This window comes from Myotis yumanensis, unplaced genomic scaffold, assembly GCF_028538775.1.
Source record: "Myotis yumanensis isolate MYYU_CA2020_CCGP unplaced genomic scaffold, mMyoYum1.0.hap1 SCAF_3, whole genome shotgun sequence".
Lineage (NCBI taxonomy): Eukaryota > Metazoa > Chordata > Mammalia > Chiroptera > Vespertilionidae > Myotis > Myotis yumanensis.
The window spans coordinates 66,305,409-66,377,497 of NW_027223754.1; the positions used below are offsets into that span (position 1 = coordinate 66,305,409).

General features: G+C 36.5%; 1 pseudogene; it reads right to left on the minus strand.

Moving 5' to 3' along the window:
- Nucleotides 1–8,164: 8,164 nt before the first annotated feature.
- Nucleotides 8,165–28,799, minus strand: LOC139006176 (phosphatidylinositol-3-phosphate phosphatase MTMR7 pseudogene; annotated as a pseudogene).
- Between the last annotated feature and the right edge of the window lie 43,290 nt (nucleotides 28,800–72,089).

The window sequence follows — 72,089 nt, forward strand, 5'->3', positions numbered from 1 at the left end:
AAGCTCAGCTTAGAGGGCAAGGGGGAATGCTACTGATTTTATCCAATGGGAAAGAGAAAGTCATTTTAGGTTGCTGTGGAACTCACAGAACATAAACAGAAATTGTCAATTGCTAATAGAAACTCATTATTGTCACTGTAGGTTGGCAAGAGTTATTTATCAGTAAGATAGTAAAGTATAAATACTTAGGATATTTAAGCAAAGAGGTTTTTATTTTTAAAAATATATATTTTATTGATTTTTTTTTTTTTACAGAGAGGAAGGGAGAGGGATAGAGAGTTAGAAACATCCATGAGAGAGAAACATTGATTCAGCTGCCTCCTGCACACTCCGTACTGGGCGTGTGCCCGAAACCAAGGTTCATGTCCTTGACTAGGATCCAACCTGGGACCCTGCAGTCCGCAGGCTGACCCTCTATCCACTGAGCCAAACCGGTTAGGGCACAGAGGTTTTTAAATGGCTTGCCCATGTTTGCAGCGTGTAAGAACAGTTATTTCACAGCTGGGACTAAGGACAATTCTCTGCTTATCTCCAGGTATTCCTGGAGGGCTGGCATTGACCCATGGCTAAGATAAGGATGAGATTTGCTAATTAGTGATTAATAATGCACTGTTAAAAGTTTGAGGAACGCCCCCCCCCCCCCACCCCCCGGAGTTTAGATGAATGGTTTGTCCCTGGTTCAACCACTTACAGAGCTGGGCTTTATAGCCTCCTGACCAATGGGCTAAAAAATATACCTCAGTAAACTCATGTCTGAGCTCCCTGAAACAGATATGTGGCAGATACCTTGATGGTTGATAATTCAAAGATGAACTGAGTATCCTTGACTGAAAAAGGACACTGGCTTCTGTGCCTACAAATACTAAGGCATCTCCATGACTGTTTGCACTGACTTTTTCCTCTTGTGCCTTGTCGTTGATATTTAGGACAACTTTGTATGAGCATAAATCCGAATTCTTGTGATTCCTTTCAATTAATCAATGCGGTGTAATCAATAGAAGCAGTGAATCATGAGAAGACATAGAAATAAAACATTGTCCTTCCACTTAATATACATATTTCATCAATTATGTTGGGAAAATTAACTTAATTTAAAAATTAGTTTAATATTGAAACATGACAGATATAATTTTATAAGAACAGTGATCGATATGTATTAGTTGAGATAAAAATGATAGAATACCTAAAATAAGTAAATCATATAATTATATTATAAAGAAATGTATGAATAAATAATACATATTAAAATGTATTATCCATTTTTCTCTTGAAGTATAAGTTTAATAGAATAAATTCAGCAAAATTTGTTCAGAAAATAGACTTAATTTGGCTTTTACAAATGAAATTTAAAAATATGTGTTAAGTAAGTTAAAAGTTAAGAGCAAAATATATTTTTGAAATATTTATCTCTATAACAACTGTACTGATTAAAAGAATAATTTTATTACTTTTAATGGCTTGATAATGGAACAGAACTTGGACTTAAGTTTTTGGGAACAGTATTTTTTTTTACATAAATAGTGAGACATTTTATTGAGTGACTAAAAATGATAACATATCTAGAAAACAGTTTATTAGCTTACTAAATCTTAATATTATAACACTAAATTATCCAAATAATTGATTTAATTAGACATCTGTTTCTACAGAATAAAGACCCACTATCTTTTACCAACTATTTAAACATTAATTAAAATAGTTTTCTAAAACATTTCTTTTCACACAAAACATTATAGTGAGTTAATCATAATTCTTCCATATATTTACAGAGATAAATTAACATTGCATGGGACATATCTGTAGTAAAAACTAAGTAATTATAATATGTCATGCCCTTCTGATGGTATAAAAATATTTATAGAGAAATAAATATGTAAAAAGTAAGTGAATCAAAGAATGAATAAAAATTTCTAGAAATGGCTTTATTATTTGCCAGAACATATAAAGCTTTGGTTTAACAATTAGTTTTGATAGCAGTTTGTAAATAAAACAGCTTCAAAATGTTGAAAACAGAGCTGCAATAAAAAATTGAAAAGAATGCCAATCAAAACAGAGAATCTGGTTGTTAACAAAGAAATTCCTAAACAACTGTGGTTTTTTTATTTGTTTGTTTATATTTGTTTTATTTTTCAGCGAAACCATCAGAATCCTTTTTTCAAGCTCAATACTTCTCTTTGCACAGGGGACCAAAGTGCTCCAAACAAGAGTGGCATATAGAATACTTTCTTATCAGAAAGTTATATAACTGTTCAGTTTCTTTATTCAACTCATTTAATTTGCGATTCCTAGTATTTGTGCATTTTTTCCTGTAATAACAACCATCAGTTATCCACTTAATATAAAATTCGACCTTGAAATCATGTCTAACTCAATATAATTGAAAATAATTCTCTGCCTATTGGAAATTTCAGCCCAGACAACAATTTCTTCCTATGAAGAGGAATGCAGTTCCCTCAGGCTGGAGCCCTGAGAAGCCTGAGGCTTAAATAGAATGGATATTTTTTTTTTCCTCCTCTTTGTATTGTTTCTTGCTAAAATAGCATACTTGTCAAAGCCATCTAAATGTGTAGATCCAAAGACAGGCAAGAAGGCTTCAGATTGATACATCAGTTCTAGTCCCAGTTCCTCTCTTGGTATGTTTGGTTCAGAGGTATCAAAGCTAACTTGCCTTTTATTGGTATAAACAGGAACAAAGAAATGTGAGGCTTATTGGAAATATAAAAGACTACAAAAATGATGTACATATGTGAAAAGTTTTCTGTCTGCTATTGCCAGAATTCTAGAATTAATTATCCATTTTCATGAATTTGAAATCTATAAACAAAGGGAGAGAAAACTTTGCATATCACTTATCACACACACACACAAAAATGAGGCCTTATTAACATTATGACATCTAGTGGTGGAAGAGAATTGTCACAAAAGCTTTGTTAAAAATGTAGTCTATATTAATCTGACCCTATCTTGGTTTAACATGCATAGCCTATTCCGTTTTCTGCTTCAATGGAGTCCTGCATACATTAAAATATTTAGTGTAGGCCACCAGTGCTTCTCAAAGGGTTATCTGTGGATGGTTTGCGTCACAATAACTGGGGTGCCTGTTTAAAATGCAAATTTAAACCTTCATTGTAAAGGCCAGAAATATCCATGTTTAAAAGGTCCACAGATAATTCAAATATCTATAAATGCTTGAAAATTATATAAATAGGAGAATTACAGAGCACAAAGTATAGCAGTGGGCATAGCAGTATACTACATATCTGTATAGAACCTAAAGTACAGTTCTTACTTACACTCTGAATATCATTTAGCTCGTTTGTGTATGTGTGGGTATGTATATATTTTTTTCATTCATAATCGAGGAAAATAAAGATGATATTTATTGTTATTTCAGTCCTCAAGGATCACACACTCATGTAGGAGTAGGAGAAGGATAAATAGTTAAATTATAATATTTATGTAAACAGTAGATTAACAAAGGAAGGGTGACAGTATCTAGGTGTAACATGACTAAAATTCACTCTGAATGTTATATTTGAACTCAGTTTTGATGACTGATCAGGAGTTTGTGAGATGATGGTACATATCAGGAAGAAAACAACGATAGAAGAGAGAGCAGAAACCTGTCAGCAGGCACTGAGCATCAACTGAACAATACATTTTGAAAATGAACAGAATGTGGTTTGTAAGAGATATGAAGTGAAAAAAAGGGATAAAGCTGCACACTGAAGTATGGTTTGATTTTTCTGCACTACTCTCAGTTCCTCTTACCTGGTAAATTTTTCTCAAAAGCTAAAGAAATCCTTTATTGGTATATATAGATAAAAAGAGATAGATAGATATTTAGATAAATTGATAGACAAGTGATTGATAAATGGTGTGAGTTGAAATCTCAAATACTTAGTTTTGCCCTCAAAACTTTTCTTTGGAAAATCACTGTTATTTATATTGGGAGGTGGCTGGATCTAAAATTTATAGCAAAATTAATATTAGATGTTCATAAGTTACTTATTTTTATTAATTCAGCCAATTTTTGTTTTTAAAAACAGCTTTATTGAGGCTTAATTGATATACAAAACTGCACATGTTTAATTTATACAATTTGATGATTTTGGAGATATGCATACTCTATTGAAATCATCATCACAATCAAGGCAATACACATACTTGTCACCTCAAAAAGTTTTCTCCTGCCGCATTTGATTTTTTTTCTCTTTTTGTGACAACAACACTTTATATAAGAGGATGTGAAGAAAAAGGAACCCTTGTGCACTGCTGGTGGAAATGCAGACTGGTGCAGCCACTGTGGAGAACAGTATGGCGTTTCCTCAAAAAAATTAAAAATGGAACTCCCATTTTACCCAGTGATCCCACTTCTAGGAATTTATCCCAAGAAACCAGAAATACCAATCAGAAAGGACATCTGTACCCCTATGTTCATAATAACACAATTTACAATAGCTAAGGTTTGGAAACAACCTAAGTGCCCATCAGCAGATGAGTGGATTAAAAAGCTGTGAGACATCTACACAATGGAGTACTACACTGCTGTAAAAAAGAAGGAACTCTCTTTACCATTTGCAACAGCATAGATGGACCTGGAGAGCATTATGCTAAGTGAAATAAGCCAGTCAGAGAAAGATAAATATCACATGATCTCATTCATGTGTGGAATATAATGAAGATCATAAACTGATGAACAAAAATAGATACAGGGACAGAGAAGCATTGAACAGATTGTCAAACTTCAGTGGGAAGGCAGGGGAGGATTGAGGGAGGGAGGTAAGAGATCAACCAAAGGACTTGTATGCATGCATATAAGCATAACCAATGGACACAGACACTAGGGGGGTGAGGGCATGTGTTGGGGGGGGGTGGCCGGGGGGAGGTCAATGGGGGTAAAAGGAGACATATGTACTACTATATGTAATACTTTAAACAATAAAGAAAATTGATGAAATACTGTGGCAGACAACATCACCTGCCTAGGTAACAACCTCAGCTGATTCAGTTCTGAGCTGAGAAATATTGACCAAAATTTGCCATCCTATTCAAATATATTTCAGTGAATTTAATTAGGATATTTACAAGCATAGTTTCAGTAGTTGTTAATTTTATCAGAAAAGACCAGCAATCAATTCATGCATCCTTGTTTTCTATTTTACTCTCATTAATATCTAATCATTCTATTTTAATAATTCTCAAGGTAGGCACTGTATACTCAAAATAAAATGATTTTGAAGGTAACAATACATGATTTCTGGTATTTATACTTACGTATATCCTTTATGACTCAATTCATTTTAATAAATATTCATTGAATATCAAGCATTGACCTTGACACGCAAGACAACGAACTAAGAAAAGCTGATTCTTATAAAAAAAACATAAGATCTAGAGAGAAAACAGAAAAATATATAAATGAGCCATTGATAAGTGCTATGGAGAAAGGTAGGAGAAGGAAGATACAGAAGGTGGGGAACACTGTTATATGTGAGGTCAGAAAAACCTCTCTTATAAGGTGACAGTGATGTAAACTTGAAGAAATTGAAGGAGCATGCGAGGCTCTTATCAGAGTAAAAGATTTTCAGGCAGAAGTTACAAGGCAAACTCTCAGAGATGAAAGCCACCCTAAAAAGGCTGATGAATCAAAAAGAGGCCAATGTAATGAGGGCAGAAAAAGTAAAAGGACAGTGGGCATTAGAGAGATTACATGGCTATCCAGAGGCTGCGTGATACAGGACATAACAGGTAACTGGTTTATTTTTCATCCCAATAGTGATAGCTTTTGAGTCCAGATGTGATACTCTGTATCTTACTTTTAAAAATATGGGAAGCCCTAGCTGGTTTGGCTCAGTGGATAGAGCATCGGTCCCAGGTTGGATTCTGGTTAAGGGCACATGCCCAGGTTGTGGGCTCAATCCCCAATGGGGGATTGGGGTATTGGCAGGAGGCAGCTGATCAATGAGTCTCTCTTATCATTGATGTTTTGATCTCTCTCTCCCTCTCCCTTCCTCTCTGAAATCAATAAGCTATATATATAAAAAATAAAAATATGGGGAAAGAAAAGGGGACATCTGTAATACTTCCAACAATAAAGATAAATTCTTAAAAATAACAGTTCCATTGTGTAAAGTATAATTATTAAACCTCAGCTAGGTTCTTGATATGTCTAGAATTCATTAACATATTTCTGTATTCCACTTATTATCTTATTCTCCTTGAAAATTCTTCGACACTCCTTCTTCTCTCCTCCACCCTCCAGCACCTTCTTTATCATATTATTCAGAGTAATAATTTCATTCACTATCATATTTAAGCATTGGGACCGTCTGAGGATAATTTGGGCACACACGTACCCCGACACACTTACTTACCTCTGTGATCACAAATTCTGCCTACTTTTCTGTTATTCTGTTTTAATGGACCAAACTAACAAAAGCCAGACCTCCCAGCAGTGTTCTAATGATGCCCTCACTTTTGGTATACTCAAAAATGTTGCTTCATTAAATTCTTTCTTCTTTCTTTGGCATCAATATTTTCTCTCTTCACTGGATAATTCTCATCATCATGCAATATGAGGAAATTTCTCTCATCCTTAAAAAAATGTGTAACAGTTTTGATTCCACTTCTATTTAAAGACACCACTCTTAAATCTCTGCTTTTCTTCATTGTAAAGCTAAAAGAAATAGTTTCACTGACAACCTTATATTTATTCCCCCCCCCCCCCCGGTTTAGCTTCGAACCCATTCCAAACAAGGGAATTCATCCTACTAATAAATCATGGGGGCTTTGTATAGCAGTGGAGGTCATGAATATTGTCAGATTCTTTATGTAGATCAAAGGTAAAGATGATAAAATTGGGATTTTAACAATGCAAAGAGTCAAGAAGGCCAGATGCTGCTAAAACTCAAGCCTTACCTCTTCAGTGCTCTCTAAGGACTTTGTACTCCCAGTATCTGCATTCCCCCCCCCCCCCCGCCCCGAAAGCCTTTCTCTGAAGAACAGTTACAGAACCCTGAGAGCAGTCCTCATCCAATTGAACAATTCAAAATATATCACCTAAGGAAAAGTTAAAGTGATCATTAAACTTGAAAGATAAACTTCAGCAATTACAAAGATCCTCAGTTAAAAAATATGTCTATTAACTGAAAAAGGTATGTCCTAATGTCTCCTGTTAATAGAAATGTTTATACTACAGGCAGGAAGGAAGATAACATCAAATGTTTTAGAAAACATAATACCAGAAAGTGAAATAGGTTGGAAAATTGAAGAAGAAAACAGGTGTGTGGGAACCAAACTTTCATAGCATGAATGTAGAATGATTTTCAAAATGGGATAATTTCATATATATATATATACATATATATATATATATATATATGTTTAAATATATATATATTTAAATAAAATAAATGGCTAGTTCCTCTTCTTCAACATCTAAAGAAACAAAGAGTTGGACTTTTCTCCCTTTTTCATTGTTATATGTATAATTCTCAATGCCATGTGCCATTTCTTGAGTTATTTCTTATGTTAAATTGCAATGTTCCCTTATTTTGGAAAGTGTTTCATACATGTCCTTTATTCTGGAACTCCAGAGGGACACTTTAGGCCATGAGAAACACAGCTTGTCAGAATCCTCGTCCTTGCCACTGTCTCTGCTGGGTGCACATCCTCCACCACTCGGAGATGGACAGCTTAAATCCTACCCCCCAGACTCCGGACCACTGTTGGCTGAAGGTCTGGATCTGAGCTTTTCAAGTTGTCCTGGGTTAGATTCAGAGTGGAGTCTTTGTCTCCTTGTGAAGGGCTCCTGGTTGGAAATTATTTCATGTACCCTCTGCAGTCCTGGGGAGTGTTGGCTGTGCTATTGTCTGAGGTAGAAAACCCTGAGTGTTTGCTGGTTCACTTGGCTTACTCTTCACTTTAGTGTGATTTCACTGCATTTTTTATTTTTATTTTTGCAGCCTTTCTTCTAGGGCCTCTAGTTCTTCCTCCAGCTGCTGGGTTTCCTCCTTTACCTCCATGAAGGGTCGGTGACTGACTGTCAGGGCTGCAGTCGCTTCTCAAAGAGGTTATACATGCCACTCCTAAACTCATACATGAAGTCACATGGTGTTGTGGGGAGAAGAAGGGTTCCCTGCATCTGACTGTAAAGAGAGGTTCATGTAGTCAGCCAATTCTTCCACAGGTGAGTCCAGAAAGAATATGTTCTTTCTTGAATTTTGAGTTCTCACCTCTCCTTTTGGCTGCTACATAGGAAGTTCTCAGATTGGCAGGATCAATGTGACATTGCATGTGAATCAGAAACCACTCACCGAATTCAAACACACAGGGAAATTGTTCCATTAACTTCCAGACACATTCAATGAATAGTCAATAACTGGAGGGATTTCTTTTGGATCACCATCTGGATTGCCACATCTGTGACTAGACCTATGACCAAAGGAAATCCAGTCTTTTTCAATTAATATCACAAAGCCCTTCAGAGTCTGGTCGTGCTGATCCACAGCTGCACAGACCTGTTGCCACCATCCGAACAGTGAACAAGCACACTCACCTCTTCCTCTGTACAGCCTTGGCAATGGACATTCCTGCATCCATGACGGCCTTAATGTGCTCATGGGGGGAGATTTAAGTTCGCACAGTTCAAGCATTTTCTGCACACTGCTCCTCATGACATTGATGTTCCCTATCTTGATTAATTGGAACTTGATGTTGGAATAATTGTCTACATTCTGGTAGCCCTTCCCTTCAGGATGGTTTGCCATGGAGTTACGTTTTAGCTGAGTGTCAATGATGCAGAGGAAGTCACTTCCTAGACTGGCTTTTCTGGAATCTGCTGAGCCTGGAGTATCTGCTGGTCTTTCAGGCTCAGGGCACTGAAGCTGGACAGGGGCTGGCTGCTCCTGCAGATGGAGGGGTGGTTACATTTATAGTAGGCAAAAAGGGCGGGGAATCACTGCGGTCTGCTCCAGAATATGTAACTCCCCCCTATCGTACTGTGGCCAACCTGGGAACCTACAGTGTGGTAAGGTAAGAGTCACAAACTCTGGAGTCTCTATTCATGTTATTGAGCTGCCAGTAATCATTAGGGAAGCCCATGTGCTTGTATTGTTCAGTGAGATTGAGAAGCATCCAGCCTTGTTCTCCTTCTTCTTTCTCCTGCTTGTGGTTGAATGAAAAGGAATATAACTCCTTATGTTTGGCCTTGCAAAGTGTATGAGAGAGATGCACACATCATGGCAATCTCTCTCCTCTCTCCTACTGTTTGATGAGTTGTAACAGGTGAAAGTTATGGCAAGAAAAAAAATACAGGACACCCAGTGCAGTTGTTGACTGTTTTAATGGTGGAAATCTGGCTGTGAAGATTCCATGCTTCCTTTTTTGTTTTGTTTTGTTTTTAAATCTTCATTGTGGAAAGTATTGCATAGGTCAGTGATGGCGAACCTTTCGAGCTCGGCATGTCAGCATTTTGAAAAACCCTAACTCTGGTGCCGTGTCACATATAGAATATTTTTGATATTTGCAACCATAGTAAAACAAAGACTTATATTTTTGTTATTTATTTTATATATTTAAGCGCCATTTAACAAAGAAAAATCAACCAAAAAAAGTGAGTTCTCATGTCACCTCTGACACACTTGTCATAGGTTCGCTATCACTGGCATAGGTCCTTCTTTTGCCCTCATTAACCTCTTAACCTCTTCTAGCCCTTTCCCTTCCTCCCCCTGCTCCCATGGCCCTCACCACCCCATTGTCCATGTCATAGAAATATGAACAAACTGTTGAACTTCAGAGGGAAGGCAGGGGAGGGTGGGTGGGAAGAGATCAACCAATCAACTATCTTTCTTTTCTTGGGTCTGGTGCATTTTCCACAAATAAACATGAGTAGTCATCGTCAAATGCAAAGTACCTAGGGCTGTTTTTTTAGAAGAAATTTGATATCTCAAGTGGCCACTTTCGACCTTGGGTGTGCAGAGGCGCTCCATGGAGGGCCCACATCTGCAAGGTCCCGGGAGGACACTGCCTCATGCACTTATCTGCAGCTACAGTGTGCAGATCTTAATGGTGACGGTTTACAAATACGTACCCTCAATTCCCTCCTTTATAAGTGTGATAACTCTAGAACTTATTTTCTATTCTATTTTACAAGGTTTCTCTGCAGAGATAGTTCCAACTGCTGAAATCTGGCTTTCAAACTCATGTTTTATTTGCCGCCTTTCTTTAGGCTGTCTTACTTTCTTGCACTTTGCCAATGATTGATAGACATCGCAAATAAATTCTTGTTCTAAAATCCTTGTCTCAGGGTCTGCTTATGGAAAAACACAAAGCTGTATGATATTCTTAGGTTTCAAGCACGAGAGAGAGTAAGCTGGAAAGAGAGAAGTATCCTTAAAATTAAGTTTACTGACATGAGCAGAATTAAAACAAATAAAATGTTACAGAAACATTCATTCATGTCTTGGCAGCTGAAGGGTATATACTGTACAAATTCTTTCCTACATTTTAAGCATATGGTTAACATCAAAAGGGGGTAAGGATTGGATCCCGAGGGAGTCTCCACGTAAGGCCCTGGGAATGGAGGGGGTGGAGGATTATTTGAATTTCTATGATAGGTATGACAAGAATATCTCTGATATGTTCAGTGTAGAAGCAGTCAACTTATTGCACACATTGCTACAGCCAGAGCGAGATATATGAAACACCATGATATTAAACAAAGTCAGAGAAGACTGGGAAAAGTCTTGGCAAAGGTTTAAAACGGGGTGCTTATTATGAGAGTGTAGCCTGACAGCACTGACAGTTCCAGATCTTGTATGGGAAATCTATTTCTTCAGCCTCAGCTGTCATTGCCTGCCAGCGACTTCCCTGCTGCCGTAAACTTTCACTTTTTGTTAGACATCTAGAGTGGCAGGTGAAAAAAAAAAGTGATTTAGATTTTTCAATAAAATAAGGCAAGTTCAAAGCATTGAACTGGCAGCTTTGCTTCTGAAGAAATTTTTGCTGCTAGATTTGGGTACAAAACTGAGCTCATAATAAAACTGGTGGGGTAAAGTCTTGATAAATTATTTCTAAAGGTGTCCAGGACACACACACACACACACACACACACACACACTAAGTGATCTGTGTTACCAATCATTAAATTCATTTTCCATATCTAGAGAAATTAGGTACTAATGCTTGGTCTTTGGTATTTGATGACTATCCTTATACCTCTATGGCAATTTCAATTTAGTTTTAATGTAAAGACACTAAATCATAATCTAAAAGAGGAGGATGGATAATAGCAAATAATAAATATTTACATATTTCTCTTTGGCAATTTCACTAACATAAAAATATAAATAAACTCATACTTGATACTTGATATTATATTTGACTGGAAACGTAAGCTATGTCAATAAAAGTGTGAAAGAAAGAAATCAATATAATGTGTTTATCTTTCAAAATTAAATTATGTAGTAAAAAATAAGCAAACTATACAGAAAGGAATTTATGAATATATAAATCTATAAATATTCTTAAAAATAACTTGAATTAAAATGCCCCCTTGAAAAATTGTCAATTCACAAATTGAATAAGGAATAAAGGAGGTTCAAAGGGAGGTCTGCACATGTTGTATTATAACAAACATGTTAAAATAATTAAAATATTAGCAGGCAACCAAACTGCAAAAGTTTTATGTGAAAATTCAGCAACATTATTAATTATAATTTGTTGAAAAACAACAACAGTATTTATAATATATAAAGAAGTTACTACGGCTTTTAGAAGTTGTATTCTAAATATGTTAAAGAAAACAATAAAACAGTCAAAATGATTTATTGTTCTTATCAAAATGACTACTGCCTACCCTCTCTCTTCCCTCAATCCCTCCATCTTTCCTTCCTTCCTTCCTTCCTTCCTTCCTTCCTTCCTTCCTTCCTTCCTTCCTTCCTATCTGCAACATGTACAGTTCTAAATATTAGGTGATTTCAAGAGGGAGCACTAGTGATCTGTATTTGTTTGGAGTGTCTGTTCACTGACACTAATCAATACCCCATGTGATTTCCTTATAGTAAAATTTCAATACTAGTCCTGTTTATAAGCAGATAGAAACACTGGGTTGCTTTATAAGAACTGCAGTTCTTTCTGGGGAAATCTTAGTTATGTCATGCAGTTGGATGCATAGGCTAATTTAGTATAGTCCAGCTGATTGACAGGAAAATGGGCAGAGATACACTTCCCACTGTATCCACACTACTCAGCACAAAGTTGCACGCTTATGGGCACTCAGCACACCCATTGGATGAATAAATGGATGAATGTGGAAATAAATCCAAATAACTTACTGACTTGATATTCCATCTGGTTATTCAGTACCATGAGTTTGCTCTTTGAAAAAAGCTGAGCACATTTGGAGATATCTCTGCTTTATTTAGTCCCATAATTAATTTGTTTGTCTGTCTCTGTATTTTAGATTATGGCTAAATCTATTTTATCCCACAAAAAAACTGCATTAATAAAACTACCTGAGACCTAATTAATTACCAGGGTTATCAGGACCACTTTCAATCTTGGATTATTCTAGAATACCCAATTCTACAGCCATAGGGACTGTTGGAGATTTGCTGTACCTACCAATAAATTACCTCCTGGGAATTGGTTTTGCCAAAACCTGACAACGTTTATGCATGGGATAGGTTGCCTGTTTGTTTTGTGACTTTTGTGGGTTACAGTTGAAATATTTCTGTAGGATTCTATATCAAAATTGGTGTTGAGTCTTTGTAAACATTTATTCAACATCTATTCTTGCAATGATAAATACATACATATATATATGTATGTATCTCAATGATAGTGGGAAGGACATATAATGAGAATAGAGCCATAGTTGTTTAATAATTATTCACCTTACTAACTTTAGATAAGAAGTTTTCTTACAGACCCTAGGAAACTGGTGGATGAAACAAAACTGTAAAAAAAGTAAGATGCCTCGCTGAATCCATTACTCAGAAAAGAAATACATTTTGAGAACAGACCAAGGACAGGACATGCTTTCATTGGGGTTGCTGTGCCTGGACCCTGACCCCCTCCAGGTTTTGCCTCAGGAATGTTGACCATTCTCTGGTCCCAGGAATGGGCTGAGCTTTCTGTAACACCATGGAAGATTAGCCTCCTTGTTATAGGACTTTTAGCTCCTGAAGGCTAGACAGTAGACTCTCCCCTCCCCTTTCTCTGTTACACTTGTAGCTCACAGCTGCATGCAGCTATCTTCTTTCTCTTTGTATATAATCAGCCAACTGGCTGGAGGGGTGGGACGGAGCATAATTTCCAGGGGAACCAATGCTCTCCCCATACCACCAGCATTTATTGAATAAATGCTCATATATGATCCAACCCCGTCTCTGCTTAATTTGGCTCAAGTGGTGACAGGCAGCCACAGACCCATTGTGTCCAGTTTCATCAACACCACTTTTCAAACAACAGCACAAAGTATCCACTCTCAGGAAATAATCAGGCTCTAAAATGAACTTAGTTATGTGTTATTAACAAATTATTTTTAAAAATGGAAATAAATACCTTCTCACTCAATTTATTATGTAAAATATTTCATAACGAGTCAGTCAAGAAATGAAAAATATAAAAAAATGCATCTTTCAAAGAAGATGCTTATAATACAACTTGAGCAAGTAAACTGTTTTTGTTTAACTTAAATATGCAGAACTAAAGCAAGAAACATCTATTTAAAACTATTTCCATAAACTCTGAATATGATAGATCTGTATTGTTAAATATTACTCAAGCAATTTTTAATTGACAAAACATGTTAAACATCACAGAGCAGTGTGCATTCATGCACTTTGCATCTGTCAGAGCTTCTTACAACTAATGCCTCTTAAATAATATGCTCTCTTCTTTTGTATTGCCCTGTTCTTTATTTCTGTGTCAGGTGCCAATATTGTTTTGTTTTGTGTTTTTTATTTTGTTTTGTTTTTGTTTTCTTTTCATGGGAAATGGGTAAATATAAGCTTGACAACTATAAAGGAAGTGATTCTATAAGTATCTTTTTTTTAAAATACACTTTACCGATTTTTTACAAAGAGGAAGGGAGAGGGATAGAAAGTTAGAAACATCGATGAGAGAGAAACATCGATCAGCTGCCTCCTGCACAACCCCCACTGGGGACATGCCTGCAACCAAGGTACATGCCCTTGGCCGGAATCAAACCCAGGACCTTCCAGTCCGCAGACTGATGCTCTATCCACTGATCCAAACTGGCCAGGGCAATAAGTATCTTTTTTACATAATGATCCAATAATTGACAGCTATTTGAGTTGAGAAGAAATCATTAATTTTATATAAGTACTTAGTTGCTTATGTTGAATCCAAGTAAAGATTTCTTTAAAAATTTTGTTTTATTGCTTAAAGTATTACAAAGAGTATTACATATGTCTCCTTTTTTTTCCCCCTTGACCTTCCCCTAGCCTCCTCCACCCCGCAGTGTCTTGTGTCCATTGGTTATGCTTATATGCATGCATACAAGTTCTTCGGTTGATCTCTTCCAAATAAGGATTTAAGTAACATGCACACAGACCATGACTGAAACCTGCATCACCCCACACATAAGAAAAACTTGGGAAAACTCTGGGCTTTTCATTAATTTTATTTCATTAACTTGTAGCACAAGCAGTTAAAGTGTTGTCTTTATGTCCTGTGGATTATAGGATTCATTTAGTAGAACTCCAGATAAATTATCAATATTTCCATCCTATCTAATAAAGAAGGAATATGCAAATTGACAGTCACTCCGAGACAAATATGGCAGCTCCCACAGTGAATAAGGAGGGAATATGCAAATCGATGAGGCAAAGATAGTGGCAGCAGAGCCAGGACACTTGCATCATTGCCATGGCAACAACGCAGGCATTCCGCCCCACCCCGGCCACTGCAGGCCTCTGGGCAGTGAGCATGTGCAGGTGTGGAGTGGCTGGGGTGGGGCGGGACACCTGCTATGAGTGGGGGGTGGATGGAGCTAAAGGAGGAAGGTGGCTCCAGCCGGAGTGAAGGGAGAAGGCGGTGGCCAGAGCGAAGGCCTGGGTCCTGGGTGCTGGAGGGAAGCCGGGGCGGGCAGCCAGTGGAAGGAAGGCCTATTCTTACACAAAGATTCGTGCATCGGGCCTCTAGTTAATTAATAATAAACAACCCCCCCCCGAAACCGGTTTGGCTCAGTGGATAGAGCGTTGGCCTGTGGACTGAAAGGTCCCAGGTTCGATTCCGGTCAAGGGCATGTACCTTGATTGCGGACACATCCCCAGTGGGAGATGTGCAGGAGGCAGCTGATCGATGTTTCTCTCTCATCAATGTTTCTAACTCTCTATCCCTCTCCCTTCCTCTCTGTAAGAAATCAATAAAATATATTTTTTAAAAAATAATAAACAAACCTGTGAATCAGCAAAACTTTCCTTGTTGTCTTTTCCAGTTTGGCCTCTATGTCACAAGATCCTTTTATCCTACACACAAATAACTTTTAACATAGTCAAATTGAATTAAATAAAATAATTTAAGCAGAATTGAAGTCTTGATGAGAGGAACCATCACTTAATGACATTCTAGATATACCACCCTGCCCAAAGGGTGTTCATTTCCCCAGCTCAGAAATGTTTTGCTGACATCAACAGCATAAGATACTTTGTACCTCTTGTTCCTGAATTTTTTAATTTGCCAGCCTTTCTTTCATCACTAGTGTGTTGTGGTATTTTTTTTCTAAGTCACTTTACTTATTTCAAAACTAGAGGCCTGGTGCATGAAATCTGTGCACTCGGGGGTCCCTCAGCCTAGCCTGACCCTCTCGCAGTGCAAGAGCCCTCAGGGGATGTCTGACTGATGGCTTAGGCCTGCTCCCTGGCAGTTGGACATCCTCAGTGCTGCCGCGGAGGCAGGAGAGCCATATGCATCTTGGAACAACAGTTGCTACATGAACACATATGGACTTCTTTCCTTGTAGTTTTCACCTGCCTTGTTTGCATATTGGAATTAATTGTTCCTTGTTAACCTAGCTAGCAAGCCTTCATTTGCATGAAAGAATCACATTTTGTGTGTTTTTTTGTTGTTTTTTGTTTTTTGCCTTTACAATCCCCTTCTTTATTTGTTCCTTCCAGAGCTCAGTTTGGAAAGTCACCTGAAAATGCATCTCTCAGATTGCAATTTTTTGCTCAAATAAGACACCTTTTTTTTTATTGCAACATGCACCTCTTTGGTTAATATTAAAATTGATTTGAAAACTAAATATTAGTTTTCTCATCTTTCAAAGTAAAACTGTTATTTTAACTGAGTTCTGAAACTGAAGTTCAGATCACTCGGGCGTTTTATGGATCTTCTCTTTATATTACAAGAGAAAGAAAAGTGAAGGATTTGATTTGATCATTCCAAATTTTTTCTTTCATTGACATTGAATATAGATGATTCCACTATGCTGTTATCTCTATAATCCTATGTAGTGGAAATAGCCTTAAGAGGAATAAAATAGCATATTTTATAATAGCCTAACAAGTACTCTTTTTTCTTTTTTAAAAATGTATTTAATGATTTTAGAGAGACACCAATTTGTTGTCCCACTTATTGATGCATTTATTGCTTGATTCATTAATGTGCCCTGATTGGGATCAAACCCACAACCTTGGCATGTCTAGACGAAACTCTAACCAACTGAGCTACCTAGCCTGGACAACAAATACTTTTTTTCACAAAAACATTAATATTCAGCAAAATCAGTAGTATATCTAAGAAAAACTAAGACCCATAATAATAAAGTTAAGTTTGATTAAACCTGCTTTGAAATATTCTACACTTTTGAAAAGCAATGTGTATTATAGCATTATACAGGATGTGACAAAAGTAGACTTACAATTGTTTGTATAGAAAACAATATAATAAGCAATAAATAACACAATACAAGTATAAACTATTCCCTGTAGTCACAACTGTAAACCTACTTTTGCCATACCCTGTATTCCAGATGTAGTATATCCTTGTGCTATGGGCAGTTAGACATGAGCAGAGCAAGGACCATGGATCAGGTACAGAAATTCACAAGGGTAGAAAGTCTCAGATGCCTAGTAAGGGGCAAAACTGTGAAAATAAGAACCTCACCCTCAGGGTGACCTTTTCTCTCTTTGCATATCACTGTTCATGCGGTTTGGATCCCTGATCTTTCATATTGCTAGTCATGCGGTTTAGACACCACCCACCCCCAACCTTTTCCTCCCTAAAGATAACATTTAGGCCTCCATTTATTTCAGCTTCAGGCCCAGAAAAGCAGCAAAACCAGACAAGGGATGCCATGACTGCCTCAAGAACAGCTACATTGACTAATGATCTCTGCCCTGGCACCCACCAATCAGTGGAGACCACCATCCTGAAGGAGCACACAGGCAAAGCTGATGGATGTTCTATTAAGACCCTCCCCTTAGACCTCCTCTAAGATTCCCATCTGCAAGAGAGAGACAAATATGCTCAGGATGAAGGACCCAGTGTCCACTCTCCCCCAGGGGAGCACACCGTGCCGTTCACTTCTCCCTTCTTTTCTTTAAGGGACCCCAAGAAACTTGCAAACAGGGGAGCAGTGGGCAGAGGCAGCTCATCCAGGCTAACCCCCTGGGCCTGTCTCCAAGGCCGCCTTTTCTCTGACTTCTCAGTGAGTCAAAGCAACCCAGCCTAGTCTTTGCTGCTGCTTCTCTGCCCTTCCTTGTTTCACTGTCTTGAGTATATTTTTGCTGTGGCCGGTACATTCCTACTTACTTTGCTACACTTTGTCTCTTGATTGAAATCTTTCCTCCAAGAAGATAAGAACCAAGGTCCATGGTCTCCCTGGTAACACTTGCATGACCGAAATATCAAAAATCGACTTCACTATGAGGTGAAATTATCAGTGGTGGACAATGGTGGTAGGGGCAGAGGAACTCTGGCCAGAGACACTACTCTGTGCCCCCAGTTCTTGTCTTGCTGGTAGGAATGAATTCAAACAAGAGAATGCAAATAATAGCAGGCGAGGATTTATTTGTAGAAAAGCAATACATTCAAGAAAGGACTGAGCGGGCAAGTCAGCTGAGACTAAGTGCCCCAATATTTGGGAGTTTAGAGGATTTATACCCTTAGGCTGGAATGCCCCTAGGCAAGGAGCCAGTCATCTCCTTCCTCAGGTCTCAAAAAAATGTGTCTTTAAGCTACAAAGTTCCTTGTCGAGGTGCTACCAGCGGTTATCAATCTGTGGGTCGCGCCGCCTTTGGGGGTCGAACGACCCTTTCACAGAGGTCACCTAAGACCATCGGAAAACACATATATAATTACATATTGTTTTTTGTGATTAATCACTATGCTTTAATTATGTTCAATTTGTAACAATGAAAATACATCCTGCATATCAGATATTTACATTACAATTCAGAACAGTAGCAAAATTACAGTTATGAAGTAGCAACAAAAATAATTTTATGGTTGGGGGTCACCACAACATGAGGAACTGTATTAAAGGGTCGCGGCATTAGGAAGGTTGAGAACCACTGTGCTAAGCCATCATTTAGACCACATCCTGGAGGGCTCTGTCATATCTTTCCATCTGCCTGCTCTAACAAAATAACCATTCTTTCCACTTGGTTTTCCAAGCTAGAGAAAAACTTAGGATGGGATATATTATTAGGATACATGTTAAACCATGGAAACATTGAACAGTCATACATCATGGATTTAAAAGCCCAGGGAGAGCTTCGGAAGCTTGGCCATGGAGGAGAGAGAAGGGCGACGTGAGCTTCAGCACTGTGGCTGCTCTGAGGAGGGGAAACTATCAGGCAGGATAGCTTCCCATCTAGTAAAATGACAGCGGCTCTCCATGTTCAGCTGACACCCCCTCTTAGCTACTCTCATTTCATTCCCTCTTCTGCCTGTCATTTGTTCATACACATTTCACTTTACACACGTGTAATACAAATGTACGGGAGCCATCTCAAGGCCGGTTCCAGCATTGCGTGACATTTAAAAGAATCATAAATTCTATGTTAAACCTTTGAAAAGTAATTTTAGTAGTTTAATGTAGATTTCTTCCAGGAAATGAATAAGGCAGCATAGCGTTAAAAAAAAAAAAGAAAGAAAGAAAAGTAAAAAAGGAAAAAGTTCCTAATCTTTTCTGTACACATATCTCTCTTCACTGTTGTATTTTTTCTAACAGTTGTTTACTCACTCAGCTTCCTTTTCCTTTTTCTCCTTTATATATTCTACTTTCACAATTCTCCTTTTTTGAACCCTTTTTTTTCTCCTTACCCTTCTCAAGAATTGACAGGTGGTGTGTTCCATCAATAGCCGGTTTAGTGAATGCTAATTGTTTTGCCAGAAAAGAAAACAGTTCTTCCTCTTTAGACATTGTAAGAAAGGATGGATCACAAATATTTATAACATGTTTTGTTTCCCTGTAACATTTCCCTGTGACAGTGCTGGCAGACATCCAAGAAATGGGCTGCACTGATTACTCTTGAGGTCTAGTGCCCCTTCCAATCCACAAAGCAATACATACTGATTTCATAGAGGAAGGGAGAGGGAGAGAGAGATAGAAACATCAATGATGAGAGAAATCATTGATTAGCTGCCTCCTGCACATCCCCAACTGGGGATCGAGCCCACAACCCAGGCATGTGCCCTTGAATGTAATTGAACCTGGGACCCTTCGGTCAGCAGTCCGATGCTATATCCGCTGAGCCAAACCAGCTAGGGCCAGAGCAATACTTTTATTTTTTTAAAACTCACAAAATGTTTATTAGCATAAATAAAGTACTTTTACTTGAAGTTGTAACTGAAAGTAAATGATAAAATATGCACTTGCTTGTTTTTTCTAGCTTTATTGAGATATAATTGACATATAAGGTTATTTCAGTTTAAAGTAAAATGTGATCACTTGATAAACATATATATTGCAAATGGTTATTAACACATCCTTTACCTTACATAATTATCATTTTGTTGTTGTGGCATATTGGTCAAAGGGTACAGATTTCCAGTTGTAAGATGAATAATTCCAGGGATCTAATGTACAGCATGGTGACTATAGTTAACAATATTTCAATATTTCTTCCTTCTCTAGTTGGCATGGGCCTACTTTTTATCTACTTTTTTAATGTCTCTGAACACCATGTTCTGATTGTTCTGATTGTCCTCTATTTGTTTTGTTTTGTTTCCATCAGAAACTACGTTGTTAGGAGATTTGGAGAAGCCCTAGAAAAAACAATTTGCCAATTGTTCAGACCTCCTTGTCTGAATTTCTAGTCAGTACATGAAGCAGTTCTGTGATATGAAGCAGTGCTGCAAATTTACTCACACATAGAGCTGAGAACTTAAAGTGTGGTTCTATATCTTACATAGGGAAAACTGCCTCCTGGGGGCTCAAACAGAGTGCAGTATAAGAAGTCCTTGCATAACCCTGATATCCTAATTTCCAGTATCTAAGTGGTCATTCCATCATCTGATTGTTTGTTGTGTGTTTTTTGCTTTCTTTTTCTTTTTCACAGAGCAGCTGTGAGAAGCAACTTTTCACATTCTACAAAATTAGCTTAACCAGTAACATGGATTCAGTTGGCTTATCCTGTTCCTGGAAATTTTTAGATATTTTTTTTTCCTCTCTAAGCTTTTGAAAATTTTTTCTACTGACTTGCTATAGTGTATAATTACTCAAAATTTAACCCACCAAATTTTATAGACTATCACAATATCCCCCTAGCCTGAATACATATGCAAATGCTTCTTCTACTCTTGTAAGTAAATAATTTATGTCCCAGACATATAAACAGAACAGATAATCAAGTTGCCATATGGTTTTCTAAGGCAGTCATAGGTACCAGCATTAAAATATGGATCTTTGATGCTGTGATTCAATGAATAGTTTCTGTCATACCCTTAACATTTCTATCTACCTTCCATCAGTTCTCAGTCTTTTAAAAATTGTTGCTGCTATACAATTTAGTAGCATGTTCAAATTATAGCAGAGCAATCAACAAAGGTATTTATTTGTACTTTGTTCCTGTTTTATCCACCCTCATTGTTTTCTTGCCTTAACTATCAACCAATCCATTTCCTGATATTTGTGTTTCCTTGTTTTAAAAAGGTTTTTTAAAAAGTTTTTATGATGACAAAAGCCCTTCATGGCATTTGATTTTTTAAAACTACGTTTTTTTATTATGCTTAGACAAGGTTTGCTTGTAGAACCTTAGAGAGAAACTGTTTCACTAATTACACCTCAGGAGGCTAGACCACAGGTACTAGGCTCTGAGCCTCTAAAAAGATTTCTGTGCCCACACAGGAGACAGAAGATACAGGGTCATGTTCTTCAAGGTGTATGAAATTCTTTTTTTTTAATATATATATTTATTGATTTCAGAGAGGAAGGGAGAGGAAGAGAGAGATAGAAACATCAATGATGAGAGGGAATCATTGATTGGCTGCCTCCAACACGTTGGACTGAGCCTGCAACCCAGGCATGTGCCCTTGACCGGAATCAAACCTGGGACCCTTCGGTCCACAGGCTGATACTCTATCCACTGAGTCAGCCCAGCCAGGCATGAAATTCTTATCAGAGTATTATGGACCAAAGATGAGAAGGATCTTACTAAGTATTCTTATGGGGGTAAGAACCCGGCTTCCTTTGCATGATCTTGGGGACCCTACTCACAATGAAGATGGATTTTCTTCTAACTCAGAACAGTGGAAGTTCTGTGGTAGATTGATTTCATCTAGAGACAGTTTTAATATGTGACATGTCTTATATAACTAATTTAGTAGAGTAAGTGCTGGAGGCTAATTCCCAGCATGTCATAAATGCAAGAAGTTCATCAAAAGGTTGATGGAACTTGGGCTTCAGCAGGGCTGAAGATCTACATGTTGTTGCCTGCTGCCAGACAGCTGAGGGCAGTTCCCCCAACCTGATAATCTTTTACTGTTTACCAAACCTTACCTTAGATATGTATATCTGCTTTGCTAGAGGGTAAAATATGTGAATAAAAAGCTAGGTGTCCAGAGATTCGGAGAGCTTAGTCACACTAAGTTTCCGTCTGGCTTTCCTCCATGCCTTCCACATTCATATTTCTTCTTTAGCCTCTTCATTAATTTATGCACCGCCCCTTTTCCAGATTCCTTGAACCCTAGCAGCTGCAGGGAAAGATAAGACTGGCAAATAAGATACTTAACCACCAAATGAACATCTTTTATAAATCTTTCCTGTTCTTGGTAAAGGCTTTCCATATGCTTTTTGTGCTCTTTGGAACAAGAGTTCACAACCAGTACTGTATTTCCAAATTCGCTTTTATTTCTGTCTATGGTAACAACACAATCACCAACCACAGTACCTTAAAGGCTAATTAACATATTAAGATTTTGGACTATTATCCTGGCTGGTTGGGTCAGTTGGTTGAGCATCATCCCATGCACCAAGAGGTCATTGGTTTGGTTCCTGGTCAGGACACATGCCTGGATTGTGGGCTAAATCCCCAGTGGGGGTATGTGTAGGAGGCAACCTATTGTTGTTTCTCTCTCATCAATGTTTCTCTATTCCTCTCCCTTCCTCTCTATCTAAAGTCACATTTAAACACACACACACACACACACACACACACACACACACACACACAAACATTTTGGAGCCTCCATATTATACATGCTAGAACAAAAATAAAAAATAATTTCCAACTGCAAAATTTGATATGTAAATCTAACTAGTATCTAATTAAGAAAGGGATTCTTGCATATGTATCATTGTAAAATAAAAAGGAATTCAAAATTTGAGACATATTATAATATTTAAATTTTATGCAGAAAAATTATAACTGTTTTCATCTATTGATTAGATTGTGGGTGATGTTTATTTGTTTTCTCATATTTTCTTTGATTCTTTCCCATGAAGAGAGAAAGTGATGGTTACTCTGATGCAAACATTTTGGTACACAATGCAAATATTTCTCATTGAAAATATAATATACTGGGATCCAGATTCTATTGATCAGTCTCATGTTCCTACTGGACCTTAATCTTTCCACCTCTGATAAGTAGTTCCAGTCTCTTGGTTCTTGACTAAATCAAGTTACTGAGCCTGAGATGCAAGAACTCAAACATCAATTTTAGTAAGATCAAAAGATTACGCATACCCCATGAAGCCAATGGGAAGACAGATGGCATGCCATACTTGTGTAACATGCCAACTTTACTAGGTAGTGTTGAAAGCAAAATCTCTCTGTGTTCCATTTTAAAAGCAAATATTAAGGAGATCAGAGACAGACAACATAATTGAGTAAGGAATATCTATGTATTTTATGGTTTATGCACATTTGTTCTCAGATCATTTGAAAAGTGTATATAATTTATATAATTTATTTATTTTCAATGATCACTCTTTTCTCCAACACTGAATTAAATGAAGAGACATACAATGGAATACCAATGACGTGGACTGAATAAGCAATTTCTAGATTGACCTCCAGTAATATTTGTCTTTGTACTCTAAGCATACATTTCACTCTCAATGTATCTTTCCAAGTAAGAATTGTGGTTTATACAGTATTACTAATTAAAATATATATTTATATTTCTTAAAATGAATTTTCGATGATAAAAATGAAAAAAGTTCTTCAGAATAGTTCTCTAATATTCCGAAAGCTTTTTTATACTAAAAATAACTTTTGCACAAGTGTAAGTAAATATATACACTATACAAATATGTAATAGAAAATTATCTTAAATATTTCACACCATTAATATTATGTAATATCAACAATGCTTTGGGGCTTATTTGTTTTCTTCCAGCAATAAGATCTGCCTCTAACTATGTATTACTTTTAAAAATGTCTCAGTAATAATATTATATTCCAGGCTTTCATTATAATTGATTCAACTTTGAATGATTATTAAAAATTTATTTATATAGATTAAAATATAAAAACATAAGTTAGCCGAAACCGGTTTGGCTCGGTGGATAGAGCATCAGCCTGCGGACTGAAGGGTCCCAGGTTCGATTCTGGTCAGGGGCATATACCCGGGTTGCGGGCACATCCCCAGTGGGAGATGTGCAGGAGGCAGCTGGTCGATGTTTCTAACCCTCTATCTCTCTCCCTTCCTCTCTGTGAAAAATCAATAAAATATATTTTAAAAAAAATAAAAAAAATAAAAAAAATAAAAATAAAAACATAAGTTAGCACAATTTGCCAAAATAATAACTGTCTTACTCGTTGGGCCACTATGCTTTATAAATCACATGAAAATATTGATTGTTTTACCTACTATTTGACAATCAGTTGTCAGAATAGATACCACAGAAAGAGAAATAAAATAGCTCACCATTAAATCCAATTACTAGCTTCCATACTTTCTCTTTTAGCTATTTGTGCATAATCATCACTTCTTTTATGCATTTGTTCCAATTCATTGAAATCTGTAATGTACATGAAAATCTGTTCATTATTTATATTTTGATTACAAATATAAGCTGCCAGAGGGTCAGTAACAACTTTATACTATTTAGACAAAAGAGGGTGCTTTCCAAAAGAGTGACCTCAGTCTTCTGGGTTATAGAAGGCCATGCTTGTGCAGTGTATATAAAGATTATTGTGGCCTTGCTCTTGTCCTTGGACACCCTGATTAAGATTTTCATGCCCAGAGTAGCCTTGGTCAGTTATAGTAATTACATTATTATTTATCTTATTATATAAAAATTAGTCAATAATACAATTATTACATTGCAAAAGTGAAATTTTAACTAATGGAAAATCCATTAGCTTAGGTGATAGATTCATAATCTTGGATGAATTTTGGAATTCCCTGAGAGTTTTGGAAAATACCCAAGACCCAACCCTGCCAGAAATAAGTTTTGACCTGTTGTTTAAATTAATTGGTTAAGGTGATGCTTGTGTAAACCAGGTGCAAAATTATTACCAAAAATATGAGGGGGCAACTGTGAATACAAAAATTATTTCATATTTCAATTTTGTGAGATCTTTTTTTATCATGTATTCATCCATGTAGTAGCTACCTATCAACTACTTGATATCCTGGCAAAAAAACAACAACTCATCATTCACTAAATCTAATTTATATAACTGTCAAGAACTCAGTTCCTTCATCCTGCTCCACTATGCCAACTGTTGGGTCTGAGCCCCTCTGCCAGGGCTGGACCTTCAAGGACACCAGATAGTCGACAGAGAAGATATGAGAAGTTGTGGGAATCCTTATTGTAGAAGCTAGTGGCCCTGTAGCCATTGCTAACAAGGAGCCACTAGACGAAAAGTTCTTCAAAGAAAAGTCCCATGCAGTAGGTAGGTACACGTTGGCTAGGTAACAAAACATCTTTCCCACACAGTGGTAGTAGCCTCTGTACCCACAGCAGCAGCCTGCTGCTCAGTAATGCATCTTCCCCATAATACAGCCCCCATACTGGTTGGTCAGTAGTCTTCCACTAAGCAGTCTAGCCTTACATAAGAGCAGCCTCAACAAGTAGCCGCAAGCTGCCAGAGGGTCAGTAACAACTTTATACTATTTAGACAAAAGAGGGTGCCTTCCAAAAGAGTGACCGCAGTCTTCTGGGTTATAAAGATTATTGTGGCCTTGCTCTTGTCCTTGGACACCATGATTAAGATTCTCATGCTCAGAGTAGCCTTGAACATCTGGCATACTCTGAACAAGGCCTTTATACTCTAATTGGCCTTGAGCATCTGGTATAATCTGGATAGGGTCCGCACAATAATAGACCCAAATATTTGATTTAAAATATACCTTATGTTTAATTTTATGTATTTTGCTTATCTTCTTGTAAAATACAATATATAAGTTAACAAAAGGTTTTAAGTAATAAATAAAAAGATAGAAAAATATGAAAGCTATGTTTATTTGAATCAATAATTAAAGAAGGGCACATTGAAGCAAACTAGCATATATTCTTAAGGAATAATACTTGATGTCCTCAAAGATTCAGGGCTCATAAAAGAATCATGATAGTAAAAATTAGGACAACTATTTTTTTCAATAAACAATCAATTATCTAAAATTCTGTGTATTTTTCATTTAAAATTTTTAACAGAATTTAGGAAAAAAATCCTAAAATCATGATATGAAAAAGAATAAAATAAAACAAATGCTATAGACAAACATGTTGGTAAAACTATTGTTTATGATATCTAAGAGTTTGGAATCAAAGTCAAAGTTCAATGACAAAATAACAAATAAACATTGGTATATTTATTCAAAGCATTATGATGTGGCTGTTAACCAGTAATCTTAATAATAAGTGCTTATGTGGTAATCTTAAAGATAAAACTAGAGATAGATTATTTATGTATAATTGGATAACAAGTATGTAAAGACATAAAAACTATGCTACAGGAAACAAAAAAATACATTTAAAATTGTTTTATAAAATATTGTACCTGGATAATAACACCAATCCTTGTTCATTGTCCATTCTGACTTTAGATTTGTTAAGATTTGTAGATTTGTTAAATATTCATGTTTGTCTTTATAATGAGAATAAAAACTAAAAAGTAACTTTATTATTGTCTCAAACAAATGAAGATGAATGTGAAGATGCATCTCCTTAGAGATCTTAATTCTCCATAACTGCTAATTCTTTTGAGACTTTTGCAATGTCAATGATACTCCTCAAAGATGACATAAGATGATTACAGGAACTAGTGAATAAAGCTGCAATTCAAAAAAAGGATTGAACGCTTCTTAAAATATAACCCATAAAAATATGACTATATAATTTATCATCCATTTCATTTGCTTAGAGTGAAATTGGTACTAGTAATAATGATTCTGGAATGAAGGTTTAGACTGGGACTCTGAGGCAAGCCAAGATGATTGTTCACCTTATATTTGAACCCAAATAATCACAGAAACATCAAAACAGAAACAATAAACATGCTGTTAGTTGTATTTTATTTGATGCTTTGTTCATTTTCAACCATGATATGTCTGTTTAATTATTAAACCAATACCATAATAAAAAGTATTTTCTCAATGAATATAGTAAATTTTTTTTTAATCCACAATGAAGGCTTTTTTTATGTGTGTAAAATCTTGGTGGCTCTTTTTATTATATTATTTTGTCATTTTGCTTTGTTTACCAGGTACACTTGATCATACTTAGCACCATTAAGTCATGACTTTATTTGTACACAATGCTACACCTTTTTGTAACTTAGATATTTCTGAAAATTTCTATAAGAACAAAAAGGACACTTTCATATTTAATCAAAGGTGCAAAATATTGAAATACTTGGAAATGTTCTTAAGGATGTATTATATCTGAGAAGGTAGACAAAAAAGCTGTATAATTCTGACCTTGCCTTGGGTTGTTAAAACTGAACATTTAACTTTCACAGCAAAAGCATCAAGCAGGATACCAATTTAACAAGTGTTATTGCCACTGCTTTTCTCAGGAATAGAAATACAATGAATGAAAAACTTAACTCACATTGTTTTTCAATAAATTTTAGCTTTCTTGTAAAATGTGTTCTCTAGGGGCATCTTAGTTTAAATTATAATAGTTTGACTGCTGACTGTTACTGCAGCAACTTTTAAAACTGTATGTGTTGCTATAAATTGCCTATGAGTCAGATTCATTGCAAGGTGAGGAAGGGCATTCTGAACGCCCTATCTATTTTTCTCATCTAATCCAAACCTAAAATAAAATAAGCACTCATGCATTTTACGTGCTGCATCTAGCCTAAAAAAAGCATGACTTCTTTCAAGAAACAAAGTAAAAGCAACAGAAAAACATGTTTCTATAAAAAAAACCCACAAAGTTTTTAAAATTAGCTAGTATTTGATATAACCTTGTGAAGTGTTCTGATTAGCATTGACCTTTCTTTTCACATGGAAAATTGTGCTAGCCAGGTAGGAAATGAAGTCTCAAAGGTAAAGTAACAGGTCAGTAAAGTCAAGCATTTAATCAGATAATGGAAGCCTATGTCATTAATAAGTGTGTCATTTGCTTCAATAAAGGCATCACTTCAAGAAATCAAATCAGTCTTTTAATATCCTGCACATAACGTCCACTATTACACCCACCAACTCTTCCTTGCTCTCTGCTCCCTCTCATTTCTTCTCTCTTATAACACTAATGTCTATATCCCTCATTTTGACTTTAAGTAGAAAACTCTATTATATGCCATGTATATACTTTACATATGGTTACCTTGCTGAGCCAGATTATAAATCTCTTTAGAACTCAAAAAGTTCTTATTGTCAAGTTTCAAGAAAGCAGCAATTTTTAAGTTACCTAATAGCATCATTATCACCAAATGTAGCTAAGTGGCCATGATGAACAACAAAAAACTTAGGAAGTGGTATGAAATAATATAATATACTCCTTAAATAAATAAAAATTATATAAATACTAGAGGCTTAGTGCACAAAACCCATGCACTGGTAGGGTCCCTAGCTGCTGCTGGCTGCCGGCTGGGTACTCTCTTTCTTCCCCTGGCCGCCTGCCCCCCTGCCACTGCTGCTGGTTGCCACCTGCAGGGCCTGATTGCCCCACCAGTTGCCCCACTGCCGCCCAGCTCCCAGGCACTGAGGGAGCCGGGCAGTAGCCCCTACCCCCCCCCACCACTTGTCACCCTGCAATCAGATTGGTGGGGCATTGGGGCCCTGCCCAGCTCTCTCAGTGCCTGAGATCCCAGCGGCAGTGGCAGGGTAATTGGATTGGCGGGACAATCAGCACTGCTCAGTGACCAGTGGCTCGCACCCACCTTGGCCTGGAGCTGCCCACTCACCTGCTCCACCATCCCGTCCTAGTCCCACTCTCTTTGGGGCCCATCGGGACCTGCAGTGCCTCCACTGTTGCCCGCTGCCAGTGCCACATCTCTAACACCCGCCATGTTTGGTGCCTCCCCGTGGTGGTCAGCGCACGTCATAGCGAGCAGTTGAACTCCCAGCAGAACTCCAGGTCAAGGGGACAATTTGCATATTAGGCTTTTATTATATAGGATAATAATATGCATCAATTGGTTATTAAGCCTGGTAGTTGTTTAAATAAATATTAAGGAGTGAATGGATAAAATGAAAATAATGGAACTATCACTTTTATCATTATTGGATTTGAACAACAAAAATGAGCAAAACACAAACGAGTAGAGGGATATTTAGGATTCCACATGCATTTTTTAAAATTTAACAGGATGTAGTACAGTATCTCATATATAACGGTAGTATAGTGCAATGGAAAGAACATTGAATTAAAGTAAAAAAATAGCTTGAACTTTAATTCTGTTTTGGTCTGTTGTTGGATGGATCATATTAATTGTCATATTTAAAAAAGACATTAAGCAAAATATTATACTAATGATTTTTATCTTTGAATCTTATGTATTCCCTAATGGATTTCTTTACATGTATAGCTTTATTCTCTTTGCACCAAAGAACACATTTGCTTCCATCTTCCCTCTGCTCCAAAACTGACAGTTGAATATATTTGAAACTATGAATAAAAATATGTCCTCTACAGTATTCTGTGACATATCTCTAATATTGACCCATTCTCTTTGTATTTTTGCTGTCTGACTTCATATTCATTATTTTTAAGTATATATTTTTATTGATATAAGAGAGGAAGGGAGAGGGAGAGATAGAAACATCAATGATGAGGGAGAATCATCGATTGGCTGTTGTCTGCACACTCCCCACTGGGGACTAAGCCTGAAACCTGGGCAAGTGCTTTGATGGAGAATCAAACCATGACCTTCTGGTTCATGGGTTAATGGTCAGTCACTGAGCCATATTGGCCTGGCCACATTTATTATTATTAGTCATTTTCATGTTTGGGAAATTTACATTTAAATCATGTTTAGCCTTTTGAGTAAAGTGCCACACATCAGTTCTTTTATGGATATCTGACTTTGATATTATTTCCCAGTCAATGGTATTGACCTCCCATGCACTTTATACTAGGAGTGTTTTTCTATTCTTAAGAAAAGCATTCACGCCCTGGCTTGTGTGGCTCAGTTGGTGGAGCATCATCCCATGCACTGAGAGGTCACCTGTTCAATACCTTGTCATGGTTTTGGGCTAGAACCCCAGTAGGGGATGTGCAGGAGGCAGCCAATTGATGTTTCTTTCTCTCCCTCTACCTTCTTCTCTCTTAAATAAATTTTAAAACATAGTGAAAAACAACACCAACAAAAAATTTACTGTCTAAATCGAGTACCAGTGATATTGAACTACCCAATGTCCCTATTATTTTAAAACTATCTTCAAATGACTATCTCAGTGCCCACCTTAAGAACTCCAAGAAATAACTCAGATTTTATCATTCAAGTAAATAATTTTCAGCAAAATTATTATAATGTATGCATACATGTGTTAATATTTGTGTATAAATATATGTTCATACATACATTGATGTGCATGTATATTTACATAGAGATTTTTAAAATATTTCTTACACCTTTATTATTAGATTTTATGTGTAAATACAGAAGCCCAGGTAATGTATGGAATGTTTAGTTAATAAAACTTTATGTATAAAATATAATTGTATGATTCTGAGGAACCAAGAATTAAAACTTTTTTGATATTTTCAGTCTAATAGAAACAGCCTGAAGGTAAAAAATGTTGTTTTCTATTAACCAACAACAGCAAATGCATTACCTTAACATTTTTTTCGACTTCTATTTTCTGTCCTTTGCAGATACAACATAATAAAAATATAAGAGCTTTATATTGTTAAAAACAAGACAGCAGGCCCAAAATGGGATCGCTTATGCTAAGCTCCATGTCACTAAGCAGATTTAACTTAACTGAGTTCAGATCAGAACTAGTTAGGCAATCTACCTCATAGACTCTTGCCATCCCCTAGAGCAGCGGTTCTCAACCTGTGGGTCGCGACCCCTTTGGGGGTCGAACGACCCTTTCACAGGGGTCGCCTAAGACCATCGGAAAACACATATAAAATTACATATTGTTTTTGTGATTAATCACTATGCTTTCATTATGTTCAATTTGTAGCAATGAAATTGGGGGTCACCACAACATGAGGAACTGTATTAAAGGGTCGCGGCGTTAGGAAGGCTGGGAACCACTGCCCTAAAGGAAAGTAGCATTGCAGGTTATTACCAACCCACGTTTTCTTTTTGCCCAATATAACTTCTTTGTTTTGTTCCTGTTTCCATGTACTTATAAAAATCTTTTATTTTGTACAGCTCCTCAGAGCTCCTTTCTATCTGCTAGAAAGTATGTTGCCCAATTCAAAGCGATTTTGCTCAATAAACTCTTAAAATTTTCCATAAGCCTCTGTTTATCTTTTGACGGTTCTGGTGCCAAAAGACAAACCTGAAGTAGACCCCAGATGCTCCCCAGAAGCATTGAGCAGCCAGAGGTAGGCTCCTGTTCAACCCTGGAGCTCCACTTTCTCGCTGCCGCTGGAGGTGGTAGGGAAGTCCCCCTGGGATCTTAGCTCCTCAGCTTTTGTGTTAATGAGCTTCAGTCCTATTTTGAGCATTTCTTTTCCTTGGCTGGGTCCAGCTTAAAAGCAGGACAAGTTCTGCAGTCAAACCGTGTCTGACTTAGAAACTGGCCTCGGTCTGGGTCATACCGGGTCTGACTTAAACCTGACTGGGCCCAATGTGAAGCCTGGGTAGATTAACTAATAATGATGATGATAATAATAATAATAATAATAATAATAATTTAAGGCTGAATAAGCAAGTTAATTTTGCCAAATGCAATTTTGAATTACAGTGGCCACAGCGGAGAACTTTTAACTTAGATAAGCTTATTTATTTATGAGGTGCCTTAGCAAAAAGAAGACTCAGCCAAGAGCTCCTAAGGTAGGGGAATTTTTTTTTTCCTTTCTCTATAGTTTCTGGAGTCATCTGTTGGGACACACCACTTGCTCTGTGACCTGCAGACTGGAATCCTGGGAAAACTGACCGAAGTCAGCAAAGTGTAAGAATTCTTACCAAAGTCAGCTCTCCCAGCTCTCTCTGTGTGGTGCCTGGTGAAGAGAGGAAAGTAAAATTTCATGTTGTTCTTTCCTTTCCAAATTCAGACTGGCAGGTAAAAAACATTAGTAAGAATTCAATATTTCATTTGTGACTTACACATTTGCTTTTGGGTACTCACTGATGGTTGATCCTTTCTCTCCCAGGAATAATTATTGCCTTCTTGTTTGTCTCATTTTGTATCCTGAGAACTTGGCTCAGCAACCATCAGGTTGGGAATGACAAAAAAAATACGGTCAGACAGAAATGGGGGTTGCAGGAGTAAATTATATAGTACAACAGCTGACAATGCTCTCTGAAGAAAAGATTTAAAAAATACACAAAGGTAAGGAAGATCAGGGGCATTTCTTATTGTGGATGGTACAATTTAATTAGAGTTGCCAGGTAGAACTAAAAGAGAGGGTGGCATTTGAGCAGAGATTTGAAGAAAGGGAAATACTCAGTCATTTAGTTCTCAAAGCTCTGTAACCATGGCTCCTCTGGTCTGCTTGAAGAACAAGAAGGCCAACTGGGCGACGGCAGATTGAATAAGTGCTGTAGGATATGTAAAGTGAAGCAGACTGTGTAGAGTGGTGTATTGATCATTTGACAGATGCGGGCTCTTGTGGGACACAAGGGGAACCATTATGAGTGAGAAAAGTAACTGTCATATGGTAGACAGTCATTCAGATAAAGCGTCAAAAAGTTGTTTTATCATTGGAATAAAGTGAGAAGGTAAAGAAAATCAGGTTTTAAATTTATTATGGATAGGGATAGTGAAGTTAAAAAAAATTACTTTAGTTTTAGAATGAGTGAGGCCAGTCTTAAAATCTTGGGAGTGCATTTACAGGAGTGACCTTGGGATGGACTATGTCTGTATTCACAGACCAGACTGTTTCTGAAAGTGCCTGACACTTATATACATCGTTGTTTAATGAATGATATCAGATAGGAAGGGCAAAGAAGGAGGTGTTCTCCTAACAGCAAACTGACTCCATCTTCACACTCACTTATATGAAGGCCATCCAGGAGGGCAGAATCACCTCTTGAGAAGACGACAAGAAATCATTCAGTAAAGTGGTTTAGGTAAACAAAGACAGGCACCACAACATATAAATTCCCAATAGCAAAGGTTTAATGTTAATCTTATTACACTCCCATATCCCTGCTCCACATTATTAACAAATGGCTCTGATCCCTCCTGCCAAATGGATTCTTCCATTGTGTAACACCACCATTTTCCACATGTGTGTACCAAGTGTGTACACTGAAAGAAAGAATGACAATCACTGCAGGAGGCTTTTTATAGTCCAGGTGTGGAAGTGCTGTATATTATTTCAGCCCATATTCCATTGGTCAGGAAGATCCAATGAGACCCTTTCATGCTTTGAATGAGGATTTATCTTTAATAATCTCTATTTTTTTTTAATTTTGATAACCAATGATGCTAGATTTTTTGATAGAAGGCTGAGCATTGAGAGTAAAGATGAAGCCAGGGGTTGGCATAAGATGAAATGAGATAAGAGGGAATGAGCATAAAGAGGAAGGCCAAGAAATATTTTTACTACACATTGCACCACAAGAGGAGGATATCTTCAATTAAACCACTTTTAGAATGCCAATGTAGAATATACTGAACATAAAATTTAATAAAGTTATTAACTGATTACTTGCTAAGATAGAACATATTGCACTTATATTACATGGAATAACTGAAAATGTTTATCGAAGGTAATTATAGATTTGATATTCTACTTAGTATTTACATATATATTTTATTAAAAATATGTTTGGAAAGAAAACTTATTTTCAATACTTTATGATCCTATAGAAATATTATGTTCCTACTTAGATTGCCTTGATCCAGAGAAATAATCTGCATGTTAGAAACTAAAAACAGATACTGATCTTGATTTTTTTTTAATAGAAGAAATGGTTCCTTAAGTTTTGGAAATTAAAACAACCAGTGCCAGGCCAGTTTTTTTTAAGTATTCTTGATTTCAGTTCTGAGATAATCTGCAAAAGCAGGTTTTTAGATTTGTCCTTAGTAAATCTACAGGAACATACTAATGAGCTCTTCTGACATAAATGCAGTTGCTCTTTCCAAACCAAAAGGTTAACTGTTTTTTCATCAATGTACTTTCAATCCATTATTTTACATTTCAGAAGGATGCAGGTGGTAATATCCCTTCATAGCCTCAAGAAGTAAATCAAGAAGGTCAGGCTTGAAAAGTTCACAATGATATTGAATATATTGACATCCAAGAAAGACTAATGGGATGAAATAATGAAGGCTATAACAATTATAATGGAGAACATAGAGCAAATTAATAGTAATCATCCCATAACATAGATAATTCAATAGTGACTTCCTTTTAAAACTATGAAAAGATTACATTACATATATAATAGCTAAGATTATATATATATATAATTTTATATATATATATAATGACTCAGAAGAATGTTATATCTTGATCAAATCTGGGGGGAAATTTCTGTTTTTCAAAAGTCAATATCAACTGGGCAAGTTGATGGGTAAACACCAATTTGTATAACAAGAACTTTTGGATTTTGTAAAACCCAAGCTTCCATTCACATATACACAAAAACATATATATGTACTTATGTACTTACAAAATATTGAGGGCTTACTACTTATATAAAAGACCTCACTGCTAAAGATATAGAATTAAAATTAAAGATAAATAAAGAGAGATGTTATAAAATATGAAATCTGCTAAGAAGTAATATCTTTTAGTGGAGAGATGATGGCTAATGCTCATGTAGATGCTTATAAGATAGTTGTTAATTAAATAGCCCTTTTTATTTCTAACTAGAGGCCCAGTGCACAAAATTTGTACACTGGGGGGTGTCCCTCACCCAGCCTGCACCCTCTCCAATCTGGGACACCTCGGAGGGATGTCTGACTGCCGGTTTAGACCCAATCCCAAACCAGCAGTCAGACATCCTTCTCACAATCTGGGACTGCTGGCTCCTAACTGCTCGCCTGCCTGCCTGCCTGATTGCCCCTAACCACTTCTGCCTGCCAGCCTGATCACTCCCTAACTGCTCCCCTCCTGGCCTGATTAATGCCTAACTTCCCTCCCCTGCCAGCCCTATAGCCCCCAACTGCCCTCCCCTGCAAGCCTGGTCCCCCCCAACTGCCCTCCCATACTGGCCTGGTTGCCCCCAACTGCCCTCTCCTGCTGGCTTGATCTCACCACAACTGCCCTCCTTTGTTGGCCAATTTGGTTCTGATTGGTCAGTTTCTATGCCAGTCAGCATCAAAAGCTCTGCCTCTTAGGCAGCCATTGGCTCCTCACAGTTGACCCAGATTTGGTTCTTTTTTAAAAAATATATATATTTTATTGATTTTTTACAGAGAGTTAGAAACATTGATCAGCTGCCTCCTGCACACCCCCTACTGGGGATGAGCCCGCAACCAAGGTACATGCCCTTGACCGGAAATGAACCTGGTACCCTTCAGTCCACAGGCCGATGCTCTATCCACTGAGCCAAACCAGTTAGGGCACCATATATGGTTCTGATTGGTCAGTTCCTATGCCAGTCAGTGTCAAAAGCTCCGCCTCCTAGGCAGCCATTGGCTCCTCACAGTTGACCCAGATTAGGTTCTGATTGGTCAGTTTCTATACCAGTTAACGTCAAAAGCTCCGCCTCCTAGGCAGCCATTGGTTCCTCACAGTTGACCCTGATTTGGTTCTGATTGGTTGGTTTCTATGCCATCAGCATCTATCAACTGGGCCTGATCAAAAAGGTGGGGCTGATCAGCAGCCCTGGTGGAGGCCTGGAGAGAAATGGAGGCTCGGCTGTTGGAGAGAAAGAGAGAAGCAAGTGCTGATCAACAGCTGCCACAGAGGCTATGGATCAGACCCTGCTTCTTTCTTCAGGCCTCTCTCTGGACCTCATCCACAGCCCCCTCAGCAGTCAATGCTGGGTCACCATGCCTGCAGCCTCAGCAGTCAGTGCTGGGTTGCAGGACTGGCTTCCAGTTGGTCGAGCCTCTGGTCGTGACAGACCCAGGGCTTTTATATATTACGATGACATTTAGTTGATTGTCTTAAATTTGCCGAATAAGTTAATATATCAGCAAATAATACTTTTTCTTTCTCTTTTTTAATATCTTTACTTTTTCGCCTTTCTCAAATTGTATAATACCCATTTTTACAATGTATATAACTATTTTATTATCACTTTTAATCTTTATTGTTAAACATATTACATTTGTCTCCTCTTCCCCCCCATCGACCCTATTTAGCCTGCTCCACCTCATGCATTCACCACACTATTGTCTGTGTCCATACAAGTTCTTTGATCTCTTCCCACCCACTCACCCACCCCCACCTTCCCTCTGAGATTCAGCAGTTACTTACAGATTTCTATGTCACTAGATCTATTTTGTTCATCAGTTTGCATATACCTATTTTAAATGCCATTTAAAAACTTATAAAATACCATAGGATAACATACTAATAGTTAAGATTCAAGTATATTATAAAGGGATAAGATTTATAATATGACATAAACTCTATTCCTAAAATATTGAATATACAAGATTAGAAAGTGCTGGAATGAGTGAGTTGGATTAAGATTTTCTGTGTACAACCAAAAAAATAATAAAAGTAGGGTAGAGGCATCTTTGAAGAACCACTAAGTCTACATTAATTTTTTTAAAAAAATATGTTATTATTTATTTTTAGAGAGAGAGGAAGGGAGAAGGAGAGAGAAATAGAAAAATGAATGCATCAATATTGATCAGCTGCTTCCTCCATTGGCTGTCTCTTGTATACTCCCTGATGGGAATCAAGCCTGCGACCCAGGCATGTGCCCTTACCAAGAATCAAATCCTGGAATCAAACCCAGGAATGAAACTTGGGACTTCTAGTTCCATAGATTGATGCTCAAACATTGAGCCACACCGGCTGGGTAACATTAAAATTCAATTTGAATTCATCTAACTGAAAAGACAGCTTCTTATTTTTTGACTATTGTATTGCTATTTTATTTTTTAAATTTATTGGGATGACAAAAGTTAAAAAATTATACAGGTGTCAGATGCACAATTCCACAACAGACCATCTGTACACTGTAGTATGCGTTCACCTCCCCAAGTCAAAACTCCTTCTATCAACATTAATCCCCTCATACCCTCCCCCACTTCTCTCCAACCTCACCCCTGCTGTCCATGTCCATGAGTTTTCTTTTCTCTTTCTTTTTTTCTCAATCCCTCCAACCCCCCAACGCAGCCCCTCAATGCCCGCCCCACCACAGCTGCCAGCCTGCTCTCTGAAAGAAAGCTTATTAGTAAACTTTTGCAAATATGCTCACTTTTCTACCTCCAAGTGCAGTGCTCTTCTCTCCTTAATGCATTTCACACACTTTCCCTTGCTAAAACACAACTGGATTATTTCAACATTTGCTTTGCCCCAGTGCATATCAAAGATTTTTCATTTCTCCACTAAAAGAACTGAATTTGTCACCCAGGGTAAGTTGCATACAATTGTTTCCCTTGAATTACAATATTAAAATTCACTCCATTGGGAACAGCTAAATCACCTTGTGTGCATCGGTAGGAGGGTTCAGGCATCTGAGTTTATCCCCTGTCTCTATCATTTACTGACTGGATGAGCATGTATTAGCTGACAAATTAATGTTCTTTGTTCATGTGCAAAGTTATTGTTTTAGAAATCAATTGTTAAATTCATTCAAAATATAATAATAAAATTCTTATTTAATAATCAGTAGAGTGGTCAAATAATTTGTCAACCACAATAGGCTAGTTTAATATTGAATGTGGGTCCTCTTAGTAGTTATTCTTAGACCACAGATGTAAACTGGATTATCCTGGGCAAACTAGGTTGGATGACCAACATAAACAAGTGTGAATAAAATTAGCTATGTGAATGATAATGATAATGTTGATGTCTCAGAGTTAGCAGCACTCTCTTGAAAATATTCAAGAAATGTAAATTAAATGTGTTTTCATTTCCATCTATTCAAGCGTTAGTGTTAATCAAGCATGGATTTATTCTATTCTCTCTCTCTCTCTCTCTCTCTCTCTCTCTCTCTCTATATATATATATATATATATATATATATATATGAATTTAGGCCAACAAGTGTTTTTCTTGGATTCTTTCAGCTATCTCATGTGTAATATAAAATTATCTCTTTGTCTTTTTATGAATTAATGTGACAATTAAATGTGAAAACCTGCTGGTGCCAAGAGAGAGAGAGGGAGAGAGAGAGAGAGAGAGAGAGAGAGAGAGAGACCAAATAAAGTGCCTAATACAAAGCACTCTGTTTCATTTCTTTCTCTACTGAGCAAAGTATATTAGTATATATAAGCAACACTTTCTAAGAATCAATGATAATTGATTGGAATTATTCATGGGCCCATCTGGTTTAGATTACTGTCTTCAATGGTACTTAAAGGTAAATTTAACTTAACATGCCAAAAAAAATCAAAGAATTACCTGAAAATTGTAACATTTTCTATGGTATAAGGTTATAAATATTTTACAAAAGAATTAATTTAAGCATGAGTATATATGGCAAAATTTACATAACACACTGGATGTGCCTTATCTATAAAAATAAAAGCATAATACACTAATTAGACCAGACAGCCAAACGACCTTCTGGACGTCATTCCAGAGGTCCTTATGGACAAAGCCCAAGCGGCGGGGGCCAATGCAGAGGCGGTTAGGGGCAATCAGGCAAGCAGGTGAGTGATTAGGGGTGATTAGGCAGGCAGGCAGAGTGGTTAGGGGCAATAAGGCAGGCAGGCGAGCGGTTAGGGGCATCAGGCAGGCAAGTGAGTGGTTAGGGGAGATCAGGCAGGCAGGCAGAGGCAGGGGTGATTAGACAGGCAGGCTAGTGGTTAGGGGTTATCAGGCAGGCAAGTGAGTGGTTAGGGAAGATCAGGCAGACAGGCGAGTGGTTAGGGGTGATCAGGCAGGCAGGCAGACAGAGGGGATTAGGGGTGATCAGGCAGGCAGGCAGGTGAATGGTTAGGAGGGATGTCCAACTGCCAGTTTAGGCCCAATCCCGCAGGGATCCCTGGCAGTCGGATATCCCCCGAGGGGTCCCAGATTGCTAGAGGGTGCAGGCTGGGCTGAAGGACACCCCTTTCCCACTTGCACAAGTTTCATGCACCAGGCCTCTAGTATTTATATAAAGTCATTTTCACTAGATGATTTTTTAAAAATATTAGGTCTATATGGTTAAATAAACATGAGAATATGACAAATGTACTCAATTTATTCCAAATTATATACTACCTATTTAAAGACTATTGAAATGAAATAGGAAAGTGATAAATGAAATCATTTAAACAGATATGTCACGTGTTTGATTCTTATTCCTCTAATTTGAATCCTGGCTTATATTTTAATATAATTTCTATTATTATGCCTTTTTAAAGAATACTGCTCATTTTACTGTCTATATTTTATTTCTTTGTTTATTCAGAAAACATGATATACAAACTTAGATATTGTAGTTTTTCATTTTCTACATTACTTATTATTTCTTTTTGATTAGGTTAAGATGTACTGTGGTATTTGATTATACTATGGTTTTCCTAGATTCTTGATTTAATTTTTATAGGCAATGACCATAGGTTGGGAGCTAATTATAGTACTCTAAAAAGTAATTGGCATTTTTAGAGTTATCAATATCTAGCATTTCTTGTTTTGAGTATCATGTCAAAATTTCTATGGAAACACAAGCCTGTTGGCTATAGACTAAATGGTTGTGCCCAACACCCAGTTCACATGTTAAACTGTATCCCCCATGTGCTAATATCAGGAGGTGGAGCTTTTGACAAGTGATTAAGTCATGAGGGTGCAGCCCTCCCAGTGGGAGTAGAACCCTTCTGCCCTGTGATGGCAGTGAGGAGGCAGCTGATTAAGAACCAAGAAACAGTTTCTCAGCAAGCCCCTAACCTGCTGGAGCCTAGATCTTGGACTTCCCAGCCTCCAAAACCATGAGAAATAAGTTTCTGTTGTTTGTAAGCCACCCAGACTATGGTATTCTGCTATAGCATCCTGATGGGATTGGTTGTGAAAAGATTTTTTTAAAATTCCTGAATTACTAATACATCATGTATTGTCAATGGCTGGACATTTTGGGAAATCATGAGTGGTTATATTTAGGAGCAGAGCTCAGCCCCCTGTTTCATATTCTGCTAAATAAGGACATGGGCACATACCGTTGTGAAACTATGGCTTAATTTTCTGATCTCAAACACAGAACAGTGATGACAGCTTTGATGTCTTGGTAGCTATAGCAGCGTTTGTAATATGCTCTGATGTTAGTGCTTTGTGTTAAGCATTTATAGCATCTTGAATAAATCGAAGCTTCAAACCTAATAGATTTGCCTTGTAGCTTTATAAAAGTGAACATACCCAATATTCTTAGTATTTAGACATTGTCTTATATTATAGAAGAGTTCTATTTAAGTTACTGGCTTACCTGCTTCATAATTATAAATAATTATTGACTTTATTCTGCCAGGTTTAAAGTCTTACTGAAGACTCAGAGGCGACTTTATTGATCAACACTACAGGGACAGCTGACTACAAAGTGACTCACCACTGTTGGTCAGATAATTAATGTTCACCAAAGCAAATTGACAAAACCACAGACTGCAGTGTTGAGAAGGAAAAATTAAGATTTCTTACCTGAAGAAATTTTAGTACAATTAGGTTAGATTTGCAAATACCAAACCCAAACATACAGTTTATTATGATCTCTCAGACTCACCAAATTCAGTGTAAAGCTATTTTATTCTTCCAACACTAGCTGGACTGACTGTATTAAGCATAGCCACAGTATCTTACGTTCTAGAACAGTGAGGGCGAACCTATGACACATGTGTCAGAGGTGACATGCGAACTCATTTTTTTGGTTGATTTTTCTTTGTTAAATGGCATTTAAATATATAAAATAAATATCAAAAATATACATCTTTGTTTTACTATGGTTGTAAATATCAAAAAATTTCTATATGTGACACGGCACCAGAATTAAGTTAGGGTTTTTCAAAATGCTGACACACCGAGCTCAAAAGGTTCTCCATCACTGTCCTAGAACATCATCAATCTTCATACCTGCAGTTGTAGAATATGGATGAAAAAAGTTCCCCTCTCCTCTACTCCCTCCTGTCCCCTCACTTTTCTTTGACTGGGGAACCCATTGCCTATTAAACTGTTACAGAAAATTCGATTTGACAAAATGTTAACTTACTTCTATTGTTTTAAAAGTTAAAACAAAACATTTTAAATAAACAAATACAGGCTAAATATGCAGCCTGATCCCCTGGAATGCTCCCCTTGAACTAGCATGCTGCCCCTGTCCCTGGAGCACCACTGGCATACACCTCTCCCCTTGGTGGGGGGCCCTGGCCTGCCCGCCATGATGCCTTAGTCTCCACCCCAGCATTATTCCCTTTCTTCCATAATCCTGGGCAGAAAAAGGCCTTGCTCCAACCCAGCTTCTCTCATTTCTCTTCCCTGGGAGTTCAGCGTTGAGTGCATATGAAATGGGACTTTCTACCCTACCCCAGTGCACTTTCAGTTCCTGAGCTCCACTCACACTGCACCCTGCTCCCACACCACCTCACCCCACCACCCCAAAGATACACTGGACTTGGGAATTGGGGAGGGGTTCTGGTTAAAAGAAGACCCCTTTCCCGTGACATTTGAAAGGAAAGGGACCCCTGGGGATCCCTCATTCAGCCCCTCTCCCTTCAAACAATTAATGGCCCCTCAATCAATATTTGAGCCTCCTGGTTTCCCTTACTCCTAGGTGAATCCTTGGTAATGGTTTTGGCAACTTTGGTATTAAATGGCAATTCTCAAGGAGGGGAAAAGTGTATATATACATATGCAAGTATATGTTAATGTATAATATTATACATTATAATGAACTACTTACCAATAATATTTTCTCACACTTATTCTTACCCAACTTAAATTCTCTGATCCTTCATTAATAGCAATCCTGTTTGTATACCTTCAACTGCTCTGCTCTCTTTTCATATCGGTAGGCTGGGTTGCAATTCTAATTAAAGCCAGCTCTCAGTATACTGCATGCCTACACTATATACATCCGGAAATGGTTTTTAAAAAGTCATGTTTTCACTTGTCTTATTTTAACTTCATAATCACTATCTTTGAGTGAGACTTTAATGCTACCACATTTCCTTTGCTGGAATCACTTACCTTCATTCTTATACTATTTTTCTATAACTCTGTTCCCTCTTCAGATTTATATATATATATATATATATATATATATATATATATATATCCTATCTAATAATAGACAAACATGGTAATTGCCCATACCTTCGCTATGCCTCCCATTGGCTAATCAGCATGATATGCCAATTAACCAGCAACAAAGATGGCAGCTAATTTGCATACTGCAGGCGGGGCCGGCAGCACGTGACACTGCCCGCGGGACCCAGGCCTGAACCCCTGACCTGGCGAGGCGGGGCTGGCCACACTATGCTGCCCACGGGCCCCGGGCCCCAGACCTCTGACCTGGTGAGGTGGGGCCGGCAGCACTTGATGCTGTTGGGGGACCCAACCTTGGATCCGTAACCTGGCAAGGGAGCAAAGCGGCGGAGAAGGGAGAGAGCCCAGGTGGCAGAGAAGGGAGGGAGCCGAGGGCTAAGTGGCGAAGGGAGGGAGTGAGGCAGAAGAGAAGGGAGCGAAGCCCTCCTCGGTGGGCTTCGCTCCCTTCTCTGCTTCAGTGCAGTCTCAGGAATCCCTATTCTTGCAGGAATAGGCCCGAGGAAGCCCTATTCTTTCAAGAATCTTCCTGCAACGGGCCTCTAGTATATGTATGTGTGTATGTATATATATATATATCAGAGAGGAAGGGAAAGGGGGGGAGAGAGAGAGAGGGGGAGAGAGAAAGAGAGAGAGAGAGAGAGAGAGACTTCAATGATGAGAGAGAACCATTAATTGGCTGCCTCATGCACGTCCCACACTGGGGATCAAACCCTCAACCCAGGCATATGTCCTGACCTGGAATGGAACCATGGCCTCCTAGTTCATAGGTCAATGCTCTACCACTAAGCCACACCAGCTGGGCCTTCTTCAAATTTTAATAACTATTCCACTCTCTTCATAGTTGATAACTTCTCTCTAAAAGTGATTCCCTGAAGCATCCTGTTATTTCTACCATTTAAAAATAGATCAAACAAACAAAAAAACAACAAACCCTCAAAACTATATCCCTTAAATCAAACTAGATTTTGCTAAAATCACAATGACATCCATATTCATGCCATATTGAGCGACCAATAGTCACGCTTTATCTCATTTCATTGATACACATTGTCTCATTCTCCTCCTTGAAACAACTTCTTTATTTAGCTTTTAGATGCCATATACTCTTAGCTGTCCTGCTTATTGCACATTCATTTAACTTCTCCAAAAATGAAGCATTTGGTCTGGGCCACATAAATGAAATGACAAAGGGTACATCACTGTTTGGGAAGTGTCTCAATAAGACATGCACATTGTGCTTCCACTGTGATTCTACCACCTTAAAAAGTTACCTGTGGAAAATGTATATAACCTGCTATGTGCAAAGAGAAAGTGTAACTGAAGTGCCAAGGCTGAACAACAAAATGCCACCAATACTGGTCAAATGAGGCATCTAAAAATTGTATACTACAGATTTAGGCAAAAGTGTCCTGAAAGAACTACAACGAAATCTGAGAGGGAAGAAACTGCATCATCCAGTTAACCTTAAAGAATTGAGTGACTAGTCACTAACTAAATGTTCTGGTTTTAAAAATATTTTTTTAAATGTGCTTGTGTGTGCGTGAGTGTGTGTATGTGTATACTAACTTTGAAATGTTTTCTACCATATCCCTCTACTCTATGTGTTAACTTAGACACTAACAAATGAACTGAACAAAATACATTAAAATTTAACCCTGAATTTTGTTAACATTTCTCTACCATTCATATATACATTTAAAGCCCTAACTGATGATGGTTATCATTAAAAATATTTTATATTCACCACAGTTAAAATAATATACATTTATTCTCAAGTAGAAATTGTAGTTTTAAAATTATCTTTAAAAATGTGTAAATCATAATTTCTTTTCTCTTAACGTTTTCTAACATATTTAGGATACTTTCTTTCAATATATTCAGGAACATATTCTATCTAAATATAGTTTAAGACAATCCAATTAAGTAAGAAAACCAATAAGTATCAATTAATGCATTCCAACTACATATTGGTGACTTGATTGTGCTGCTAAATGATAATCTCTACTAAAATATAATTTAATATGTTATTTCACAATATAATTCATGACTTGGCTCCCTATGGAACTTTATACTCTTCTTATAGAAAGGTATAGATATAATAAGATGGATGTGGGGAAGCTAGTTGTTACATGGAAGTTGGAACAAATGACTCATAAAATGTGAAGCATAACTACCACCATTATTTCAAAATTTATCCTTGGCTTCATGCTGTCAAATTTTAAATTTTATTTAATTTTCTATTAATTGGACATCTATAAAATGTCAGGAAAGGAATGTGTAAAGAATTTCAGATCTAAAAAACTAAAAAGTAAACTAATTGACTAAGTTTTCTTACTGACTCCCAGGACACTGGTTAAAAAATACTTTTACTGTTATCATCTTGTTTCAATCTAAATCTACAAAGCATTTAAGATAAGTAATACATATTAATATGTCAATATACTGTCTGTGGTATTTCAGACCTACTTAGCATTTTTATTGAACTCCTGTGTTAACATTTTCAGAAATGGACTGTTATTAATTACCAATTTAAATCCATATTTTGATACCATGGGTCACTATTAAATGGGTCATTTCAGCAGTAATAGCTCTTACTAACAGCAATACTTCAATTTCAGCAGATTTCAGTGTTAATAATTAAAGTGTGCATGTACCACAACCTATTTATCATGATAACTAGACAGCAGAAGACATTAACATCATTTTGCTCTTGATGAAAGATACCATTCTATTCCACTGCTGTTTTCAAAAGCATTTTACTTCTCTAATCTAGTCTAATTAAAGGAAACTGGTTATTTACCTGTCATGTAAAAATAATAATTTCATATCTTAACCGTAATCTGGGGAGGTATGATTGCTAAATTTGCTAGTTGACTCTATAGGAAATATTGCATGTAATTTATTATCGTTTTGTTAGTTCTGAAAAACCTATCACTAGCATCATTAAAGACTAAGAGTATTCCTCTGTGCCTATTCATCTTCAAGGAATCTCAAATGTAAATGTGCAAATTTCTTTCTCCCCAGCTCTTATTTTCCTACAGCCTAACTTGTATTCCAAAGAGAAAACTAGCAAATTTGAGCAGCAGGCCATGATATAACAGCTCTGAGATTATAGTTTTGTCTCAATTAGTCTAACTTGGGATTTAGAAAAAAAAAATTACCTACTCTCCTTGAGCTAAGTTTTCTCTTCAGTATTAATTAAACTGTTCTTCTGGCTTTGGAATTCCAAAGTTTTATTTAATCTCTAATGAAAGCTAGAAGAAAGCTAGAATGAAACAAAAAAATAGTCTCAACTCTAGAAAATGTACTTTGACTTCACATGATAAACATCATTCTGTATCATAAGTGTATTAATGGAATATGTAGTCTTAATTTATATGTATTACAATATCACTATTGTAAATTATTTAAAAGGGAATGAATATCTCCTTTTAAAAAAGATAGTTCAAATCTTTATCTGAAATTAATTATTTAATATCTTACATGAAAAGCACAGAAAAATCTGTGAAGAGTGGTGGGTGGTTTAAAAATAAGAATAGTTCCTCTCCTCAAAAAGTACACACCCCAGGCTCTTTGTAGAAAATAATTATTTCATTTCAAATTCATACTGGTACATGCACACACATCTCCACACAGAGTTTTCTATTTTAAAGTATTGCTGTGCTATGAAATAATATATATATATTTAATCCAATTGCCAATACTTTATTTGGAAGAAAACACTATATTTTTCCTTGTTTTCTAAATGTATTTGAATATCATTTTATGTTATATCCATCAAGTAATCAGCTGGTCATAACCAAAATATCATGAGGTCAGCCGTTATGATGTGTTTAATCAGATCCCTAAAGGTAGAAAGCCTTATGTATGCAGGAAGGTAAATATGAGACTGTAAAGGTGTGCCTAGTAGGTGAGGGTAGTGGCATTGTTACTTACTTACCTCACTTTGTTTTCTTTATGTATCGATTCTTCCCTCACTCACCCACATGCTTCGCTAGAAGCTGATGTCAACCCTATCTGGAGGGATGGATCTGATTGCTCTAAGACTCTCAGGGTTACTCCATTATTCTAAGGGTTTCTCAACCCTAGCACTCTTGACACTGTGGGATGTATAATTCTTTGTTGTGGGTGGGGTGGGGAGCTGTCCTGTGCATGTCAGTTGTTTAGCACTATCCCTGGCCATTACTCACTAGATGCCAGCGGGGCTGTCCTAACTGTGATAACTGAAAAATGACTTCAGATATTGTCAACTGTCCCCTCAAGGGCACACTCACCTTCCAAATCTCACCACTAGTCTAAGGACATTCTAAATGTCTTTGCCGATGATTGACTCAGGCATAAGCATTTAGATACAAGAAGGCATCTGGAAAGATTCTGGGGGAAAGTTACAGCACTTGTGAGAGGGTAGATGGGGAAAGGCTGTTTCTCTTCCTCCTCTAAGGATTGTCATGCCAGGATACGGTGCATGGAGCTGCTGTAGCTGTCATTCTACAAAACGGAGGATGTTTAACTTAAAAGTTCTGTCTTCCATATGATATTGTTTATCTTCTCTGTTACAAATGAATGAAAAATAGAAAAATAGTACTCCTTTTCTTTTGCCTATGCAAGCCTAATACTTTTGTGTTTTTAAATAAAATATTTTATTTTGTTTACTAAACAAACTATCTCTCTTAAAATAGAGAGCTGGCCCTAGCTGGATTGGCTCGATGGATAGAGCATAGGCCTGTGGACTGAAAGGTCCCAGGTTTGATTCCAGTCAAGGGCACATACCCGGGTTGCAGGCTCGATCCCCAGTAGGGGGCATCCAGGAGGCAGCCGATCAATGATTCTCTCTCATCATTGATGTTTCTATCTTTCCCTCTCCCTCTCCTTTCCACTCTGAAATCAATAAAAATATATTTAAACAAAAAAGAGAGAGAATTGATTCTTTACCTAAGTGTTGCAGGTGTCTTTATGAAGTCTCAGGAAGGTGGAGATCGATATGCCCAATCCCTTCTTCTTCACACCTCCCCTTCATCAAATGTGTATGCAAACAGGTAGAGTCACAAGTACAGTTACAAAAGGGACCAATAAAAATATACTATTAATTTCACTATTAATGTATTTCTGAAAAGTTCTTATGAAGGGTAGTCATTTTCAAGAATTAGCATAGATGTATAGATTTAAAATTGTTGTATATTAAACTGTTACATCTTCTCAACACCAATAAAATATTTGACACATAGGACTTTGATGCCTTGAACATTACAGTTTCACTGTCTCTCCCCTTCTTGATAACCTTTCTTTCCTACCCTGTGTATATAACTGGTCATTATTTATAATTCCCTCCTAAACACCATCGTATCCCTTCTCACTTGATCATACCTGCTTGGCAAAATCACAACTTTAGTTACATCCAATCTTAGGCTACTCTTAATGCAGCCCATATGTGAACAAAGAAAAAACACTCACGCACCCTCTGTGTTCACTTGAATTGCATTATTGTGAACCTCAAGTGAACACTGAGCGATGCCAAGTCACCATAATGCATTTCTCCATTTGCTTCTCTACTCTGCTTGAAAGCTATTTCATACTCGTTTCTCCAAACTTTCATCACTTCCCCCTCTGTTCTATTCTCAGGCAACAATTTGGTTTCTTACTTCCCCATGAAAATTAAGTAGAAGATTCTAAGAAATGCCCACTATCATATCTACTCATCATGTAATATCATCAGTGCTCCACACCTTCGAGAATTGCTCATTTCACATTCTTACACATCTAACTTCATAGCAAATTCATGCTTACAGTTAATTGGGCTAAAATCCCCAAAGTCATAAGCAGCCATTTTATTTTATTTTTCTCTCTTACATTTTATATTGCATTTGTCAGGATATCCTGTTGGCTCTACTTTCAAAACACGTACAAAATGTGACCCATTATTATCTTTACTTCTAGCAAGTTATTTTCTCACTGTATTACTTAACCTCTAGTGTTTCTCCATGCTTGTATCCTTGTCCCAGGAATTATATTCTCAACACAGTTGCTATGGGTGTTCTTACATAAAACTACCTTCAATGAGTTAACCCATTTCTTTTTGAAAATTTTATTTTATTGTTTAAAATATTATAAATAGTAGTACATATGTCTCCTTTTTAATTCCCATTGACCTTCACCCGGCCTCCCCTACCCCCGCCCGCAGATGTCCTCTCTCCTCCCCCCAATGTCTTGTGTCCATTGGGGGAGGGTAGGGGGTAGGTAAGAGATCAACCGAAGGACATGTATACATACATATAAGCATAACCCATATCTTTTTTTAAAATATATTTTATTGATTTTTTACAGAGAGGAAGGGAGAAGGATAGAGAGTTAGAGACATCGATGAGAGAGAAACATCGATCAGCTGCCTCCTGCACACCTCCTCCTGGGATGTGCTCGCAACCAAGGTACATGCCCTTGACTGGAATCAAACCTGGACCCTTCAGTCCACAGGCCGACGCTCTATACACTGAGCCAAACCGGTTCACGCAGTGGTTCTCAAACTTCTGGCCCTTTATTTTATTTATTTTTATTATTTTTTAATTTCTTTATTGGTTAAGGTATTACAAATGTGTCCTCATTTCCCATTAACCCCCAACCCCCCCCCCCCCACCACCACACACACATGCTCTCATCCCCCTGTTGTCCGTGTCCATTGGTTTGGCTTATATGCATGCATACAAGTCCTTTGGTTGATCTCTCCCCCTTACCCCCTCCCACCCCTAGTTTCCCTCTGAGGATTGATAGTCTGATCGTTGTTTCTCTGTCTTTGGATCTGTCCCTGTTCATCAGTCTATGTTGTTCTCTATATTCCACAAATGAGTGAGATCATGTGGTGTTTATCTTTCTCTGACTGGCTTATTTCACTTAGCATAATGCTCTGCAGTTCCATCCATGCTGTTGCAAATGGCAATAATTCCTTCTTTTTTACCACAGCATAATATTCCATTGTATAGATGTACCACAGTTTTTTAATCCACTCATCTGCTGATGGGCACTTAGGTTGTTTCCAAATCTTAGCTATGGTGAATTGTGCTGCTATGAACATAGGGTTGCATATATCCTTTCTGATTGGTGTTTCTGGCTTCTTGGGATGTCTGGCCCTTTAAATACAGTCCCTCATGTTGTGACCCAACCATAAAATTATTTTCGTTGCTACTTCATAACTGTAATGTTGCTACTGTTATGAATAGTAATGTAAATATCTGATATGCAGGATGGTCTTAGGCGACCCCTGTGAAAGGGTCGTTCAACCGCCAAAGGGGTCGCGACCCACAGGTTGAGAACCGCTGGGTTGGAGCAACCCATGTCTTTTGATCATTTGAAATAAATTTATTTTACTTTCAAACAATGGCCCTTACCCACCTCTTTCAGTGATTGGTCATGTGATTTTTCTCTAGCTCTAATTCTACTGCACATATTTCTAGAAATAATTACTTTGTTCTACATTCACAAAACTGAAAAATTTCAGCTACTTTTTAAAATCATTTATAGTAGTAGTGTTTTCATTTTAATTCTCTCAAATATAGGGTAGTATTAGTATACACATAAGAACCTCATCTTATATCATGTCATAAAATGTGGCAAATGTTATTTTTAAATTACTAAATCTTTACTGAATATCTAGGATGTACCAGGATTGTGCTAGATTCTAAGAATACATTCATTGATTTACAATAACAGTTCCTAATCTTGAGTATAGTTTTATGAGAAAGACATTTTAATGATTACAGTAGAGTATATAAAAGTATTGTGATCCATGTATTTTACGGTGGTAGTGAAGTAGAATTTTATGGAAGCTTATAAAAAATACACCTTTTGAATTCCACACCAAATAATTAATAGAATTTATTTGGGCAGATATTGGAAGAAGAGGATGAAGGGCATCACATCATGGGCAGGCAGCAAACAGGTGACTGTGTATTGGGAATGAGACATGAGAGGCAGGCTGTGCTAGCTCCTGTCTGTTCTCTAGCAGCCATCCAAGACTGCAGAGCATAATGAAAAGTCTCCTTTCTCTGTTTCCAATCTAATTTCTTTATTGTTTTCAGAGATAATGACTTGCATTTCTTCTTTATATGAATATTTTGGTTATCTATTACATGTTACATTCATTTATTACAGATTACAGCTTTAACACAGCAGTTTTCTGCATTCACAATGAAACACATTGTCCTGCCTATAATCTTTAATGTTAATGCTCATAATTAGTCACTTTCTCCTTAATGGATTCTCCAAAATCTAGCACTTTAATCACTGCAAAAGAAGTGCCTACAAATAGCCCAAAGTAAAGAGGAAAACTTGTAAGTTACAACCATATTAACTGATGAAGTTTGCACTAGGGAAATGCAGTCCTTATAAATTATGAGTAACTTATATTTCTCATATCTCATTGTGATTATTATCATTCATTCAATAAACATTAATAGCTACACTATTATACTTATATTATACCATAATTGCCTTTTATTATGTCATGTCATACCAAACTACATTAAAATCTCCTGCATAGCATCTGAGAAAGTGAAATGACCATTTCCTCCCATAAAATAAATCCCCAGAATGGAAAATTGTACCATGAAATTTGTTTGTTTGTTTTTTTCCTGTTCTGCATTTCCTGAAATGTGAGGTTTAGATAAATGTGGTTTGCCTTTTAAAATGTGTACTAAGAAAATAAACAGATGCAGGATCATACAATGTTCCTTTTTTAACTTTATTTTTATTGTTCATACTATTACAGATGTCCCCACTTCTCCCCCCCCCCCTGCTTTTTGACCACCTCCACTAAGTCCCTGCACCCCTTTCCCTCTGGCCATCACCACACTATTGTCTGTGTCTATGGGTTATGCATATATGTTCTTTGGTTAATTCCTTCACCTTCCTTCATGGAAAATAACCCAAAAGTTTGGTTCAGTCTTTGGCTCTCTCTCTTACTTTATGTTTAATCTTTGGTAAATCACTTAACTTTTCTGAAAGTTTTAACATATATAACTAATAAATAATTATTATAATGTTATTTTTATTACATGTATTGTTATGATTTTACAATGATACTTTATACAATCTATATATTCTTTGTGGCATGCACTATTTTCTCCTCAAGGTATTTGCAAACTTAAAATTTACATATTTTATTTTGACAGAAACACTTTGACATGTCATATATCTTTTTATCTTTGTTATTCAGCATCCCTATGACTTGTAGAATAAACATGGCTATAACAAGGCCTTGATACTGACAAAAGAAAATATATATTGGTAATAATAATTGTACATGTAGATCCACGTATACAAAAGAAAAGATTTATTGCCCTGGCTGGTGTGCATCAGTTGGTTGGGCATGGACCAATGTGCCACAGAAAGGTTGTTGGTTCAATCCCCTGTCAGAGCATATGCCTGGGTTTCTGGCTTGATCCCTGGTAGGGGGAGTGCAGGAAGCAGCTGATAACTGTTTTGCTCTCACATCAATGTTTCTCTCTTTCTCCCTCTCTCTTCCTCTCTAAAAAATAATTAAAAATCTTTTTAAAAAAGAAAAGACATCAAAGATTAGTAAAGGCAAAATGATTTGCATTTTTAAAAATTTGATTTCTGCACATGCCCAAGTTGTGGGCTTGATCCCAGGTAGGGGGTGTGCAGGAGGCAGCCAATCAATGTCACATTGATGGTTCTCTCTCACTCCCTCTCCCTTCCTCTCTCTCTAAAAAAAATAAACAATTTAAAAATTGATATTTTATTCTATTTATTTTATTTTATTATTTATTATTGTTTAAAGTATTACAAATAGTAATACATATGTCTCCTTTTTCCTCCATTGACCTCCCCCACCTTTCTGCACATGCCCTCACCCCCCTAGTGACTGTGTCCATTGGTTATGTTTATATGCATATCCTTTGGTTGACCTCTTATCCCTCTCCCCCAGACCTCCCCTGCCTTCCTGATGAAGTTTGACATTTCACAAACACATGTTATTTCAAATGTTTAATACTATTGAATTCCTAGGTTTCTAATGAAGGGTGTGACTCTAAGAGCCAAGTATCACTTATTCCTCACATATAAAGAATATTTGGCTCATTGGAAAGAGCGTTGGCCTGTGGTCCCAGGTTTGATTCCAGTCAAGGGCACGTACCTTTGTTGCAGGTTCCTCTAGCCCTATTGGGGTGCTTGCAGGAAGCAACCAATCAATGTATCTCTCTCACATCGATGCTTCTCTCTGTCTCTCCCCCTCCCTTCCACTCTCTCTAAAAATCAATGGAAAAATGTCCTTGTGTAAAATTAACAAAACAAAAAAAGAAGAAGAAGAGGAGAATATTTGTTCTTCATGTCATGTATTCTCAAAAATTTTCACAAATTTGAATGTCAAAAATTTTGGGATTTTTCTTGGCATAATCTTTAATTTGATTAAAATTTCCAGACTAATGTTGCTGTTTCTTTCTCAATTGTATTTTTTGAATATATTCTGATTATCAATTGTATAAAAAAAACTTGGTGTGTCACTGGAGTAATAAAAATGGCACTGAGAAATGACATGCATTTTAACTTGGATGCTCTTAAACATCATCTGTAAATCTTTAATCCATTTTGAATTAATTTCTGAGAGTGGGGTAAGAAAAAGGTCCAATATCTTTCTTCTACATGTGGATATCCGATGTTCCAATTGTTAAAAAGACTATCCTTTCCTCATTTTAATAATGTACCAAGAGTACATTATTAAAAATTAATTCACTTTATGCATGTAGCTATTTCTGGGCTCCCTATTCTTTCCACTGATCTATACATCTGTTTTTATGACAGTATCATACCATTTTAATTAGAATAGCTTTGTAATGTATTTTGAAATCAAGATGTGTAATCCCACCAGCTTTGTTATTCTTTCTCAAGATTACGTTATATATTTGGAGTATTTTGTGGTTCCAAATGAATTATAGGATTATTTTTGCTATTTCTGCAAAAATGATATTAGGTTTTGATGGGTATTGCATTAATCTGTAGCTCTCCTTGGATAATACAGACATCTTAACAATATTAAGTCTTCCAATCCATGAACACTGGAGTTATTTCCTTTATTTTAGTTTTATCTTCTTTCATCAATTTTTTAAAATATTTGTTGTTGAAAGTATTACATATATTCCCCTTGTTCCCCCATTAACCACTTCTAGCCCACCTGTCCCTGCCCCAGGTCTCCACCTCCTTATTGTCTGTGCCCAGGGGTTATGCATATATGCATACAAGTTCTTTAGTTGATCTCTTCCCAGCCACATACCCCGATTTCAATGTTTTATAGTTTTCAGAGTACAGATATTTCACCTCTTTGGTTAAGTTTATTTCTAAGTATTCTGTTCTTTTTGGTGTTATTATAAATTGGATTGTTTTCTTAATTTCATTACTGGATAGTTTACTATTATTGGATAGAAATGCAGCTGCTTTTTGTATGTTGATTGTGTATCTAGCAACTTGACTGAATCAGTTTATTAGTTGTAATTATTTGTTTGCTTGCTTGTTTGAGAGTGTAAATGTGTGGAGGATGTAGGAATTTTTACATATATGATTATGCCATCTACAAACAGAGAGAATTTTACTTATTTATTTTCCATTTGGATTACTTTTATTACTTTTTCTTGCTTAACTGTCCTGGCTCTGACTTCCACTAACTTGGTAAGTAGGAATGGCAAGAGTGGGCATCCTGATTGTTCCTGATCTTGGAAGACAAGCTTTTGGTTTTTTACCATTGAGTATGATATTAGCTGTGTGTTTGTCATATGTGGCTTTTATTATGCTGATTTATGTTTTCTCTATACACAGTTTGTTGAGAGTTTTTATCATGAAATAATGTTAAACTTTCCCTTCTCTGCATCAATTAAGATAATTATTATGTAATTTTAAGCTTTCAATTTATTAATGAGGTATAGCACCATAACTGATTTGCATGTGTTGAATCTCATTTGCATGCCAGAGATGAATCTTCCTTTGTCATAGTTTATGATTTCTTTTAGTATCCTGTTGAATTTGGTTTGCTAGTATTTTGCTTAAGATTTTTGCATCTATATCCACCAGGGATGTTAGAGTATAGTTTTCATTTCTTGTAATGTCTTTGTCTGGCTTTGGTATTAGAGTTATGCTGGTTTCATAAAATGAAATGAGCTTGGAAGTATCCCCCCTTTTTAATTTTTTTTGGGACAGTTTGAGAGGGACTAACTAGTGTTAATTCTTTATTAAATGTTTGGGAGAATTCACCAGTAAAGTAATATCTTCCTGGGCTTTCCTCTGTTGAGAGTGTTTTGATAACTGATTCAATCTTCTCATTTGTTATAGTTCCGTTCAGATTTTCAGTTTCTTCATTATTCAGTTTTGATAGTTTGTATGTTTCTAGGAATTTATCAGAAATGTCTTCTAAGTCATCCAGTTCATGTAGCTTTGTGCTGGTATCTGTGCATTAGAAGAAACAGACACCTGTCGTTGGTCTTTATGGACTGGTTTCTACAGGTAAAGACTTCCACTAATTACCCTGGCTAGAGATTCTTTGAGTCTCTCAAACAGCAACCCAACCACTTCCTTCCTTAGTTCTTAGCTGTCCCCACCAAACTGTGCTAGTACCTTTACCCGGGGGATGAAGGGCCTGTGAGGAGAAACAAAAAACCATCCCTTGAGCAGGACTTTGGAGTCAGGTATGACTTTTCTGTTTCTCTGCCTTTTCCTCATCTTACAGATCATGCTGGGCTGCAGCAAGCTGACCGTCCTTTATCCTTGCCTATAGATTAAATCGTATTTGACTGTTGGTGACTGGTTTTCCTTAGGTTTAGATTTAATAACCTTGAGGAATTTGGTTCCAAGCTTAGATTTTGGTTTGCTTACAAAGGTCATCAGGGCATTACAACCACCTCAGTCTAATGGGCTTCTTGTTTAATTAATTTAGCAATATAGCAACATATATAAGCTGCATGTTCTCTAAAATTCAATGTACCTAAAAGAAAAAGTTATATTTGAAATGATGCATATGTTTTCTGGCCCACTAAATATAACTCATTGAATAGTTAAATCTTCATCAAAATTAAACCAATGTGAATTACCAAATGACATAGTCATCTGAAAATTCATATAGTTTATCAGAGTTTTATAATATTAATAACTTTTAATATCACTGGGAATAATCATATAGAATTTATTCCCTCTTTAAATAAAACATGCTTCCTATATAAAAATGAGGACTTAAGTTGGCTGTATTAGTTTGTACAATAATTTAAGTGCATTATTTTTAAAAATTAGAAAATTGTAATTTAAACATGAGTATAAGATCATAAAATGATTACTGCTGTTTATAATGAAGGTTTTTACTACATGCATAATTAATCTTTATTTTTAATATGAGCCTATAGTCCAAAATGTAAGACAATTAATAACTAATACATTCTGGGACCTTCATATATCTCTAGTGTGGGCTTTCAAAATGCATTAACTTTTCTCCAGGGCTGATTAGAAATAATTTTCAACTAAATTGCTTTGCAAGTATTAATTGAGAATAGTTTTTTTTACACAAAATATTTTTTCTAGAAAAATCTAACTTTAAAAAACCCACTTCTCTTATATTTACATGAAAACACTTTTATTTTTCATCAGATTTAAGAAAACAATTCAGTAACTTTGAGATATCTGGAAGATATTAAAAGGAATGCTGTAAAAATCTTGTGACTATATTTTATTGGACAATAAAAAATACATACACATTTTCTCTAGTACGTTTAAGAGTGCCAACTTGGAATTTGTTTCTTTACAATTCACAAATAATTTGACACCTAGTATTATTTGTTAGTTTATTTTTTTCTTTTTACTTGCTATCAACCTATCTTACAGCAATAGTTAGTGCAATGTTAACATAAATATGTAATTCTATCTATTTACTTATCTTTCATCTATCTAAATTTGGAATATAAAGCATAATATAGTGAATCACAAAGGAGAATATAAAAATAATTTCTCAAGACAATGTTTAAAATGTTATAAATTTAAAGATATAGTTACCATGTATGAATTATATATTTAAAAGTGTTGTTAAAAACCATATAGAAAATTTGCGATTCTGATTAATTTAATTTGTCAAAAAAAGGAAAGAAAATATTTTTGTATGCTCTTAAGTATTAGTGTACCAATTCATTCAGGAAAAATCTATTGGCAGCTACCTTGTGCCAGCAACTGCAAATTGTTACTATATCAAGGAAGATATCAATAAATTTCTAAGTGGATTATTATTTTCTGATTTTTTAAAAAAATGCATTCTATATTATTTTTCTAGGCAGACTCTCATACCACATGATCAATGATCCTGTGCCTTTCCTCTCTTAGTATTGGGTACCTGGACATTCTTTAAATATATGAAAAAAACAAACAAACAATGGATTATGTAGTTCACTGGCTAAGTAATAGCTTTGTCTGCTCTCAACCTCATTCTTCTCAAAGTTATTTTCTGTTTAATAACTTACCAACTGTATTTGTGTTTAAGGCTAATGACTCTTCTTAAGTATATTAAAAATACTTAATGAGACTCCTTTCTGAAAAATATAACTTAGGTTGTGATGACCAAATACAGGCATGAGATTTTACATTTGCTAACCATTGATGGATTTTAGTAATTGCATTATCCACCACATTTCGTTCTAGGTTCTTTTAGCTCTGTGCATTAATTTAATGCATCAATTTCCATATTGCTTAGCAAGTTATTTGCTCAATATGGATGTGAGTATGTAGTCCAGGTTCTGGTTGATTGAGTGACTAACCAGTATAGGTTAATTTTTTGTTTTTAATTGAGGCCCAGAATTGCAATCTGTGCTGAGTAATAGAATGCACTAACACTGTAAAAGAACTAGTAGAATATAAAGAGAAAAATTACATGTTTAAAAACTAATTAAAGTGCTTATCAGTGTAATTAAATGTTTTGAATAAAATTATGATAGAACACTTACACATAATACCTAATTTTAAAAAATATATAAACATATTTTTCAGTTTAATGCATCTTAATTTTTTAATGGAGACCATCACTTTATGTATTAAATGTAAATGCTTTCTATGTATTAGGTACCCTTCTCAGAATTTCAGAAATATTAGTGACCAAAAACACAAAACATTTGTTTCTTGGACTTTGTATTTTAGCCTATATATTGTATGGTAAATACAATAATTTAGTCAGAGCCTATATAAAAAGTTGATAAATACCATAGGGGGGAAAAGCCACAAAGAAAATAAGAGATTTCAATATGGAGAAATGGATACATTTAACTAAAATATATTTATGAGTACCCTGAACACAGATAATGAAGCCCTTTGTTTTTTCTGCCTTTCCTTAATAAACAGATTTTCCTCTCATTCCTTTTTTTTTTTTTTTTGTAAATATATTTTATTGATTTTTTTACAGAGAGGAAGGGAGAGGGATAGAGGGTTAGAAACTTTGATGGGAGAGAAACATCGATCAGCTGCCTCCTGCACACCCCCTACTGGGGATATGCCTGCAACCAAGGTACATGCCCTTGGCTGTAATCAAACCTGGGACCCTTCAGTCCGCAGGTTGACACTCTATCCACTGAGCCAAACTAGTTAGGGCTTTCCTTTCATTCTTTATGTGCATCTCCAGAAATTTATGTTTTTAATTTGGGATTATATCCCCCTATATACTGCTCATTGAAACATGTTACTTGAGACTACATATCCCAGGAAATATAATGTATAGCATTTCCCATCCTATAATCCTGCCAAATTTAGCTCAGCCTTATCTCATCTTTTACTAAAAGTAAAGAATCATAAAATATATTTCATACTAGAGGCCTAGTGCATGAATTCATGCACAGGTGGGGTCCAGCCATCCTGCCCCAATTGAGGCAGATCAGGCCAGGCTGGCCAGGGGGATGGGACATGGGAAGTTGGCCAGCTGGCCCTGCCCACCTGGTCACATTCCTGGTCCAACTCCCTGTCAAGAGGACAATTTGCATATTAACCTTTTATTATATAGGATATTGACTAAGTGAATGCCTCTTATTTACCTTCTCTGTTTTCTAGTGCATATACTTACATTATTCACTGATTATTAAAACTCTTATCTATGGCAATATTGCACTCCTCTGAGACTCTCTACTCTCTAGAAAATACAAACACAGAAGAACCTCCAAATACCAAAGACTGACATGTAAAGCATGGTCTCTTTTGTTTCTCTTAATAGTTATTCACTGCCTAACACAAATGAAATGGTAATTTCAGGATCTCTGCGAAAAACCTCTCTGTTTTTTTGACAGATATGACTTAGGATGGACCTGATCTATAAAAGTGCTGGTGAGAATTAATACTTCCCCGTGCATGCTGCACGGCCATCTACTATAGGAGGATGGGGGCGGGGGGAGGTAATACAACACAACACAGTTATGTGTCACTTAGCAACAGATAAACATGCTGAGAAATGCAACGTTACGTAGTGATCATTGTCTGAATGTCAAAGAGTGTACTTCTATGAACCAGGATGGAACAGCCTACTATACATCTAAGCTATACAGAATAGTCTATTGCTCCTGAGTTACAAATCCATACTGTATGTTACTGTACTGAATACTGCAGGCAATTGTAACACAGTGATACGTGTTTGCACATTTTAACATAGAAAAGTTACAGTAAAATATGCCGTACAGTAATTTTATACCTCTGTCAGCAAAGTAGATTTGTTTACACCAGCATCACTGCAAACACATGAGAAAAACAGTGCCTTACTGCACTATAATAGTTATAACATCACAAGGTGTCTAGAATTTTTCAGTTCCCTTGTAATCTTACTAGAGGCCCAATGCACGGAATTTATGCAAGAGTAGGCCTTCCTTCCCCCAGCTGCTGGCAGCGGCTTTCCTCTGGCACCAGGGACCTGGGCTTCCCTCCAGCCATGGGCAGGCACCCGGGAACCAGGCTTCCCTCAAGCTGCCAGCAGGCAAACTGGACCCAGGCTTCCTTCGCAGCCTTGGCTTCATCCAGAAGGTCGTCTAGAAGGATGTCTGGTCTATTTAGCATATTTTGCTTTTATTATTATAGATGGGACCACCATCGTAATTATGTTCTGTCTGTCATTGACTGAAACTTTTTTTATATAGTGCATAACTGAATACTATATTTTTATGAGCCTCCACTAATTTAAAAATAGATTGTTTTGATGCCAATTCATTAGTAAGTGATATTATGAAGTCTCAAATTGTATCCTTAGATTTTTTTAAAAGTAGAATTAGTAATATTCCAGGAAAATTTTTCAGACATATGCAATATTTGTCTATGCAAATCTGTTTCTCAGTAACAATGGTGTATAGTTGTCACCATCCCACTAGCATTTTCTTTATAACACAAGAGTTTTGCTAAGAAAAATTAAAATAAAGGAATCATTCTGAATCAGTTTCATGATACTTCCATGAAAATCTATATAAGCAAACAGTTCTTTCCGCATTGACTAAATAACTGTAAATATATGATAGATATGTATGCTTCAATTTTTTTTTTGTGAGGGCTACTAAAAGCTAAGGCATTAGTAATGTATACCATATGACAAATGTACACTCATGTAAGCAGTAAAATAATCAGGTCTATGCATATGGGTTGTTTTTATTTTTTAAAACCATAATATATTTTGCTACCTGTCATCACATTTAATTTTATAAGCAGCATGTAGGTAACTGGGCCAGCATCATCTCATACATAATATTTTAATATATAATATTATCCATTAAAATAACCAGACAATATTAGTCAGATATCACAAGTTCCCAGTATCCACAGCTATAAATGTAAATGTGGCATTTGTAAGTATCGAAAAAGCCAATGTATCATCTATGAATATGCAAAAATTATAATGGTGACAACTTTTAAAATTTTTGATTATGGCTGTGTATAAAAGGATCTGTACATTTAGTTCATAGAACCTTAGAATATTGTTATTTCTTAAAAAGTTGAAACTTCAAGATACCTATTCTTAAGCATTCCTATATAATAAAGAGCTAATATGCTAATTAGACCAGACAGTGGAATGACCTTCCAGAATGACCTTCCAGAATGACCAGTGGGCAGGTGGTTGGGCCGTGAGGTAGCAGAGGCCGCAAGGGCCGAGGCAGCTGGGGCTGCAAAGGCCTACTCTTGCATGCATTTCATGCATCAGGCTTCTAGTTTCAAATAAAAATTACAAATATAATTTCCCAAACACTACATAACTTTGGGTTGTGGATGGCCACAGATAAGTTCTTCCTGAAGGGATGTGTTTGTATTGTCCTAATATTGCTTGTTGCCCAGGGGCTTCAGTATGCAATTATACCATTATATTCTAGAAAAATAAGGCAGGTGCAGTTCCTTAAGCATGTTCATCTTTATGTATATACTAGTGGTCCAGTGCATGAAATTCAGGCAAGGGGGTGGGGTTCCCTCAGCTCAGCCTGCACCCTTTCCAATCAGGAACACCTTGGGGGATGCCTGACTGCCAGTTGTCCTAAACTGGCAGTTGGGCATCCCTCTTGCAAACTGGGACCACTGGCTCCAAACCTCTCACCTTCCTGCCTTCCTGATTGTCCCCAACTGCCTCTGCCTGCCTGCCTGATCTCCCCTAACCTCTCTGCCTGCCTGCCTAATCACCCCTAAGTGCCTTCACCTGCTGACCTGATCTCACCCCCTAACTGCTCTCCTCTGCCAGCCTGATTTCGCCCCCAACTGCCCTCTCCTGCTGGCCTGATCTCACCCCCAACTGCCTTCCCTTGCTGGCCTGATCTCTCTCCTAATGGCCCTCCCCTGCCAGCCAGATCTCACGCCCAACTGCCCTCCACTGCCAGCCTGATTGCCCCTAACTGCCTCTGCCTCGGCCCCCACCACCAGTGGCTTTGTCCAGAAGGAAGTTGGACGTTTGGAAGATGGTCGGTTGACCTGGTCTAATTAGCATATTACCCTTTTTCTTAGTATAGATAGATTATGTAAGATAGGACTGCATAAATCGGGGGGGGGGGGGGGAGCCTTTTTCAGCAGGAAGAGATGCTCTTGGCAGACAAAAATACATAATCCCTATATCTGGACTGATAGCCAGCCATATGCACTATACTTCCAAACTGGTCATTAAAAAATTGAACTGCTTTCTTACACCTTACACCAAACAGCTGTTGCCCTTAAAACCCCTCCTCAACCCCCACCTTAGGTTCTGCCTTAGCTGTTCACCCAGATTAGGTTCTGATTGGTTGGTTTCTATGCCAGTCAGCATCAAAAGCTCTGCCTCCTAGGCAGCCATTGGCTCCTCACAGTTCACCCAGATTTGGTTTTGTTGGTCAGTTTCTATGCCAGTCAGCGTCTCTGGGTCTATCTTGGGGCCTGATCAGAGAGGCAGGGCTGATCAGCAGCTCTTGCAGAGGCCCGGAGAGAAAGAGAGAGACAAGGGCTGATCAACAGCTGCCATGGATGCTACAGGATCAGACCCTGCTTCTCTCTCCAGGCCTCTCTCCAGGCCTGATCCTCAGCCCCCTTGGCAGTCAGTGCTGGGTCACCACGGCAACCCAGCACTGACTGCAGGACTGACTTCCGGTCGTTCGAGCCTTTGGTCAATTTGGACATTACGGGCCCTCGGTTTTTATATATTAGAATTTTTTGATAGCTAGAAAACATCAATAGGAAGCAATAAACATTTTATCATATTCCTTCCTAGCACCTCATTTCCCCTTTTTTTGTTTTGTTAAATCAATGCTAACAAAATTGTTTCTCTGCTATACATCAGATATTAATTCTCTTATGTTATATTTTAAACAGTTATATCCAAACTTTGTAAACAATCCTGAAGTTATCCACAAACATTTTACTCACAGTTTAAAGTGATCCGAAAAGTACAATTAATTATTTAGCTTTCCTTATAAAAGGAAATTCATTTAATTTACTGCCAATACACTTTCTAAAAGGCCCATTAGTAATATGCTCAAGTTAGTAAGTGTTGTTAAGTGTCAATACCCATAAATTTAGATCTGTGTACCACTGAAATGTATTGTAGATTTAAAAAATTTTTATGTGATATCTGATCACCACACAATGTTTGGCAATATTGAAAAATTGTACACATCCATGCACAAAATATCTTCATGATCATAATAGAATTTTTATTCTATTCTAACTAAGGGATAGCCCCCTTGTTTATCTTGAGATAGATGTAGTTTATAATCTTGTTTTAAATAGGAAAGAAATTAGCAATATATTTAATAGCTTATAGAATCAATAGGCAGCATGAGGAACCAGACTCTGAAAAGGACAAAGCCAAGTTATCTCTGCTGAAAGGTAGCAGTAAATGTTTGACATTTTAAACAAAGTGTTGTTATGAAATGATCACCTCTAATTATTGTTGTGCTTTTATGTAAATCTAGTATAGACTTCTAGTTTAATATCCAATAATTTTTCTCTCATTCTTAGCAATGGACTCTGATTTTTTGCTGAAAACCTTCACACCTAAAATAAATTCAACACTTCCCATGCTCTCTAGCATTCACTGTAACCATATATAGCTAACTGTGTCATAGCTAATTAGATATCAGTGTAAGTGCTATAAAGGAAATTTTGGAAAACTCCTCAAAGAGGCAGCCAATCAATGATTCTTTGTCATCATTAATGTTTCTCTGTCCCTCTCCATTCCTCTCTGAAATCAATAAAAATATATTAAAACACACACACACACACACAATCTTTCAGTGTGTGCCCAGATCTGGATTACTTCATTTGAAATAGCAACCCCTATGGAACATGTAAATATCATGTCCTTTCAAATGCATGTAAATTACTTTAATTTTCTATCTCTTCTTTAGTAAAAAGTTAAAGAAAGGGAAGAGTTTTCAAATCTTACCTCAATCATCCCGGATTTGTGTGCTTTGGTTTGTGAAAATCTGCTTACATTATGAAAAAATATATACAGAAACAATATTGCTTTAATTCATATTTTAAAATAATAAATATTCAGGAATATAACTCATTAAGATGGGCTCTGCCTATAATTATTATTATATTATGCAAAATATTAACACCTTCAGGCAAAAATTTTAATAATAATAGATTTTAGTTTTAATTTTTAATTAATAAAATCCAATCTCTTTTTTTCCCTCCAGAACAAAGATAAAGACTACACATCAAGGTAAATTCTGTTCCAACTTTTAGAAGTTGAAATAAACAGAATATATATGACTATTTTTTCCCAATTTCTTTTCTTATAAACAGAAAAATTCAAAGTTTCATTCTCACCCAAGGCTAATTTGCTATGCATAAAATGCAGCTATATGACATATAAAAAACATCTTGTTCTAATCCACTTATATTAACTTTTCATTAAAAATCTATATTTTGAACTGCTTTCATGAAGTAGTATATAATTCAATAATCCTGTAGGAGTTTTCTTAGTTATACAAGCAGCCCTACATTAATATGAAGCACTGTGCAGCAATAACCTTTTGCATGAACTTATTTCATTAATAATTTTTTCTAGTTAGATAAAAACCTCATGCTGCTCTCAAAAATTTGTTTTATGTTTTAAGTGATCATTTTCCTATGAAAATGTTTCCATATTCCAAAGCCCTCTTTGTTCATAGAATGGTTCAATGGTTCTCATAAAATTCCAAAGAAGAGGAGTGGGGATCAAGCTCACCAGAACAATGTATATTTTTTGAAATGGTCTAAAATTATTGAGTTAGACATAGTTTATAATATATCTGTAAAATTGCATCCATTACTTAAACCCTATATTAGTATATTTATAATTATATACCATTGAATTTTTCAATCTTGTATACTGCAAAGTAGGATGACTTTCATTCATACATTCTATAAGGACACACTTCTGTGATTTATCACATATTTCTAGGCTACGGTACAAAACAGGTCATGCAATAGATATGACCATCAGTGAAATATGGAGAATCTAAAAGTTAAGTTAAAAATTCTAGGTATTTCAATGGAATAGAACAGACTAGGGAATTGAGGGACATTTAACCCAGAGACACTAAATATTAATAAGAATTATACAATCATGATAGAATAATTTAGACTTGGTGGGCAAAGACCATTTCAGAGAGATGAAATAAAAAAAAAGCATACTTGCAAAGATTCTGATGGTAGAAATGAGGTTCTTAAATTATTACAGCATTATAGGTATTAATAGGTAATTCAAATAGCAGTTACTATTGTACTTCTGTCAGAATATTATCAATATTTTTTATAATTCAGTCTAAAAATGAGACTACAATTTTTTTTATGTTTATATATTTCTATGGATACATTAATACTTGACATAAAATTACAATACTATTTTTCTAGTGAAGAATTTATGAATGTGGCATATGCTATTCTCAATTAAACAATTTTTTTAGTAAAAAAATTTTGGACTGCCGAAACCGTTTTTGCTCAGTGGATAGAGCGTCGGTCTGCGGACTGAAAGGTCCCGGGTTCGATTCCGGTCAGGGTCATGTACCTTGGTTGTGGGCATATCCCCAGTGGGAGATATGCAGGAGGCAGCTGATCAATGTTTCTCTCTCATCGATGTTTCTAACTCTCTATTTCTCTCCCTTCCTCTCTGTAAAAAATCAATAAAAAATATATTTAAAAAAAATTTTGGACTAATCTCTGAAGTGTTTATCTCAGTGTAGTATATTTTTTAAATTTTATATAGAAAGTTTCTGTGATGTTCTATGTCTCAATTATTCAGTAGAACCAGTTGATATTTTGTTTTAAAATTAATTAAAACATAGATGTTTCTGCCAGCATGCTTCTAAAATAATACCTTAAACACATGAATTTTTTGTTGAATTTTATTTGTTGCTTTTAAAAATGTTAAATGAATAACTTTAGAATTATTTATACTTTCTGGTATAATTAATTCAATTAAGATGATCTTGTTTAGCAGTTGGTGAAATACATCTGTCTCTTCATGTGAGCCACCTTGTTATGGAAGATACCTGTAGTTTCTTTATTATAATTGTGACTAGATTGCTTGTTCCTTGATGTGCTTATATGACATCATAAACAATCTGATAGTCTTTTGAACTACAGAAAGGCACCTCTTCCTTTGTGCATCCAGTTTAATAAATCTTCTAGCTACAGTCTTTGTCCTGGCATTCAAGATGCTATACTCATCAACTTCAGCATTAAAATCACTGTTGTAATTATCTTGCTCATGGGAGACAATAATAAGATATTCTATCAACTACCTTGCAGGTTCAATCTTTTGATGTAGACTTCATGGGAGATACACACTCTCTTTAACTCCTCCATTGGAATTTACACCAGTTATTTAGCTTGGCAATACCCCCTCCTTTTTTAAAATATTCCTTTTATTCATCAATAATATCAAAATCATGTTATTTTACTTGGTCCTTTATTATTATTAATTATTATTATTATTTTGTTTTCTTTGAACACTTTACTAGAACTTAACCAGAGGATTAGGTTTCCAGAGAAATCTTAGAGGTATGTCCTGATGGTTCTCATAAATGAAACTATTTTTGATTAAAACGGTCAACAGGTAGGTTTGGGAGTAGCTTTTTGGAGAACTGGGGGGATTAGAGAGACAATTTACAATTGGAGGAAGATTTTCAATGGATAGTTGGGTTGAAGGAAGAGGTGTAGGTGGGGATGGCAGCATCTGTAGAAGACAGTGGGAGACCTGAGTAGATTTTTTTACTGGTGAGATTCAAATGACCATTTAATGTGAAATGTGCTATATTTGTCAGGTGAGATATTCAAAGTATTTTATTTATTGAAGTATCAATTAAATCTAAACCCAAAAGCTTTTCCTCAGTAGGAGAATATACACCATCACTACTAGAGCATAATGGCTGCTGTCTGTATCACTCTGAGATGGATTTAGCTTTTAGGGGAGTGGGAACTCCTATGACTGTCTGTGTATTTGATGTATATAGGCCAGTCATTTTGGAAATATAATCCTAAGTGATGAATGCACTTAGGATTCCAATTGCCTTAATCTTGCAGAAAATACCAACTCTTTGCAATGGGCAAGCAGTTCAGGTTCCTATAGACCTTCAGTGCCAGTGAGTGCATTCCCCTGCTGCTATTACGGCTGCTGAAAACTGTTGTCCATGTGTCTGTATCTGGAACGTGCTTCAAATGTGCACCCTAATATGATCTGAATGTTTGTGTTTCCCCCAAATTCTTAAGTTAAAATATTGATATCCTATTTTGGGAAGTGAGTAAGACATGAGGGTGGAGCCCACATGAATGTTATTGGTGGTCTAATAAATGAGAAGCCACAGAGCTTCCGTGCCCCTTAGGCCATGTGAGGACACAGCGGGAAGTCTGTGATTAGGGAGAGGGCCATGTACCTGACCACACTGGCACCCTGACCTCAGACTCCCAACTTCCAAAACTGTGAGAAATAAATTGTTGTTGTTTATATGTCTCCTCCCCCAGTCTATGGCATTTTGTTACAGCAGTCTGAACAGACTGAGACTCACACTTTTCCTACTTTCCTCATTAGAAATGAGTGGAAGGTCAGTTTCTTCAAATTATGGTCCTTTTCTTTGGCATTAAATAATGTGGGTCTAGCTGGCCAGTCTTTAGTGCTGATAAGCTTGTCTCGGTGAATGTCACAAGAAGGACAGAGTTGCTGTCAGGCCTCATTTTTCATGGGCACAATCCTTCCAGAGACCACCTCCTACTCCCTGTGTCACCTAAGTATTCCAACCCTATAGCTTCAGCTTTTACTGTGAGCTCTGCAGCCCCTGCCACAGTTACAATCAGTATGTTGTTGGTCTGTTTAAATTTGAAAAAGAAAATAAACCTAAAAAAACTTCAAGATAATTTCCTTCTGAAGACCACAGACTTTGAAAGATGCATAAACATTTAGAGATCACAGTTGTTTTACAAACAATTATTTCTAGAAAGAATTTCAATCTTACTACGTCACTGAATGTTAACATTTATAATTCAATTTATGGTTAATATATTTATTTTACAGAGATATAGTTGGATTGGAAACAACAGAATAGAATTAAGCACTCTGTAAGGCTTTTAAATAACCTGTCACATACAGATACTATAATTTGTTCATAACAAATACTTTAGTGAGGGATATCTTTCTGTCATGCAAATCACCTAAACCATTAAGCAGAAATTCATTTTATAGTGAGTTCCTTTTTCTTGAATGGTTTATCTTACACTGTTTAAAATAAATAAATTTAGCATATTAGGATCCCTAATACTCTGTTACTAATTATACATTTGTTTCTGCTGCTGTTTTTAATTTTTCTGCTTTGATTTAGCCTCCACATTAGGCAATATTCTATTCTGAAATATACCAAAGCTTGAATTCAATAGACATTTATTTTCTTTTAATTGGGTAAAGTTAAATGCCATGAGAACATTTTCTCACAATGCTGATATCCAGCATTACAACAGCTATTATATAATGTCCTTATTGGGCAACAATTGTCATATACTACATACATGCATCTAGTCTTCTGGCCTTCATGCAATAGTTTAAAACTTGAATTTAATTATCTTTCATTTATGTCCTTTTTCGGGGAAAACTCAACTCTGAAACTTTCAGGTAAGGAATATTTTTTCAGTTGCAGTGATGTTATTAATTTGGATAAATGTTAATCTGTTAGACACAGATATCCAGGATAAAATGGTTTGCACAAAATACATTTCTTCCTATTAATAATCCACTCTAGAGTCCAGCAATTTTTCTGCAAAGAGCATGTGGTCTTTGTTATTACTCAACTCTGCTGTTGTAGCTTAAAGGTAGCAGTAACAATAAATAAATTAGTGAGCATGGCTGTGCTCCAATAACACTTCCTTTACAAAAACAGCCTCTAGGCTATGGCTTCTGTACCCTTGATCTAGAAGAAAGCAACTGAGGGCTGGTAGGCAGCTCTGTCATGCTCATTACAAGGCTTTTGCAGTTTCTCCAGACATCACCTTGTCTCAGCAGATCACCCAAGTACTTATCTATAGCAGGGAAGAGAGGAAGTTGAAATCCAGAGCAATGTAGTAAGAGGACTGCAGAGTTCATGCACTTACTCGTGGCTATTTTCAGCCAGTGGTGCAAAAGAATAAGACTCTTGCTGGGCACTCCTGGGCATGAAAAAAAAAGCAGGGATTCTATTCTAAAAGGAAGAACTGAGCCATAGGTACTGGAAGGCTGCTATCGGTTTTCATATTCCACAACTTTTCCACCTTGAGCACACACATTCCTTCCTCAAGGGTGACAATCTAAAGTCTCATTCAGCTACTGCATACAATTAGAAGTCTGGGGTATCTGCACAAAGCGTAGTCCTCCCCCTTACCTATGGAGGTGGCTCTTTGCAATCCAGAAACTATAACCTAGCAAATTATCTTACTCCTATTCCAACTTATATTCAAAAAAGGAGTATGAGCAAGATGGCCACCTTAAATGCTCTCATTCAAAAACTGGAAAAATAAGCATAGCAGGCTAGATCTCCAGTGTGGGGCATACCAATCAATGACTCTCTCATCATTGATGTTCCTATCTCTCCCTTTCTCTCTGAAATAAAAAAAACTAAAAATATATTTTTAAAAATATTCTATTACATAAATTACTATGTTTTATACTGATCTTAAAAATATTTTATTCAATGAAAATCCAGAACCAAATAATATTTCTTATATGCTTTTTAAAAAAATGTTTACTACTCGTATATTATTTTTCAAAGAGAACAGTAATACATTGCTTAATGAGTTTAATATTCTCTTTGATTAACAATATATGAAAAATTCTAGTGGTCTACATAATCTTCAAAAAAATTAATTTGAAGTTTAGTTTGAAGTGGAATTCTTCCACTTGTACACTTTCATTTTCTTGTTTTAAATTCCCTATATTTTATTGTGATGTTACTTTTGTTGCATATTTCATATCTACTTTTTTCAATTTACATAGACCATTTTTCTAAATTTTATTATAAAGTGGAGTAGGCAAATATAGATCTGTTTTTGTAAGCTTTCACTAACAGCTCATAGTAAATACTTGTGGAGAGAATATTGGATTTTTTTTCCTAGCCTCACTGCCAGTTAGATATAAGCATGCAACTCAAGTAAATGTGATAAGATAGCATATAGAGACATTTTTGGAAGGGAATATCCCTGAGGACCATTCGATTCTATGCCACTTGAAAAATAAATTCTGTCATCTCAGCCTATGAAAATGAAAGTAATACCCAAGGCTTATGGAATAGTGAGGGGGTAGAAGCCAGGGTCCCAGCCTCCACTGTAGAGTGGTCTTATCAGCCCTGGATGACTATGCCTTCAGGGAACCTCATGAGTGAGATCTAAACTTTCACCTTGTTTAAGCTATTGTTATTGAGTGATTTTGTTCCTCAAGAAGATTAATATATGATTATGATCCTAAATGATGTAATAGAAATATCTCTCACTGTCTATACAGATTGAAATACACAGTATTCCACTATTCATATCCTGAAGCAGAGTGGTACATTTTTTATAATTAATAAAACTACAACATTGACACATCACTACCCAAAGTTCAGAGTTTTCACTAATATTCCTGCTGTGGGAGTTATCACTCTCTTTCTCTCTCTGCCTCTCTCTCTCTCTCTCTCTCTCTCAAACAAGATAGCTAGGGCTTAATAGTTACCCGGGGATTTTTTTGGTGTGGATTTTTTTTTTTTAATTTTTCCTTGTTTTTTTGTTTGTATGTTTGTTTATTATCTTTTCAGAGATCCAATTTTGGCTTTATTAATTTTATTTATTTATTGCCAACTTTTACAATTTCTTTTCCAGTCCTTATCAATTTCTTCCTTCTTTATTTTTCAATTTTTGAGCTAGCTTCAAAATTAAAAATTTATATGATGGATTTATAGGACTTCCTTGTCTTTTACTATATGTTTAGTCCTATAAATTTTAACTATGAACTAATTAACCTGATGCTCACATGTTTAGATACATTATTTTTTTAATTTTTATTAAGTTTGAAATGTATTCTAGTTTTGTATTAGGGTTCATCAGAGAAACAGAACAAATAGAATATCTATGTGCATATGTGTGGGGGGTATGTGTGTATGCATGTGTATATCCTATATAATGAAGAGGTAATATGCATATTGACCATCACGCCCTCGCACAAGATGGCCGCCCCCATGTGGTCAAAGATGGTTGCACCCATGTGGTCACAAGATGGCCACCACAAGATGGCCTGCAGGGGAGGGCAGTTGGGGGGGAACCAGGCCTGCAGGGGAGGGCAGTTGAGGGGGGGCAGGCCTGCAGTGGGAAGGCAGTTGGGGGCAATCGGGCTGACAGGGAGCAGTTAGGCGTTGATCAGGCTGGCAGGGGAGTAGTTAGGGGGTGGTCAGGCTGGCAGGCAGGCAAGCGGTTGGGAGCCAGCAGTCCCGGATTGTGAGAGGGATGTCTGACTGCCAGTTTAGGCCTGATCCCTGTGAGATGGGGCCTAAACTGGCAGTCAGACATCCCCCAAGGGGCCCCAGATTGGAGAAGGTGCAGGCTGCTGAGGGACACCTCCCCAGTGCACAAATTTCGTGCACCGGGCTTCTGGTATCTATATAATCATATATATATAATTATAATTTACTATATATATGATATATAGCAATATATAATTATTATAAGGAATTGGCTTATATGATTATGCAGTCTGAAAATTCCCAAATCTACAAGGTGAGTTGCCAAACTGAAGCTTCAAGAGAGCTGATCGTGTAGGTCCAGTCTAATCCCAAAGCTTTGAGAACCAGGAAAGCTGATGCTGTAGTTTCAGTCTGAAGGGGGCAGGCTGCCCTCCTAGGAAGAGCCAATGTTTTAGTTTGAGTTTGAAAGCACAGAAAAGCCAGTATCCCAGTTCAATGACTGTCAGACAGGAAGAATCTCTTACTTGGAGAATGGTCAGCATTTTGTTTTACTCAGGCCTTTAAAGAATTGGATGAGACCTACTCACCATAGAGAGGACAATCTGCTTTACTCAGTCCACTAAGTTAAATGTCACAATCATACAAAACACACTCACATAAATACTCAGAAAAAATGTCTGACATTCCTTGACCTAGTCAATTTGCCAAATCAAGTTAACAATGATATGTTTTTACTCGGACTTCTTCTCTGACTCATGGATCCTTTAGGTATGTATGTCAATTACAGGCTTTTAAATTTACTGAGATTAGTTTTTGATGCAGCATACGTTTGATATTGTTGACCATACCATGTGTATTGGACAAAAATGTAGTCTGCATTTAATGGATTTAGTCTTCTGAATTACTATTTGCAGAGCATTATCTTTTTTCATTCATTTACTTTATACCTCTCTGTTCAGTTTTAAAGATTTGTGTCTGGTATATGTCATATATTGAGTCTTATTTAATAACAATTCTACCTATTAAGGAAAGGAAATTCATTTTCACTTAATAATTTAGTGAGTTAAGTTTGTCTACCATTTTCTTATTTTCTATTCCTCTCTTTATTTTATTTTGTTCCTTTGTTTTCCCTTTACTACTTTCTTTTGTATTGCTTATTTTATTTAGATTTCTGTTTTATCTATTTGTTTTGTAGATATTCTTCTTTGCATTATTTTCATGGTTTCTCTAGCAATTACAATATATAAAGTATGAAATTTTCAAAATTAATCTGGTTTAATTTCATGTATTTTCTCACAAACTTTAGACACTGTGCAATCATTTAGGTCCATGTATACCCCCACTGACCCTTATTGATTTTGCTTTATTTGTATGGCAACAATGTACAAAATAAACCTGCAAGA